The sequence below is a fragment of the Bufo gargarizans genome, chromosome 1 (assembly GCF_014858855.1).
Source record: "Bufo gargarizans isolate SCDJY-AF-19 chromosome 1, ASM1485885v1, whole genome shotgun sequence".
Lineage (NCBI taxonomy): Eukaryota > Metazoa > Chordata > Amphibia > Anura > Bufonidae > Bufo > Bufo gargarizans.
The window spans coordinates 276,714,992-276,775,939 of NC_058080.1; the positions used below are offsets into that span (position 1 = coordinate 276,714,992).

The window sequence follows — 60,948 nt, forward strand, 5'->3', positions numbered from 1 at the left end:
TTGGAGTAAAATATCAAAGCTATTTGATATACATTCTCGACTTACGTCTCTTAATCTATTCCTACAAAAGTGTATAAGCTGATAGTATTGCAGTTCATGACCAGCTGGTAAATGAAACTTTTCCTGCACCTCCAAGAAGGTTCTGTACCTTGGATCCTTATCATGGAGGAGGTGACAAAACAGCACGACCCCCTTATCTTTCCAAACACCAAACAGCTTATTATGCTGTCCTGATGCAAACTCAGGATGTCTCCAGAGTGGCATATATTTAGAGGCCAAAAAAGGTAAATTATACAACTTCCTCACCTCCTTCCATGTTACAATAGTGTCTCTCATAATCACAGCGGATTTGATATCTATGGGCAAAGATGCTAGCTTAGCGTGCAAAAGTGAACTCAATTCCCAACCCTGAGCCAATTCTCCTTCTAACTCAATATTGGAATAGTGTGATGTCAGGTTCAGCCAATCCCTACAGTGACGAAACAAGCTAGCCAGGTTATACTGCCTTATGTCAGGAAAGCTCATCCCCCCCTTGCTCTCTAGGTAAAGATAGAGTTTTCAATGCTATTCTTGCTCTTTTTTTTTACCACATAAATTGCGTGAAAGCGTCATTTAGAAATTTTATATCCTTATGACGGATCAATATTGGTAAGGTCTGAATGGGATATAGCAATTTGGGGAAGCTAACCATTTTTATTAAATGACATCTGCCTATACTGAATTTTAATGTTCTACTATTGTTGAGGTTTTTCCTGATGGTCACAAGGGCATATAATAAACTTCATAAAAATTTGAAGCATGTGTTATGAAATGATCAACCAAGGCTAGAGATTTGCTATGCTTGAAATCAATGAGTACTATCTGTGCTTAACCATAATGAGGTGTTTGGTGGAGAAACATGCAGGTTTCAGTTTACTCATTCATGTGACATTGTAACCAATGCAGCTAGCTAACCTTCACCCATTCTAAGGATAGATTGTCTGTTTTAACCCCTTCAGCCACAATGATGTACCGGGGTACCTGAGGTAATGTATGGAACGGGCTGCTGCGGTGAGCCCATGCCATACGCGGCAGACACCCGGCTGCAATGACGGGGAATGGCGATCATGCTGAACCCTGTCATTTATCCCCTCAGAGGCTGCAATCGACACTGATTGTGGCACCTGCGAGGTAAGGCAGTGCAATGCTGCTCCTCTGCCTTCTGATCAGAGCCCCCGCAATGAAATTGCAGGGCTCCAAATGGTTGCCATGGCAGCCTGGGTGCTTCTGAAGCTTCCCAGGCCTGCCATGGTACGCTCCCAGCTCAGTAGGAAGCACAGTATAATGCCATTCACTGTACTAGATCTCTAATAGGATGAATGGGTCAAAGGATCAAAAGATCTCAGGTTCTAGCCCTCTAAGGGGGATAAAAGTTATTATAAAAGTAAAAAACAAAACAAAAAAAAACAACAACATTAAAATAGCAAATGATTAAATCACCTTCCTTTCCCAGTTTTACATATAAACATATCAGGTATCACTGTGTCTGAAAATGTCTGAACTAATAAATATGTTTAGAAATTATCTGTGTGGTGAACGATGTAATAAAAAAACAAGTTTGGTATCACCACATTCATATTGATCCACAAAATAAGGACGTCATGTCATTTTTAGCACACAGTGGACGCCTTGATGTCAAAAGCCCCAAAGCCTTGGCGGAATTTTTTCAATTTAACCCCACACAGATTTTTTTTTTCAGATTTTCCAATAACAGACATGAAATACGGTAAATGAAAATGGGCCTCTACTTAAAGGGGTTTTCCCTGAGATTTTTTTTGCTGATGACACGTTCATTGATCATGTGGCCTAGAAGCAGCTAAGCTGAGCTGCAATACCAATCACATCCGCTGTACGATGTACGGCGCTGTGCTTGGTAAGCTGCTAGAAGGCAGCAGTGCTCACAGCTGATCGATGAGGGTCCAGGGTGTTGGACCCCCACCAATCAGTAAATATCTTGGAAAACCCATTTAAGGTGTTAGAAGGCTGTCTCATCAGGACTATGGGGGGATTTATCAAGACCAGCGCTTTCTTTACTGGTCTTGATATCCTCTGTGCTGCCAGAGGATGCGCCAAATTGATTATGAGGTGCAGGCTTCATGATAAATCAGGTGCATCCCAGTTCATGAATTAGGCTAGTGCTACACTATGACTTTTTGTAGTGGGACTGATTGATTTTAACTATTGAACCACATTTGCAGTCCAAATGAATGCATTCAGTTGAATGCAATCTTGTGGACTGCAGCTGTCATAAATAGTTAAAATAATTTAGTCGCGCTACACAAGTCCCAGGCCTTAAGGCCTCATGCACACGACCGTATGTATTTTGCGGTCCACAAAAAACAGGTCAACAAAAAATACAGATGATGTCCATGAGCATTCTATATTTTGCAGAATGGAACAGCTGGCCCCTAATAGAACAGTCCTATCCTTGTCCGTAATGTGGACAATAATAGGACATGTTCTATTTTTTTGTGGAACGGAAATACGGAAACTGAATGCATGCCCATGTGCACACCCATATTTTTGCCGACCCATTGAAATGAATGGTTCCGTATACGGTCCGCAAAAAACCCCGAACGGAAACGGAATAAAAATACGTTTGTGTGCAAGAGGCAAAAGGCTGTATTACACTAGTGGATTTTTCGGCTGCTAATCACTAACAAGCATTTGCATGAACGCTCTTTAGTGTTCATCTTGCAGTGTAATACTGTTGCTGATTGCCCTATGAATGAGCAAACAGGCAATTCTAACTTATACACATGCTTAAAAATCATCGCTTCCTGGCGGCCGATCGTGCTGTCTAATAGCGATCTGCCACCAGCAAACCACTAGACAGAATGGAGACAAGCGATGGCATAGTGATCACTCCTCCCCATGCTGTAGAGGAAATCGCTGCATGTAATAGTACAATGAGCCAGATAGTGGGTGCAGTTACACGGATGCCAAATTATGCAGTGGGTCAGGAAATGTACATAATAGTATATGGTTTGTTTGTGACGCCAATTGCAGCGTGCGCAGGGTACTAACACAGGGCCCTTTAAGGTGTTGTAACTCACGTACCGGGTTAGGAATGCCAGAGTGGTGTAATGTCTGTATAGTAGCAGAAATAGTGTCAACGGTGTCTCCTACCTTGGTACGGCTGGACTCCTGGATCCTGGCTCACTTGCAATAAAATGAGTGTGTTGTTAGTAGGAGTAATTGAGGGATTTGCAGCAAAAATTGAGATCCAGACTTGGAATAAAGTTCAAACTTGTCTTTACTATATGCAGCTTTCATCCAAGTGAGATACAGCAATAGTCTTGGGTCAGCAGATATTGGCAATGTATGGCAGGGATCTATCTTCTGCTTCTATCATGTGCCTGGAGCTCTTTGGAGGATAAGTCATCTGCTTGTGGCTCTGTAATGTGGCAGGAATTAATATCTTCTGCGCTTACTATTTTCTGCTGTGTATGGGACAGACTAGCTGAGGAGGAATTTAGCTTCTCCTGGTCTCTGGACGATACTCACAGTTGTGCTCACAGGGTATGCATCTTCCTGGAATACTGGAGGTGGCTGCTTGCTTTCACCGGCTGAGGCTATAAGGCTCAGGCTGGGAATGGTGATCAATTGTCTCAACCGAGACAAGATCCTGGTTTTGGATCCCTAGAACTGGGAGCTCCTACACACACAGCCTTCCCCTAGCAGGGGTGGCTGGCACACTAACTCTAACTTCCTTCCCCACCCATGAGGCAGGATGTGGTAACATTCCACACCTCCTCACAGAGGGGGGAGCTAAACTGGAATGTACTATTCCAGTCTAGAAACACTAAACTGAAATAAGTCCCTGCTAAACACATTGCTGCCACCTGCTGGGGAACATATAAATTACAGCAATTTACATTTACAAGGCTTAGAATGCACATTTGTGAGAATGTTAGATAAAATCATATTAGATGACAGTATAAATACACTTAACAGTTTGTAGCGGGGCAAAAGAGTTTCGCAACATAACTCTGGGATGTTTCAATAGCAGCTGTCTCCTAAGCTAGGGAGCAGCCGATTGCTGGGAGGGAATGTTTCCCTCCCGACAATCACTTGCTCAATTGTCCTGTGTAATATAGGCATTAAACAGAAATCTAAAACAGCTCTGAGCTGTCATAGATTTCTGGCTTTATTTGTACCACATAACTGGCGTAAACGAAGATACATTTTTCTTGGCTGTTGGTCACACCCCTTTCCCGCCCTGAAAAGTGGCGAGGGCAGCGTAAAAAGAGGCACTTTTTTCAAAAAGTAGTATTTAAAAAGTCAAACACAATTTGAGACTTTTTTAAAGTTACTTTTCTGGAGCAAGGGAGATGATAAATTTCCCCCTATGTCTTTCCTTAAAGGGTTGCGACTGCCATGGGGCCCAGGGCAAGAGGAGGCCCAGTCTTAGTTGGTCATAACCTCTGAAGGAACAACTTTTAGCATATGAAGCAGTGGAAAAATGGCCCAAGGATCATTGAAAGGGGTTTAGACAAAAACCCTTCTGTCCTGTGTGGGGGGCCTGGCTTGATCCTTGCTATGGGGCCCTTACTTCTCCATGTACGCCACTAGATGTCCGAGTTATTTTTTTGTTCTTTGTATGTTTCTAACTAATCAAATGTAAAGGCTTTACAATGCACTTCCTTCATCTGTAGTGGCCCCTTTCTCAGATTTCACTGAGGGTCACATGACCTGTGATGTCAGCTTCTCTCCCTGCTCTGATGTTTGGTGCACAAGCCTGAAAAAGCTGATCTGTGTCTGTAAACAAGACATTACTGTGCTGGCCACGCCCCCTGCACTTGCTGAGCTGCCCTCTGCTCTCTCCCTGGATTCTTCGGGGAAAACTTTAACCCCTTCAGCAGCACAGACTCAGGTCTGAAGGCTTTACTGAGTAGCTGCAGGCAGTGAGGAGACAAATGCTGGGCACAGGAGGTGACAGACTAGGGGAGTTCTGCAGAGCATTGCACAAGAACAGGTAGGGAGAAGATCCTGTATGTACAGACGTGGACAAAATTGTTGGTACCCTTTGGTCAATGAAAGAAAAAGTCACAATGGTCACAGAAATAACTTTAATCTGACAAAAGTAATAATAAATTAAAATTCTATAAATGTTAACCAATGAAAGTCAGACATTGTTTTTCAACCATGCTTCAACAGAATTATGTAAAAAAATAAACTCATGAAACAGGCATGGACAAAAATGATGGTACCCCTAACTTAATATTTTGTTGCGCAACCTTTTGAGGCAATCACTGCAATCAAACGCTTCCTGTAACTGTCAATGAGACATCTGCACCTCTCAGCAGGTATTTTGGCCCACTCCTCATGAGCAAACTGCTCCAGTTGTGTCCGGTTTGAAGGGTGCCTTTTCCAGACTGCATGTTTCAGCTCCTTCCAAAGATGCTCAATAGGATTGAGGTCAGGGCTCATAGAAGGCCACTTTAGAATAGTCCAATTTTTTCCTCTTAGCCATTCTTGGGTGTTTTTAGCGGTGTGTTTTGGGTCATTGTCCTGTTGCAAGACCCATGACCTGCGACTGAGACCAAGCTTTCTGACACTGGCTAGTACATTTCTCTCTAGAATTCCTTGATAGTCTTGAGATTTCATTGTACCCTGCACAGATTCAAGACACCCTGTGCCAGACGCAGCAAAGCAGCCCCAGAACATAACAGAGCCTCCTCCATGTTTCACAGTAGGGACAGTGTTCTTTTCTTGATATGCTTCATTTTTTCGTCTGTGAACATACAGCTGATGTGCCTTGGCAAAAACTTCGATTTTTGTCTCATCTGTCCACAGGACATTCTCCCAGAAGCTTTGTGGCTTGTCAACATGTAGTTTGGCATATTCCAGTCTTGCTTTTTTATGATTCGTTTTCAACAATGGTGTCCTCCTTGGTCGTCTCCCATGTAGTCCACTTTGGCTCAAACAACGACGGATGGTGCGATCTGACACTGATGTTCCTTGAGCATGAAGTTCACCTTGAATCTCTTTTGAAGTCTTTCTAGGCTCTTTTGTTACCATTCGGATTATCCGTCTCTTAGATTTGTCATCAATTTTCCTCCTGCGGCCACGTCCAGGGAGGTTGGCTACAGTCCCATGGATCTTAAACTTATGAATAATATGTGCAACTGTACTCACAGGAACATCTAGTTGCTTGGAGATGGTCTTATAGCCTTTACCTTTAACATGCTTGTCTATAATTTTCTTTCTGATCTCTTGAGACAGCTCTTTCCTTTGCTTCCTCTGGTCCATGTCGAGTGTGGTACACACCATATCACCAAACAACACAGTGATTACCTGGAGCCATATATATAGGCCCAATGGCTGATTACAAGGTTGTAGACACCTGTGATGCTAATTAGTGGACACACCTTGAATTAACATGTCCCTTTGGTCACATTATGTTCTGTGTTTTCTAGGGGTACCATCATTTTTGTCCATGCCTGTTTCATGAGTTTATTTTTTTACATAATTCTGTTGAAGCATGGTTGAAAAACAATGTCTGACTTTCATTGGTTAACATTTATAGAATTTAATTTATTATTACTTTTGTCAGATTAAAGTTATTTCTGTGACCATTGTGACTTTTTCTTTCATTGACCAAAGGGTACCAACAATTTTGTCCACGTCTGTATCAGCAGTGTTATTATACTACACATACAACATGCTGCTGAGCATCCTAGCAGTTAGACATGTCACTTAGGGCAGCACTTATATTCACTCCCTTTGCTGAGCAGGAGGAGGGGCACAAATATTCATGAGGAAAAACTCAGACATTGTTGTTATTGCAGGTAAACAAAGGGCCAGAACAGAACCAGGGAAATGAGGAAATAGAGGGTTTTTTTTGCCTAAAACTTGCTTAGCTCAGGTATATATTGCTGCCCATCAGATTTACACTCCTATATATATATATTTTTTTTTTCTTAACTCGGACAACCCCTTTAAGTGCCTGTGAAATCGCAGATTTTTGGTATGGTAAATGTACTGCTGCATGTAAACATAGTTTAAGGGTACCTGCACACAGGTGGGGGTGAACACACAGAAGATCTGCACTAATTTCTGTAGATTTCTGTAGATTTTTGTACTCAAACCGCAAAATTTCTAACTGCGGTTTTGGTGTGGAATTGATGCAGTTTTGCCTTCATTCGGAAATTGTGAAATCTGAAGCTAAAACCGCAAGCATAATTGACATGCTGCAGATTTGGAAATCTGCACTGCAGGTCAATTTTCACGCAGATCAAATCCACAAAGTGTACATTAGATTTGTCTAATCTCATACACTTTACTGATACTGTACTATACGTATGACAAATCACACACGCCGGCATAGTGCTACTCTCCAAGGGTGTGGGGGGTAGATGCAAACCTGTAAACCTCCCACCCTTCTGCTGGCAGGCGCCTCAGACCAGTGAGACAGAAGTTGTTTGTTTCCATGTCCGTTCCGTTTCTTTTGCGGATAGGATGCGGACCCATTCAGTTTAATGGGTCCGCCAAAAATGCGGACAGCACACCATGTGCTGTCTACATCAGTATGTCCGTGCAACACGCCAGACCTGCAGGGTATAGACGAAGTGAGGTCACGGTTATGGGCAATCGAGGGTACTCACTGTATTGGAGAACCCTGGGCAGGCGCGTGGCAGTGAAGGAGAGGTAGACACGGTTCCTCTGGGGCACACTCTGTATATAGGGACCAGGCCTGATGGTGGATGAGGTGCCCTGGATGTTACAGGTATTTTGAGTGCCTGGGGCAAGGTCCCTGTTAGATTCGTGACGCCAGTGCCTTTGGACGGTGGCACGCCGGTTGGTAGTTGGAATGATGGAGGTACACAAGTAGAATAGTGAACCAAACGTAACTTTACTGAACAATCCAACTTTGTACAGCAGGTAGTAGTACAGTCTTTCAATCACAGTTCCACAAGGAGGCTTATTCACAAAATGGCAGGTAATATTTATGCAAGATACGCAGAGGGTAAATTCACAAGCACTCAGCAGCAGGTTGTACCTTTCCTCAGAATCAATGTAGAACTCCTGCTCTGGCTTTATCTCCCAAGGCCCGGATGCCTAAAGGGTGGCTTAAATCCTTGGTTATTATCTTCCTCAGGTATTAGGTTCTTGCTGCACTTTCTATTTGCATCTGCCCATCAGGGTCACTTAGCTTACCCTGGATCGCCCTCTCTTGTAAAGTGGATGACTGTGGGTTTCTCCCAGGAGGTTGGGTCCTGCAACTGGGGTGTCTTCAGAGCTAACTTAAAGAGGACCTTTCACTAGTTTAAAAACTAAAAACTAACTATATCAGTGGGCAGAGCGGCGCCCAGGGGTCCCCCTGCACTTACTAGTATGTCTGGGCGCCGCTCCGTTCGCCCGGTATAGGCTCCGGTGTCTGCAGCTCCCTCTGTTGTACTGGGCGGAGTTTTTGTATAAGGGTTGTCCCTTGCTGCAGCATTGGCCAATCGTAGCGCACAGCTCATAGCCTGGGAGTCCCAGGCTATGAGCTGTGCGCTACGATTGGCCAGCGCTGCAGCAAGGGACAACCCTAATATCAAAACTCCGCCCACTACAACAGAGGGAGCTGCAGACACCGGAGCCTATACCGGGCGAACGGAGCGGCGCCCAGACATACTAGTAAGTGCAGGGGGACCCCTGGGCGCCGCTCTGCCCACTGATATAGTTAGTTTTTAGTTTTTAAACTAGTGAAAGGTTCTCTTTAAGGCTCTCTTGTTCTCAGGCAGGCTGGAGCTTCTCACTAGCCTCCTGGACATCACTAGCAGCCAGGGCTATCCAGCTGCATGTCAGGAGCAGGCTTTTTAACCTCTGTCTTCTCAGACTCCTGACTCTGCACTAACTCTCCCTGTCTGGGCCTGGACATTTATACTAGGGGCTCCCTATCTCCCTCTAGTGTCTGGGATGTCTAACTACACCCAACTAGGCCTGCTGCTGCATTAGACAGGGGTACATTGCATATAACAACACATTAAAACATACATTAAATGCACAATTAAATATGACATTTCTATTCCTTGTGAGTAGGAGTAACGTGCACACCAATTGACCCTTGTGTAGTGCCCACCCCTACCTAGTGGGACACTACATCCGTTCTGTAGCCCCGCAAAAAAAATAAAACATGTCCTATTCTTGTCCGTTTTAGGCATTGTTACAATGGATCCGCAAAACACATACGGTTTTGTGCATGTAGCCTAAGTCATCAATATCAGATCAGCAGGAGTCTGGCTCCTGGCACTCCCACTAATCGGCTGTTTGAAGAGGCTGCAGCACTCATCAGAGCTCCGGTCTCTTCACAGCTTACCAAGCACAATGCCGTACATAGTACAATTCAGCCGCCTTCACTTGAATGGGACAGAACTGCGCCTAGGCCATGTGACTGATATGAGGTGATGTCACTGGCCTAGAAAGAGGCCTAAGCGCCCATTGAGTGCTGCGGCCTCTTTGAACAGCTGATCGGCGAGGGTCCACGGAGGCCTGAGTATAGGCTATCAATATCAAATTCTGGTATACCCCTTTATACATAAAATAGCCATGGATTTTTTTAATGTTAAATGTTTTTCCCCCTCTCTTCCAAGAGCCATAACTTTTTCACTTTTCCGTTCGCATGTTTTTTGCAGCACAAGTTGCATGTTTTAATGCCACTATTTAATTTACTATATTATGTACTGAAAAACAGAACCTGCAATTCCACCATTGCTTTTTGGATTTTAATAATGCACTTTTTGGGTTTAGCGCTGAAACTGGCACTTTATGGTATGGGTCAGTACGATTGCAGCAATAAAACTCTCTCACACTAATCAGATAAAGATGGTTGACATTCATAGATTATATATTATCACAGCCTGATGAACGCATTAAAAGAAAATAAAACGACTCGGTCACGGCCAGCATAGCGCCGGAGCCCGTGCACACAACAGTGCAGGGCATTGGTCTCTTTACAGGCGTCTCTAATTTAGCTCCTGAAGATATATGGCGCATATATGTCACGTTGAAACGCGTAGAGCCGATGTCAATGTATATAGGTCACAGTTCTTAAGGCAGGGTGTAAATGAGTACTAACAGTTTACTTATGAGTTAGCTATTACTGGCAACAAAGACAAAGGATCTGAGTTTTTGCCCCGAGAGCACTGACATGGATGTGGATGATGAGTGAGTCCACTTTAAAGGGAACACACAACTACGGTGTATGCGATTTGGATGATTGGCTATAAATATAGACCTTTCCAAACATAGCCGAGTGGATATCATGTGTGTGATACTAGGTATGTCAGCAAATGTAACGACTACTGAGTCGTAATTAATGTGTGGATGATAGGTTGAATTACAGACCAGACTCCATATGCCTAATATAGTAAGTGTGGCTTACCAAATATAGCTTTCTCAGAAAATAGCCATCAATTGTTCATCCGCAGTTGTCACATAGTGTTGTCTACACAGAGGAGTGCTGTTGTCACACCCTAGCCCAGGGATCAGCAACCTTCGGCACTCCAGCTGCTGTGAAACTACAACTCCCAGCATGCAAACATGCTCAGCTGTTCTCACAACTCCCATAGAAGTGAATGGAGCATTCTGGGAGTTGTAGTTTCAGAACATCTGGAGTGCCGGAGGTTGCTGATCCCTGCCCTAGCCCATAATCCAATTGGACTGTGTCCGTTTTTCGTTGCTTGCATATTATTAGCAGCACCTTGCTAGCATAGAATAGAACTATTCCAATAAGTGTAGTGGGTTATACATTATCCCCGTCTACACTATTTAAGTCTGATTGCCTAATGGTCACACTTTGTGATATATAGAAACTCCCCGATTTTTAACAGATTATAATAAAGTTGTGTTTATTTTCTTTTAATACGTTCATCAGGCTGTGATAATACGATTGCCGCAATACCAAATATATATACTTTTTCTTAAGCTTTAAAATAAAAATTAAAAAAAAATAACATTTTCTTTGTGTCACCATATTCTGACATCCATAACATTTTATATTTTCATCTACAGAGCTGTGTGGGGATTGTTTTTGTGGGCTGGGCTGTCATTTTGCTCACTCTTTTTTCAAAATTTTTTTTTTCAGGGTATGAAAAATTGAGATTTGGGCATTTTTTTCTGTTACTCTGTTCACAGTGCAGAATGGTGCTGTTATATTTTAATAGACAGGACATTTTCAGATGCATCAATACCAATTATGTTTATTTTGTATTAAAGTGTGTGATTAGAATTTTTTTTATGCTTTTGGAACCATAGTATTGCAGTGTATGGGAATTCTGACATGTTCTCCAGGCCCCAGGCAGACATGACAACCAATTGGCTCCACACTATTTCGATGAGGGGTGGGACACTGGGGGTCAGAGGGAACGTCCTGCCTCTTATTAAACGCTCAGATTCCATTGTTGCTACTGACCATGACATCTGAGGGGTTGAATGTCCTGGATTGAAGCTATCTGCAATCACAGACACAGTCATCACCTGGCGTGGTTGATGGTCACCTGCTATGCTGCTCCTCAGAAAGCATAACCTTTCAGCCTCTGACAACCACCATACGTGTACAGTGAATGTCGCAAGGGGTTTAAAATATTTTGCTTTTGAGAAGGGCATCGATATGGGACCCAATCAGGAGAACTGAACTGCTGCTGGCAAGCGTTGCGGCTTCTTCATTACCAGGCACAGTGCCATACTTTCTGTAATGGCTGTGTGCGGTTCTACATGTAGTTCTGTCCCATTCACTAGAATTATACCGAGCTGCAGAAAGCTGCACTACCATGGCCACCACAAAATGTATGGCACTGTGCCTAGCAAACAGTTAAGAGGCCGCAGTGCTTACCCAAGTGCCGCATCCCCTTTAAACAGCAGATTGTGGCGATCCGATTTGTACAGTAAAGTTTCTTGTAGTTGGCGTGTAAACCTGTTCCATTCACAAAAGAGTCTAAAATGTATTTCTCTACTATATATTTTCTATTTCACAATTTAATAATATTTTTTTATTTTAGATAACATTCATTTGGTCTACCAATGAAATTGCCTGGACGTCAGAGGAAGATAGCAATAGCTGCTGTCAGCATTACAATACTATTGGCCGTTATCGGAGCTGTGATTGCTGCAGTTGTAATCATTGCGATGCGTAGTAAGAAATATTCACCTTTCTTCATTGTAAGCACTGTATTGATGGGCTTCGATTATCAAACTAAGGGCTCATTCAGACGGCCATATGCTGCTTTCCGCATCTGAACCGCAATGTTTCGGATTAGGACCCATTCACTTCCATTGGGCCCCAAAAGATGCGGACAGCACTCTGCAAAACAAATGTGCTATACTTGTCAGTGAAAATTGCAGATATACTGATGTAACAGCAAAAAAATCAGATCCACAAAAATGAGGGCTGAATGAGCCCTAATAGTAAGACTGTTTTATCGCCCATAGCAACCCATGAGAGTTCAGCTCTTATTTCTTAAACCCCTCAAAAATAAAAGCTGAGCTCTGATTGGCAGGGCCTGGCGAAATGTCCGGTCCTGCCAATCTCATGCCTGCGACTGTCAGTAATAGCACAAGCAGAGAGGCTCTGCTTCTGCTTTGGGAGCAGCAACTATTCATGCACTGCTACCTGGAAGTGTGGCAGCACATGCGCAGTTGCTGCTCCAGTAGCGAAAGCAGAGCCTTTCCATTTGCGCTATTACTCACAGCAGAGTCTCAGGCATGAGATTTAGGCTAGGTCTACACGACGACAATTTTTATAATGGCAGTCTATGGTGTCGCACTGCAACATGCGACATGTTGCGACTGCGACGCGACAGTCGCAGAAAAATCCATCTCGAATGGATTTTCTGCGACTGTCGCGTCGCAGTCGCAGCATGTCGCATGTTGCAGTGCGACACCATAGACTGCCATTATAAAAATTGTCGCGCGACATTAGTGCAACAAAATGTCGCGCAACAAATGTCGTCGTGTAGACCTAGCCTTACAGGTGAAGAACTCTTGCTAATAACATGAACTGATTCATTAGGATCAATTTGCTAAAAACTAATTCTTACACCCCACAAATACTTTTTGTACAGTTTGAGTAAATTGTTTCAAACATTAAATGGTGCCATTAAAAATCTACAACTCATCTGGCAAAAAAAAAACAAGTCTTCATATGGCTACACTAAGGCCTCTTTCACACTTGCGTTGTCCGGATCCGGCGTGTACTCCACTTGCCGGAATTACACGCCGGATCCGGAAAAACGCAAGTGTACTGAAAGCATTTGAAGACGGATCCGTCTTCAAAATGCTTTCAGTGTTACTATGGCAGCCAGGACGCTATTAAAGTCCTGGTTGCCATAGTAGTAGTGGGGAGCGGGGGAGCGGTATACTTACCATCCGTGCGGCTCCCGGGGCGCTCCAGAATGACGTCAGAGCGCCCCATGCGCATGGATCATGTGATCCATGCGATCACGTCATCCATGCGCTTGGGGCGCCCTGGCGTCACTCTGGAGCGCCCCGGGAGCCGCACGGATGGTAAGTATGCTGCTCCCCCGCTCCCCACTACACTTTACCATGGCTGCCAGGACTTTAGCGTCCCGGCAGCCATGGTAACCATTGAGAAAAAGCTAAACGTCGCATCCGGCAATGCGCCGAAACGACGTTTAGCTTAAGGCCGGATCCGGATCAATGCCTTTCAATGGGCATTCATTCCGGATCCGGCCTTGCGGCAAGTGTTACGGATTTTTGGCCGGAGCAAAAAGCGCAGCATGCTGCGCTATTTGCTGCGGCCAAAAAACGTTCCGTTCTGGAACGGAAGACATCCTGAAGGACGGACTGTCCATTCAGAATGCATTAGGATAATCCTGATCAGTATTCTTCCGGCATAGAGCCCCGACGACGGAACTCTATGCCGGAAGAAAAGAACGCAGGTGTGAAAGAGCCCTAACAGAAAAAAAAGAAAAAAAAAGTTACACCCTTGGAACGAAGACGAAGAGGAAAGTTGAAAATATTGTTTCCAAAACTGTCCTGTCTTGAAGGGGTTAATATAGTAATATAGTTTGTAAGGCTAAATAAAGAATAGGTCCATCCAGTTTGTCCTGTCATCCTGCATAGTTCAAGAGGAAGGCTAAAATCCCCTGTGAGGTAGAAGCCAATTTTCCTCATTTAAAGGGAAAACAATTCCTTCCCGACTTCAATCAGGCAATCAGGAATAACTCCCTGGATCAATGACCCCTCTCTTGTAACTATAGCCTGTAATATTATTACACTCCAGAAATACATCCAGGCCCCTCTTGGACTCTTTTAGGCTAGGTCTACACGACGACATTTGTTGCGCGACAAAAAGTTGCACGACAGATAGGGCGCAACATTTGTCGCGCAACATTTTGTTGCACTAATGTCGCGCGACAATTTTTATAATGGCAGTCTATGGTGTCGCACTGCAACATGCGACATGTTGCGACTGCGACGCGACAGTCGCAGAAAAATCCATCTCGAATGGATTTTCTGCGACTGTCGCGTCGCAGTCGCAGCATGTCGCATGTTGCAGTGCGACACCATAGACTGCCATTATAAAAATTGTTGCGCGACATTAGTGCAACAAAATGTTGCGCGACAAATGTCGTCGTGTAGACCTAGCCTAATTGTACTCAAAATCACCACCTCCTCAGGCAGAGAGTTCCATAGTCTCACTGCTCTTACCATAAAGAATCCTCTTCTATGTTTGTGTACAAACCTTCTTTCCTCCAGACGCAGAGGATGTCCCCTTGTCACAGTCCTGGGGATAAATAGATGATGGGAGAGATCTCTGTAATGACCCCTGATATATTTATACATAGTTATTAGATCTCCCCCTGAGTTGTCTTTTTTTTTATAAAGTGAATAACCCTAATTTTGATAATCTTTCAGAGTACTGTAGTCCACCCATTCCAGTTATTACTATAGTTGCCCTTCTCTGAACTCTCTCCAGCTCTGCTATGTCTGTCATTTCCATAAAGATCAGTGATGGCTGAATTTCCTTGGGCTTTGTGGTAACGAATCAAATTTTCCTAAATGGTGGCTGAAAAATTTAATAAATACTTACCTCATCCACTTGCTCGCGTAGAGGCTGTCCGCTCCCATCTTGCTTGAAGTAATCCCACCAAAGGACCTGCGGCGAGCGTGATCATGTCACCACGTCATCACGCTGGGAGTGATGATATTGCACGCCCTGTGTGATTACGTGGTGATGTCATCAGGCTAGCCGCAGGTCCTTTGGTGGGTTTTCTTCAATCAAGGCGGGAGAAAATGGCCTCTCCGCAAGTAAGTGGATGAGGTGAGTATTATTATTTTTTTAACCTAACGTACACCTAACATTCAACCTATACTACATTTTTTATTACATACAATTACAAACGTATTCAGATCCAGGTGCTGGTTTTAAAGATGCTGAATATTTTTCATGAGACAATCCCTTCAAAGCCCTTTAACCTCCTTGGCGGTATTCCCGAGCGTGACGCGGGGTTAATTTTCGCTGCCAGGAGCGGTAACCCCGAGTCACGCTAGGGGTAACATTGCAGAGTCCCCCCTCACCTTCTGCCGGCGATCTCCTCTGCTGTGAGCGCCATCCGGCATCTGACTTCCTGGTTCCGTTCCCTGCGAGCAGCAGCTGTGCATGGGGGCGGAACTGGGCGGGAAATAAAAAAAAAATATAAACACTGAAAGTGACACACACACATAAAATAGGTTATACATTGTAATCTGAGAGGATTACACTGTATAACCTCAGATCTGACATGTGATCACTGTACAGTGCCCCTTGCCTGCCATTTTGCTGTAATTTGTGCCCATAAAATAAATTTATACCATGGCATCAAAAAAGCGCAACTTTACTTCAAAAGCGGTTTTGGACCAATTGAGTGACAGCGACAGTGACACGGAGGTGCTCGCAGAACTGAGCGATAGTGAGTCGTGGGGAGATTTGTCGTCCAACACTGATCTGGCAAGTGACAACGGCGATGATCCTGCACCTGACCTCAGCCATGTGCGCACTTGGTGCCCTATTGACTGCGATACGGACCAGGTAGCGCCCCCAAGATTCCTGTTCACTGGATCACCTGGGATGAAGGTAGATGTTGAGCGTGACAACCCTCTGGCATACCTGCAATTATTCCTTACTGAGGAGGTAATTGAAAAAATTGTCACGGAGACAAATTGCTACCAAGAGCAGCAATCTGCTACGCTGCATGCCACCTTTTCCAGAAGCAGAAAGTGGGAACCGGTGACCAAAGAGGACATGTGGCAGTTTCTGGGACTCATCATTCTTCAGGGGGTGATGGGGAAACCGCTCCAGAAATGGTACTTGACCACCAATAAGTTACTGGCCACTCCATTTTGTGGCACCGTGATGTCAGGATACCGGTTTTCCCTCGTCATGAAGTATTTCCACAATGAATAATTTGATGAGGCTACGCATCCTGCGCCCAAACAAAAAAAAATCTGGGAGGTATGGCAAATTATTGGGACCAATTTCCAGCGGACCTATGTGCCAGAAAGGGACGTCAGCGTAGATGAAAGTTTGATGGCCTACAAGGGACGACTAAGCTGGATACAGTACATAGCATCCAAAAGAGCGCAGTTTGGCATCAAATTCTACATGCTCTGCGAGTCATCCACTGGGTACATCTGGAATTCAGTCATTAACACCGGTAAAGGCATGAAGTTCAACCCCAGGTACAGCAGCTATGGGATGGCCACATCATCTGTCCTTACACTGCTGGAGCCATTGCTGAACCAGGGATATTGTGTGACCACGGACAATTTCTACATGTCTCCCGAACTGTATGAGGTTTTGCTACAAAACAAGACTGATGCATATGGTACCGTTAGGCCTAACTGACGTGGCATGCCATCTATGTTTGCCAAGAAAAAAACTCAAAACCGGAGAAATGGTTGCCTGGCAGAAGGGTAAGATGATGGCAATGCGATGGCGAGACAAGAAGGACGTGTGTCTCATGAGTACTGTGCACAATACCTCTACTGCCATGGTCCACACAATAGGTGGGAAAGATGTGCTGAAGCCGCAAGTCGTGATAGACTATAATAATACCATGGGAGGTGTTTCGACAGAGCCGATCAGGCAATGACATTTTATCCCACTATGCGCAAACAGCAAAAAAAATAATTATAAGAAGATCTTCAGGCATCTTCTGGAACAATGCCTTTGGAATGCATATATCCTGCACAGAGCAAAGAGTGACAAGCCTCTTGTTCATTCTGACTTTATATGGAAGGTGGTTGAGCGGATTTTTGTCAACCACCAGACGCCATCAGTAGCTGTGAACAGACCTGGACGTCGTGCTGTTGACGTTGTCAACCCACAACGCCTGACTGGTCGTCACTTTATCGACTTCATCCCGCCAATCGCAAAAAAGGCAGCACCTACCAGGATGTACGTGGTTTGCTGCTCAAAGAGAGATGGCAATAGAAAGAAAGTCCGAAAAGAAACTAGGTTCCATTGTCCTGATTGTGACGTCGGACTTTGTGCAGTCCCATGTTTTAAAATTTATCACACTCAGGATGTTTATTGAATTTTCTGTGTTTGACAAATTTCATTATTTTTATTACATTATTAAATAAAATTATATTATTTATTAGATTATAATTCATGATTTTGTGTTTGAAACTTTATCACATCTGGGATGTCTACTAAAGTCTTGTTTGGTCAGGTTTAAGTAAGTAATTACTAAGAATTGCAAGCCTTCAATACATAACACCAAATTTCATGCAAAAAAATTGTACCACTTTTGGTACAAAATTCCTGACATAATCATACCGCCAGGGAGGTTAACATAGGCTGAGGATCGGGAAAATTATCGGAGATAAGCATTTGTATAAAACTCTTGTCCCCAATAGTGGACCTGTATAAATGTGCCACCGATCACCAAGTCATTAGATGTCTGTTTGTCCACATGATGACTGTTTCCAAAAACACAGCATCAGTACAAGATGATTTATGCATTGTATTTACAAAGGTTCTCAATGGGTTTTGTGAATTATGTGTAAACTACAAAGTTTTAAGTATTTCTTATTAGTTCATGATATGCAGCAAACTGTTAAAAAAATGAAAAGTGCAAGGGTCATGTTGTCCCAAAAAAAAAAACTAAAATAATCAAGCACCAAAAGCAGGACAATGAAAGATGAAGATTCAAAGTATTATACAATAAAGTTAACAAAAATATTACTATGAAAATTGCAAATACACTCACCTAAAGAATTATTAGGAACACCATACTAATACGGTGTTGGACCCCCTTTTGCCTTCAGAACTGCCTTAATTCTACGTGGCATTGATTCAACAAGGTGCTGATAGCATTCTTTAGAAATGTTGGCCCATATTGATAGGATAGCATCTTCCAGTTGATGGAGATTTGAGGGATGCACATCCAGGGCACGAAGCTCCCGTTCCACCACATCCCAAAGATGCTCTATTGGGTTGAGATCTGGTGACTGTGGGGGCCATTTTGGTACAGTGAACTCATTGTCATGTTCAAGAAACCAATTTGGAATGATTTGAGCTTTGTGACATGGTGCATTATCCTGCTTGAAGTAGCCATCAGAGGATGGGTACATGGTGGTCATGAAGGGATGGACATGGTCAGAAACAATGCTCAGGTAGCCCGTGGCATTTAAACGATGGCCAATTGGCACTAAGGGGCCTAAAGTGTGCCCAGAAAACATCCCCCCCACACCATTACACCACCACCACCAGCCTGCACAGTGGTAACAAGGCATGATGGATACATGTTCTCATTCTGTTTACACCAAATTCGGACTCTACCATTTAAATGTCTCAACAGAAATCGAGACTCATCAGACCAGGCAACATTTTTCCAGTCTTCAACAGTCCAATTTTGGTGAGCTCGTGCAAATTGTAGCCTCTTTTTCCTATTTGTAGTGGAGATAAGTGGTACCCGGTGGGGTCTTCTGCTGTTGTAGCCCATCTTTCGTTCCCATTCTGACATTCAGTTTGGAGTTCAGGAGATTGTGTTGACCAGGACCACAACCCTACATGCATTGAAGCAACTGCCATGTGATTGGTTAACTAGATAATCACATTAATGAGAAATAGAACAGGTGTTCCTAATAATTCTTTATGTGAGTGTATGTGTCAGCACAGTTATGAAGGTTTAAAGGGCTTCTGTCACCCCACTAAAGTCATTTTTTTTTTTTGGGCTAGTTACATTCCTTATAGTGCGATATATGAGAATTTAATGGTGTTACTTACTTTCATTCGGCCGTTTCTTATAAAAAGAAGTTTTATAATATGCAAATCAGGTCTCTCCCAGCAAGTAGGGCGTCTGCGCCGATGAAGTCTTCTCTTTCGGTGATGTAATCGGCGCAGGCGCACTGAGGGAGTTCTGAGGAGACGAGCCTCCTCATCTCAGAGCGCCTGCGCCGAATGAACAGAGGCGCGCGATTTTCGAAATACTGACAGGGCCGGCCGGAGGAGGAGATCACGGCTGGCCCTGTCAATCAACACGACGAGGGGGCGGTTTTTTGCGGCGGCTACCAGCAAATAGATGCCCTACTTGCTGGTAGAGACCTGATTTGCATATTATAAAACTTTGTTTTTATAAGAAACGGCCGAATGAAAGTATGTAACACCATTATATTCTCATATATCGCACTATAAGGAATGTAACTAGCCCAAAAAAAAAAAAAAGACTTTAGTGGGGTGACAGAAGCCCTTTAATGATCATGATAACCATATTAGTCATAGTAGTGGTCATAGTTTGAATCTTGTCATGTCCACCACAGCTATCAAGCATACATATAATATTCAGAATGTCAATTCATAATAATACTCACTGTGTTCAATTTCAGTGTATTTTGGCAAAAGCGGTGGCGCTGAGAGTATTTGATAAAAAACTTAACAATATAATCTTATTTTTCTAGGTTCAACAGATGAGGTGCTGCTGAACACCAGCTACGTTTACTACAACGGTTCTTTTAGGATCCTAAATTTAAACTATACAAATCAATATCTTCATAGCAGCAGCCTTGAATTCCAGGCATTGGCTGTTCAGATTGAAGAATTTGTAAGTCATTTTGATTTTCCTTTAATGTCACTCCACACTGCACACAGCTGTATCTATACATGGATCCTTTCCTTGTTTTCTTGCTTAATGTGGTTGTCCAGGATTAGAAAAGGGGTCTGCTTTTCCCCAGAAACAGCACACCCCTCTTAGCCATGATCTGTGCCTGATATTTCAGCTCATCCCCATTAATGGGGTTGTGAAGTGATAAGATACTGATGACCTATCCTCAGGATAGGTCATCAATATCAGATCAGCAGGTACTCCTGTCAATCCGTTGTTTGAAGAGGTCGCGGCGCTTGTGCAATCGCTGCAGCCTCTTCAAAGTTAACCTGCACACTGTTTTCCTTGTAGTGCCGATGTAGGGCAAATACAACTGCTTGTTCCATTCAAACAGCTGATCGGCAAGGGTGCAAGCAGTTGGACCCCCGCCGATCTGATAAATGATCATATAAGATTTAAAATATAACAAATTAATTTTATATGTAAATGCTCTAGTCAGTGGAGGCTCCAAATAATCTGGACGTCTTATACTGGGTTTTGTGTTAATACTCAAGCACTACTATGGCTTAAAAGTTTCCATTTTCACTGCATGGCAGACGCATAAAATATATATATATCCTGTATGATAATGATGATTATGTTGAATATTTTTTTTTCCAAAACTGTTGATAGTAATAACTTGACATTCACTTGTATTGCTTACAGATTAATTCATCCTATATAAATTCAGAGCTCAAAAGCCTGTACATCAGATCGCAAGTTGTTAGCTTAAGGTACATCATGCATTATTACCCTGTCATGACTTTCATGTCCTTTTATTACTGTGTATTTTATATAATATATGTATATGGGCACTGGCCGTGCAAATCCCATATCACGGATGCGGACCCATTGACATGAATGGGTCCATAATCCTCAAAATACGGTGCGGTGTAGAGCAGAAGCACGGATTGGAAGCCCATGGAATCACGAAGAAGTGCTTCTGTGGGATTTTTGGTCCGTGCCTCCGCACTGCAATAGATCGGACACGGCTTATTTTTTGCCCTATATTGCAGACCGTGGACCCATTCAAGTGAATGGGTCCATGCCGCAATATAGGATTCACACGGCCGGTGCATGGGCATTGCGGACCGCAATTTGCAGTTCACAGCACGGACATGAACGGCTGACGTTCGTGTGAATGTACCCTAAATTATATGCAGTTACAAAAGTATTACAAATCCAGGTCCTGCTTTCAAAAATGTAGACTGTTTTTTGTGGGACAGACCCTTTGCTTGTTCTTTAGAGATATGCTTTATTGTAGCCACATGGACATAGGAAACCAATGTCTGGAGATGTCTGATTGACGTATATAGGACTTGTGTGCATGCCCTGTGACCTGTATAGGCCACTGTGCGGGTACGAAGGACTTATCTACTGAGTATAGCCAGCTTAACAGGCCACATTAGAGCTATCAAAACTGCAGCTAATCAGCTAAAGAGATGTCATCCAACTTGACATACAAGTCGTGGGTAACACAGATGCCTTTCCTGCTCATACCTAGCCATTATAGAGGTTGTCCTGTTAGAAAAGGATCAGAATCAGTTAAAGAAATAAATCAAGCAATACTCACAGCTCTGATGTCCTGCTGGGACCTTTCTGATCATTCCAGGTTCCCCCAACTTTAAACCCTCAGGTGCTGTAGTTAATTCTAAGTACAGCATCTAAGCAGACATTTACCAGAACATGCTCCTGTGATGAGCTTGTAGGAGCCATTCGGTTGCTATAGCAGTCTGGGGTCTTGTGTCATTATTAAGCGGAAATTAAGTCTTGCCTGTGGGCTTAATAGAAACCACTGCAGTCTATTGTATAAGCGATCTAACAATTATTTGTTCAACCCCTCTGAGGGGACTAAAAATAAAGTTTTAAAAATAACAAAAATAATTAAAATTCAAACCACCAACTTCCCCCATTGTGCAAATAAAAAAAATAATCATAATTTGTATCATTAAACTAATAAAATATAAAAGCATTCATCCTGTAGGGTGAACGGTGTAACCAAAGAAAATCAAAATGGTTAAATCACTTTGCCTTCCATTAAGGCCTCATGCACGCAGTCGTTGTTTTGGTCCGCATCCGAGTTGCAGTTTTGGTGGCTCGGATGCGGACCCATTCACTTCAATGGGGCCGCAAAAGATGCGGACAGCACTCCGTGTGCTGTCCCCATCCGTGGCTCCGCTCCGTGACCCCGCTAAAAAAAATAACATGTCCTATTCTTGTCCGCACAAGAATAGGCATTTATATTAAAGGCTGTCCATGTTTTGCAGATCCGCGATTTGCGGACCGCAAAACACACCGCAGTCATGTGCATGCAGCCTAAGTTTAATAAAAAGTTATTTAAAAAAGTCATACATAACCCAATATGGTATCAATAAAAACTAAAGATCGCCCCCCTCAAAAAGATTAAAATATAAAAAAGTATATAAAAGGTATATTAAAAGTATTAGAAAAAGAGAAAAACATAAATGTGGTATCACTGTAACCGTACTAACCAGCAGAATACATTTTTAACATCATAGATACGAAACCCATAAAATAATAGCATTTTTTCCCGTTCCCCCTCATTTACATTTTTTTGCAGCTTCCCCCTAGATCGTATAGAATGTTAAATGGTGGCATAAGAAAATACAATTTCAGGAAGGGGTTAAGGATTAGGGATGAGAAAACCCATAAATAAGTGTTTGCATACTCATGTTTATTTTGCTGTTTCTTCGCAGCCCTGGAAGTGTAATACCTGGATTTGTCCTGTTATTCCGTATTAATATAAATGGGAAGCAAAATATTTCAGCTCAGACTGTACTCGCTAAAAACATAGAAAATACCTTGGTGGCACATTTCAACATTGACAACAGTTCACTTCAAGTGACAGGCAAGTAGTGAATAAAATGCAAAAACAGATTTGATTAAAATTAGCTGATAGGTGTGATATTGTGAATGTTTAGGTTTAACCATTTGATTTTAATTGATGAATGTTAAAGATGTATTCTGTCAGCCAGTCACTGGCCTTAGCGGTGAGTGGGTCTTTCCTAGCGTATCTAGCATGTCAAGCCAGGACAAGAAGTAAGGAGCAGCAGGGACCAAAGCAGCATTGGAACAATTGGCAGGGGATCGGTGTCCAGCATAGATTTTTTATTTATTTTTTAACACATTCTGACCATTTTTTTTTTTTTTTACATTCTCCCTGGAAAAACGCTTTAATAATAATCATTTTATATGGTAATAAAATTACCAGAAATTGATATTTGTTCGGTTTCAATTTTTTCTCCTTTACAATGTAAATCACTGAGCCAAAAAATTCCCCTTAAAACATAACATTTATTTATTCTTATTACTAAAATCCCACTATAACTATAATATAATCAAATCAGATCAAGATATAGGTATATCACCACCATGTGGTTACTCACGGTACTGTTGACCAAGTAATGTCTGCATCAACAGGAATACAGGTCCCAGAGTACATGACAGTCTCTCCTTGCAGGATAATGGATACAGGACAGGTGTCCGGTTTGTTTCTCCTGACGAGTCACATTGGATCTTTATATGGCCAGGCCAGATCAGATTGTCGTCAGTCCAAGATACAGGGCAGATTATATACAAGTCCGCTTTAGGCAGTGTGGGAATGTCCCTACAGGCTATACTCGCCCTGCCTACAAGCGGAGTAATCGACCCGTTAGTTGCGGTCCCACTTCTCGGTGGCTGTACCCTGTTGTGCTGTCCCTACCTAAGTTCCCAAATCATGGAGACTGCCAAATATTAAATTTGTGGTTCCAGAACTTAGTATGACAAACCTATAAATGTCCAAGTGAGGGACCTACTGGTGATGGTGGTGATCCTATATAGAAGTTAGAAAGATTATCATCCCGACGTGTTTCCCCTTCAAGATAGAGAGATTCATCGGGGGATCTTGTTAACTGTGCTCGGTGGCGCTGGAGAGGATAATCCTGCCATAGATGAGTGGCTTGAAGTGGCCTTTACAATGTAATTGACTTGTTTAAGAAAAGTTAGTGAACCCGCCCTTTGGAATTACCTGGATTTCTGAACTAATTACTAATAAAATGTGGTCAGGTTGTTATCTTAGTCACAATTATAACCAAACCATGATCCTCTCTGCACCATGGTTCACAGTTGGGATGATGGTCTGGTGTTGGGGTACAGTGTAATTTATTTGTACAAGAAGATATTCTAAATTTACACATTGAAAATTATCCTCATAATTTCCAAAATCTTTCCATGTATATCAGCTTTAATGAGTAATATCTCAAAAGTGTATGTTGGTGACAAATACATGTAGCTTCAGATCACTTTTTTGGTTATATATTTGTTTGAAAAGTCTACCATTTTCTCTGTAGCTAAATGTGGCATGTTGATGTTTTCACTTTTAGAAATCCCTGCTGACTTGGCACAGGATCTTCTTTACAGCAGTAAGTCAAACTTTTGATTTTAACTGTATTTCAATAAGACAACTTGGTCTTGATGCAATTATTTTGTTGGAAATGTACAGTTTATTCCTATATATTAGAATTAATAGGGCAGTGATGGCTAACCTCCGGCACTCCAGCTGAGGTAAAACTATGACTCCCAGCATGCTCCATTCATTTCTATGGAGTTCTAAGAGCAGCCAAGCCAGTGTACATGTTGGGAGTCGTAGTTTTATCACAGCTGGAGTGCCAGAGGTTATTCATCACAGAAATAGAGGATGGATAATCAAGTATTCTACAATATGGGATAGTCATAGAAAACTATACAAAACGTCTAAAACTCTAGAAAAGCTCCATTAAAGTATAACTGTCATATTTTTTTATTTTTTTTGGGAGTATTGATTAATATCTCCTTGGTGGCCCTATTTCAACGTTTCACTGTGTATTCAATTACCCCTTAATTCCACAGTTTAGTTCCCTGCACTGCCTACTCTTACCTGTGCTTAAAATCAGGTTGCTAGGCATGGTCCGGCTATCTGTTAAAGGACGGAGGACGCAGAAGCAGGCTGCGTGCAAGGTCAGATTACTGACAGCCAGGGACTGTAAGTAAATGATTAAAGCCAGGTCCTCCCCAGCAGCTGATACCAGTGCCTGGGCTGTGTGCACCTATCCCTGTCCCTGCGCTTGGCAGACGCTCCCTCACTCAGCAGAGCTGGAGAATGCAGAGTTGAAGCAGCGCTGACCAGGGAAGGGAGATCTGCCGTCTGCTCAGTGTATAAATTAAAGCAACATGTGCTAAGAGGACCCCTTTGTGCTGCAGGAGATTAACCCTTTAGGGGGAGGGCTCTGGTTACTGACACTTTTGGGGGGCTATTGTTACTGGCTAGTGAGGGCAGGCGGGATTAGCCTCAGGGTGAGGGCAGTGGCGGCCATCTTAACTGAATAGTGAAATTGCAGTTTTATGCAGACTGGTTGCTAAGGGCTGAATCTTATTAAATATGGGGTAAGTCAGTCTAATAGTAACTGATTCTGGAATATCATGTTATTAGTAACTACATACTGTATATGAAAATTGAAATTAGGGTCTAAGTGTGACAGTTATCCTTTAAGTTGGGCTACAATAAAATGGTAAATTTATTTATTTCCTCAGTCTTCTACTTTTTATCTTATGAAATATTTAGAAGTTTTGTGCTGGAAAATAATGGTATCACATTTTAGGAACTATTGAATGCAAAGGTTTACTTATGAAACAAATGAATTTAGTATCTTGATGTATTCAATAAGTTGCCATACACATTAGATAGAAGGCCGCACTCATACACATTAGATAGAAGGCCGCACTCATACACATTAGATAGAAGGCCGCACTCATACACATTAGATAGAAGGCCGCACTCATACACATTAGATAGAAGTTGGTTAATGCTTCATTGTTACTGCTTAGCCTATCCTTTAGGGACAAATTCTTCCCTATGTCCAAATCCTTCCCCAGCCTAAGGCTGTCCGTGTCTGGTGTGACAGTCAGTTATTTAGCTCGCCCTTCCAGCGGTGAAAAGGTAGGGGGATTAGTCAGATTATTTCGCTGAAGGAGACCTCAGGAGACAGAAGTGCATTTCCACTGGCGTCCTGCCAGCTTTATTTCACAGGTTGCATTTAAACACAAAACATAAACGGAACACCTAGCCTTATCCAGGCTCTAACTAAACAATAGGTCCCTCTCTAGGACGTGGATGAGCTAACCTCAGTCCATGCAAAATAAGCACGCTGTCTGTACAGCAACCTGTGATACTTGCAGTTTGCAGGCTCTGGACCTTCAGGGTCCCTCAGTGAGATGTGGCTTCTCTCACTCCCAGGGAGTTCTGAGCAAGTGTGTTGACAGCCCAGTTTTCTAGCAACTCCCCAGGTGCAGCTCATCAGGACCCAGGCTTAGGTTTTTCTTAACCCTTTCCTAAACAACTTTCTTCAGCATATGCTAAGAACCTGGGAGACACGTATATACCCTCAATTACTTCACCCTGTGAGACACCACATTTCCCCCCCTTTTGCACTAACCTATGGGTTGGGGCACCCTGGCTTGACAAACAGTAAGTACGAGACAAACCATCTACATTCCCCTGGAGGCTGCCTGCTCGGTGCTGTACTGTGAACCTAAAAGGCTGGAGGGACAGAAACCACCTGGTAACCCTACTATTCTTTTCCTTGTTATTCTGCATCCATTTTAGGGGTGCATGGTCTGTGATGAGGGTGAATTCTCTGCCCAGTAGGTAGTATTTGAGAGCGTCCAAGGCCCATTTAATGGCCAAAGCCTCTTTCTCTACAGTGGCATACCTCTTTTCATGGTCATTCAGTTTCCGACTTATGTATAAGACAGGGTGTTCTTCCCCATCAATTATTTGTGATAACACTGCTCCTAACCCAGCCTCCGAAGCATCGGTTTGCAGGGAGAAGGGTTTATGAAAATCCGGACATACCAGTACCGGCTGGGAGCACAGGGCTTGTTTCAAGGATTGGAACGCCCTCTCGGCCTCTGGGGTCCATTTTATCATCACTGAATTTTTCCCTTTTGTAAGATCGGTTAAGGGAACCGCCATAGATGCAAAATTAGGGATAAACCTTCTGTAATACCCTGCAATTGTTTAGGGGTCTAGGCCAGTTTTGTATTGAGTCTATTTTGTTTAGCTGGGGTTTGATCAGACCTCGCCCAATGGTGAATCCCAAATACTTGGCTTCTTCCAAGCCGATGGCACACTTTTTAGGGTTTGCGATGAGACCCGCCTGTCTTAGTGAATCCACGACCGCCTGCACTTTTCGTAGGTGAGACTCCCAGTCGCTACTGTAAATTATTACATCATCCAGATATGCTGATGTATAACCAATATGTGGCCTTAGGATCCTATCCATCATACGCTGAAAAGTCGCCGGGGCCCCATGGAGGCCAAATGGCAACCTAGTGTATTGGAAATGACCCACTGGGTGTAGAAAAAGCCGTCTTTTCCTTGGCCCTTTCAGTTAGCGGAATTTGCCAGTACCCTTTAGTTAAGTCCAATGTTGTTAAGTACCGAGCACTACCCAGTTTGTCTATTAGTTCGTCTACTCTCGCCATTGGGTAGGCGTCAAACTTTGAGACCAAGTTTAACTGGCGATAGTCATTACAGAACCTTATGGACCCATCAGGTTTGGGAATTAAAACGATGGGACTAGACCACTCACTTACGGACTCTTCTATTACCCCTAGGTCTAACATCTTATTAATCTCTTGGGTAATGACCTCGCGCCTCGCTTCGGGGACCCGGTAGGGCTTAATCTTCACCTTAACACTGGGTTCTGTGACAATATCGTGTTTTATCACATGAGTGAGGCCTGGGAGTTCTGAGAAGAAATCGTTATTTCTCATAACGAATTCCTGTGATTCCTGTTTCTGATGGGGAAACAGGGACTCAGCATTCCTAACCTCAGGTACGGTGTAGCTTCGTGGTGCTGAGTTTACCACCAGAGTTTCCCTATCTTTCCAGGGCTTTCGCAAGTTAATATGATAGTTCTGTTCGGGTTTTCTCTTCCCGGGCTGATGAACTAGATAGTTCACCTCGCTTATCTTTTTAACAATTGTGAAGGGCCCTTGCCATTTTGCTAAGAATTTGCTCTCTACTGTGGGTATTAACACAAGCACCCGGTCCCCTGGACTAAAATGACGCAGTTTCGCACCCCGGTTATATATTCTACTTTGGGCCTGTTGGGCTTGTTGCATATGTTCTCGAACCAAGGGCATGACTGCCTTGATCCGGCCCTGCATCTGTGACACATGCTCAATTACACTGCGGTACAGGGTAGATTCGTGCTCCCACGTCTCTTTAGCTATGTCGAGTAGCCCTCGGGGCTGCCTGCCATACAGAAGGTCAAAGGGTGAAAACCCTGTAGACGATTGCGGTACTTCTCGTATGGCAAACAGTAAATAGGGAAGTAGGCAATCCCAATCCCTACCATCCTTGGCAATCACCTTTCTCAACATGTTTTTCAGGGTTTTATTGAATCTTTCAACCAATCCATCCGTTTGCGGATGGTAGACTGAGGTTCGGATATGCTTCACCCTGAATAGCCGACATAATTCTTTGGTCACCCTGGACATAAATTGGGTGCCCTGATCCGTTAAGATCTCTTTAGGGATCCCAACCCTACTGAACACCAGGACCAACTCCTTGGCTATGGTCTTTGCCGTCATATTTCTTAATGGAATAGCTTCTGGATATCTGGTGGCGTAGTCTAGGATCATCAGTATGTACTGATGTCCGCGAGCTGATTTCACTATAGGGCCTACCAGATCCATAGCTATTCGTTCGAATGGCACTTCCACAATGGGTAAGGGTACCAATGGGCTTCTAAAGTTAGGGGGCGGAGACGTATATTGGCACTCAGGACAAGATGCACAGTAATCTCATACCTCTGCTACTAGCCCATGCCAAAAGAAACACATTAAAATTCGTTATTTTGTCTTTTCCACCCCCAGGTGTCCCCCCAACAAATGACCATGTGCTAGATCCAAGACCATCTTCCTAAATGGCTTGGGAACTATCAGTTGTTCTACGATGTCTTCACCTTGCTTGTCTACCTGATATAGTAAGTTATTTTGCATCGCGATATGGGGATAAGCAAGCGTGACATCTGGGTAAATCAGGACACCATTTATGATTTTTACATTTTCCCGGGCCCGAGCCAAAGTAGGGTCATTCAGCTGTGCTGTGGCAAAAAAAACTTTATATCTGCTAAGACATTTTCAACCCTCTCCTCTGGCTCCCCACTTACATCAGTGGTTTCAGTGTCCCCCGACATTACATCAAAAGGAAACCCGGCCTTATCAGGAGATGACAGAACCTCATGAAGAAGCTCAGGTTCTGTGACTCCTGTTGCCCTTTCTCCAGAGACCGTAACCACTGTTGGCTCTTTAACCCTTTTTTCCCACAATTCCCAGAAAGAAGGAAAATCCCTCCCCAGTATTACGTCATACATGAGAGTGGGTATTATCGCTACTTGACAGGGTACCCGGTTGAGCACAGTTCCTATGGTAACACGTGCCGTATTATACTCGCGAGTTTCCCCATGAATACAGGTGACCCCTACTGTCTGGGTCTGTAAGCTATCGGAGTTTACCAAACTGGCTTTGACTAACGTGATCATACTGCCAGTATCCAGGAGAGCCTGCACCTCTCACCCCTCCACTGAAACAGGACACAGATGTTTATCGACCTTTCCAGGGGTCCCAATAGAACAAACCCCTTGGGCAAACATCGATTTCGTATTTGGCATAGCACTCATATCACACTGCATGGGCTCTGAGTTTAACGGACAGTTAGCAGCAATATGTCCTTGTCCCCTACACCTGAAGCATTTGATAGGTTCTGGTCTCAGAAAGTCAGACCTGGCCCTTTCGGGGCGTTCCGGCCAGAGTTCAGCTTTGGACCTTGTGTCCCTGTTAGGGGCCCCACCCCTCGCAGGAGCACCCCCCTGCCGGGTACTTTCCTGGGTTAGGCGGGGCTTTTGTACCAGGTCCTTTGCCGCAGCATATCTTTCTACCAGAGAGACCAACTCATCTGCGCTGTTAGGGTCACCGTGGGTAACCCACTTGCATATTTTAGGTGGGAGGGCTCTAAGATATCTGTCCACTACCACACGTTGGACAACCTCTGGAGCCGATAGAACATCTGGTTGTAACCACTTCTTGGTTAAGTGTACCAGGTCGTACATTTGGGAGCGAGCTGGTTTGTCTGCCTGAAAACCCCAATGGTGCACTCTTTGGGCCCGCACCGACAAAGTGACTCCCAGACGGGCCAAAATCTCCGCTTTCAGCTTACAGTAATCCTGAGCGTCGGCAGGATCCAAATCATAATAAGACTTCTGAGCCTCTCCACTCAGAAAGGGGGCTATCAACCCCGCCCACTGATCTAGTGGCCATCTTTCACGCTCAGCGGTGCGCTTAAAGGTCATCAAATAAGCCTCCACATCATCCGTGGCAGCCATCTTTTGTAGGTAGTTCCCAGCACATATGTCCTTCTTCCCCATGGGACCAATTTCAGTCGACCAAGGGGTCTGGTCTGCAAAGCGCTGCACCACCTCAATTAAAGCAACACGATCTTTGTTTTGCATCTCGGTTAGAGCGGTAAGTTGCATTGCCATAGACCGCGCCAGATCCTCTGTCTGCCGATTAGCTTCTTGCTGCACTTTGTTTGCATGTTGCTGGGCTGCGGTGGCTTGCAGCAAAGCCTTTAACATATCCTCCATGTCAGGAGTCTTTCTCTGCAGAAATGTAGCAGGTTTTACCCAGGACATATACCTGTTCCCAAGTCCAGAAACAATTTGTATTCAGGCGTTACCCTTAGCAACCAGCTGTTCAAGGACCAGAAAAATTTCCAGCAGCACCAGTTCCACTGAGCAAACGGGCTTCTGGCCCTTTAAATTCCCACACAGCACTGCAGCATTCAGCTTTTCTGAGGTGTCGTTGCCCGCATCCTCCACCAATTGTGACAGTCAGTTATTTAGCTCGCCCTTCCAGCGGTGAAAAGGTAGGGGGATTAGTCAGATTATTTTGCTGAAGGAGCCCTCAGGAGACAGAAGTGCATTTCCACTGGCGTCCTGCCAGCTTTATTTCACAGGTTGCATTTAAACACAAAACATAAACGGAACACCTAGCATTATCCAGGCTCTAACTAAACAATAGGTCCCTCTCTAGGACGTGGATGAGCTAACCTCAGTCCACGCAAAATAAGCACGCTGTCTGTACAGCAACCTGTGATACTTGCAGTTTGCAGGCTCTGGACCTTCAGGGTCCCTCAGTGAGATGTGGCTTCTCTCACTCCCAGGGAGTTCTGAGCAAGTGTGTTGACAGCCCAGTTTTCTAGCAACTCCCCAGGTGCAGCTCATCAGGACCCAGGCTTAGGTTTTTCTTAACCCTTTCCTAAACAACTTTCTTCAGCATATGCTAAGAACCTGGGAGACACGTATATACCCTCAATTACTTCACCCTATGAGACACCACACTGGGTATATAAGGCACCTTTCACTGATGCTATGATGTGACTAGATATTAAAATATGTACCGGTAAGCTTTATTGATATGCACTACAATCCAAAACAAAAAGAAATAAACTATACATTTTGCACTGGCCCATGCGAGGGGAACATCAGATTGAACACTATCAGATATGCATTGGACACATCTCACCACCGCAAATGTCATTCATGCTGCAGTATAACTGATATTTGTGCCAGACTAATTGCTCATATGTGGCACGGTATGAATAATCTGTTCCCTAATGCCTTCAAAACTGAGTGTAGCTTTAGATGCCTGCCACAGTCAGGACTGTGCGACTTCATGCAGACTGAGACTAACAGTAGGTGTATAGAGAAAGTCTATCCTTGCCCCCGATCCTGTTAGGCTACCTTCACATTTGGGCTTTCCCTTTCCGCTATTGAGATCCATCATAGGGGGGAACTTAACTGATCGAAATGGAGTGCACCAGAATGCATTCCATTCCATTTGGTTGCATTCCCATACCGGAGTGCAATCCGCAGCAAGCAGCGGTTTTCTGTCTGCAATGTGGTGCGGAGCAAGACGGATCCATCCTTACACACAATGTAAGGCAAAAGGGACGGATCCGTTTTCTCGGACACAATAGAAAACGGATTCGTCCCCCATTGACTTACAATGGTTTTAGAGACTGATCCGTCTTGGCTATTTTAAAGATAATACAACCGGATCCGTTCATAACGGATGCAGCTGGTTGTATTATCATGACGGAAACATTTTTGCTGATCCATAATGGTGGTGTAAAAGTAGCCTTATTTGACACTAGGGACCACCAGCTAAATATCCACCACTCCTAAGATACAAAGGCCAGTGGTAATTCACTAGTTAACAGACCATATGTGTATCCATATCCCTATTTCCTCAGGGGTCAGTGGGATATTGATATTATTAATTTGTTACTGCCAATAATGTGGGGCAGTGTACACATCATAAATAATGCTGCAAGATTACATAGCGTAGCGCTGTTGGCTCGAATATGGCCGTGCGCCGGCTATTTATAAGACCACCAGCCCAGATGCCTGCCTCACAGCTGAAGTCATGGCCCGGCTACGCGTTTTTGTTGCGTCATCGGGGTTCACATAGGTGTATAGAGGTGGCCCCAGGGAGGAACGGGATGCTTCCATCGTGCTTCATGCAGGTTCACAGGCTGTCAAGTAGCAAGCCAGTCAGTTTTTAGTTTGTATACTAGTGAAAGGTCCTCTTTAACAATAAACATTAATTTTCAGCAGATTTGTGTAGGAATATTTTTTTTTTCAAAAATGAAAATTCCCAGAATATCGGTATAAATTATCGGCTATCGGCCTGAAAGTTCACAAATTATCGGTATCGGTATCGGCCCTAAAAAATCTATATCGGTCGATCCCTAGCACAGTGGTTATGGTTTAATGTAGAAGGTTGTGAGTTCAAATCCTGGCAGGAACATTTTAGAAATAGAGGCTAAGTTAGACTTAATACTGAGTGATATCCCCTTCATGTTCATATCCATATATTGAGTCAGAGCAGGGACTCCGAAGCCAGGAAAAGACCCACTAGACCTGAGTGGACCCCCCCAAAAGCAGGCCCTGGGTTTGCCGGGTGCTGACGTGAGCTCTGCATGTAAGCCTCTAGGCAGTGCGCTCAAGATGATGAAGCACAGATGAATTTTCTACTTGACTAACCCTTTCATGGAATACAATTAGATAGAATTGTCTGCTTACTCAATTCTGCAGTACTCTACTCTGTTAAAAGAAAACTGACTACCCCTTATTAATCATTGAGAGAAAAAAAGATCCTGACCGATCATAATGGACAATGAAGTGACTTCAATGGAGGCAGCCCACATGAAATCTTTCTTCTCTTTCCAATGTGAAAACACTGCATTTTCATACAGCTGCCAGTGCAAAGCTGCCAGTGCAAAGAGATGGTTACAGCCTCCATCTCAGTCAATCGTAACTGCATAAATTCCTATGCAGTGAGCTCCCCCTAGTGGTGGCTGCAGGAAGCCAGCTTTGTAATAGATTGGAAGTAGGAGATTTATCAATGCATTTTAGGCCAGTTGTCTGGTGTGTGTACACTTAGAAATATGGTGGTCAGAATAAGCTCCATTTTTATGAAGCACAAGTTCCGCTTTACTGACACAGAAGTGAGATCAAGTTGATGAGGCCAGTTTTTTTAATAAAAAAGAAAAACAATATGTAAATTCATCAGAAATCTGGGGTGCTGCAATATGCATTCTGGATTGCCTGAGAGTAAGTGACACATATACTGAGAAACTGGGTAGGACAGGGTGGCCCATATTGTTTTGCTATGGGGCCCCATGAGATCTGTGTACGCCAGAGATAATGGATTATGATGACATAACAGGCTTGTCATATCTATTGTAGATACCATAAAAAACTGAAGTCAAGATGCTCGTTTGAACAGTCCCTTTGCTTGCAAAATTAAAATTGTGTTACTTTTGTTCTTGTTGTTTTTTTGTTTTTTTTGCCATAATTTTTTTTACCTCCTCTCTAAACCACCGTAAAGACCATAACAAACCAGTTTGGAGTGCTATATGTTGTAGTCCTAACACAGCACAACAGGTTCTGTCACTTTACAAGTCACTGGTCAGACAACACATGGAGTACTGTGTACAGTTCTGGGCTCCTGTGAACAAGGCAGACATAGCATAGCTGGAGAGGGTTCAAAGAAGGGCAACTAAAGTAAAAACTGGAATGGGTGGACTACAGTACCCAGAAAGATTATCAAAATTAGGCTAAGGGCGCATGCACGCGGCCGTTGCTTGGCCGTTCTGTGCATTGGGGACCGCAATTAGCGGTCCGTGGTCCTTCCACACCGCAAAAAATAGAACATGTTAGTAGTGCTTCCGTGGGGTTCCGTGCCTCCGTTCCACACAGGACCTTCTAGATTGTGGACCCATTGAACTGTTTGCAGGCCACAATATGGGCCCGGCCGGCACACGGTCGTGTGCATGGGGCCTTATTCAGTTTAGAAAAAAAAAAGACTGAGGGGAGGGGAGATCTAATTACTAGGTATAAATCTATCAGGGGTCAGTACAGAGATCTCTCCCATCATCTATTTATCCCCAGGACTGTGATGAGGGGGACATGCTCTACATCTAGACAAAATAATTATTTACAGTAAGAGCAGTGAGACTATGGAACTCTGCCAGTGGTGGTAATGGTGAACTCACTAAAAGAGTTCAAGAGGGCCTGGATGTACAGTATTTCTGGAGTGTAATAATATTACAAGTTATAGTTACTAGATTTCCCTAAAAGGATGAAAATTGGCTTCTACCTGCCTTCCTCTGGATCAACTTGCAGGATAACAGGCTGAACTGGATGGACAAATGTCTTTTTTCAGCCTTACAAGCTATGATACTATGTTACTAGGGTTGAGGCATGACCAAAATTATATATATATATTTATATATATATATATATATATATATATATATATATGTTAATCCTACAAAGTACATAATTTGGGATTTAGCCAGCAGCCGACGGCAGAAAACGTGACATAGGTCAGGCAAAACAAAATATACAGTATATGGAGCACTGCAGCATTCAAGGCCATGGACTTACTGTATTGATGGACACGTGTTAATAAAAAAATATGTCTCCATACAGTGTGGTCTTCAGTATCTTGACCTATGAAGCTAAACTAAAACAATAATTAAAGGGCTTCTGTCAGCCCACTATACCGTTTTTTTTTTTTTTGGTTAATAATAATCCCTACACTGCGAGCTCTGCATACATAAGCTAAATATTCATTTTGGTTCAGTAGAATTTGATAAAAATCTATTTTTATAATATGTAAATTACCTTGCTACCAGCAAGTAGGGCGGCTACTTGCTGGTAGCAGCTGCATCCTCCGATCCTAATGGTGCCCCCTCCGCATTGTGATTGACAGGGCCAGGGAACGGAATCGTTCTCTGCTGGCCCTGTTTGAATTCCAAATCTCGCGCCTGCGCCGTACCAGCAAGTAGCCGCCCTACTTGCAAGGTAATTTACATATTATAAAAATAGCTTTTTATCAAATTCTACTGAACCAATATTTAGCTTATGTATGCAGAGCTCGCAGTATAGGGATTATTATTAACCCAAAAAAAAAAAAACGGTTTAGTGGGCTGACAGAAGCCCTTTAAAGAAAAAATTAAAAACAGCATCCAATATAACATTTTAACCCCCAAGTAAGTTCTAGTGTGCAAGTCCTGTACATTGAGGATCCACATGAACAATCATTATTGCATTACATTTTATTGATGTGCTATAGATTTTAATTGTTTATCAGCAGAAGCTGTCTTACATTTAGAAATGGCGGAGGATCGGACAAAGTTATAGAGAGGCTGGTGCCTCTCCATAACTCCGGCGGATCCACCATCAGGTATAGGGGTTCATTAAGACCGCCGTCTAAAACGCTGGTCTTAATAAATGTGCTCCTATGTGTTTTCAGTGGGGAGAAAAGAGAAAGTTGCAACCTGACACCTTTGGAGGTGACTTTTCTTCCTAGAGATCAAAAGGCTTGGGTGCTGAAGTTCAACATGCCCTATTCATCTCTCTCCCAACATCAGAGGAGAGTTGGGTGCTCCCCATATACATTAGATGAAAATGGTGGGTTCAGACAACAATAGCGTAATGTGTGTGAGGGTCCTATCAATGTATAGATTGTGTGCCTGGTTTATTAGGATTTTTATATATTACTTCAATATGGATTAGCTAAGCCGAGTATTTGGTATAGCTTCACCCTAAGTTCACACCTGAGCGTTTTACAGCGCATTCAAACGCGCTGTAAAACGCTCAACACGTGGAAACCAATGCTTCCCTATGGCCCTGGTTCACACTTGAGCGTTTTACAGCGCGTTTGAACGCGCTGTAAAACGCCCGACGCATAAACAAGTTCTTGAGCTTTTTTTTGGGCGTTTGTCGCGCGTTTTGGCCCATAGACTCATTGGACAACACTGCAGTCAATCACACAAACGCGCGTCAAACGCGTGTTTACTATTGCAAAAAACATGCATAAAAACGCGCGAAAAAAGAATTTGTACTTCAGTGATTAATCCACACAGATACCTCTGACAAATGTAATTATCTTATAGTAGCCATACACATTATATAGGTATCGTCTAGATAATAGTCCCAGCAGCATGCTCATAAGCATCACACATTCTGTAAAAAAACAAGACTGACCACATAATGGATATCTCTTTGAGCTGATTGGTAGTCATATGATATGTGATATGATAGGGTTTAGCCACTGGGATCCCCTGATTCCAAGAATGTGCTGGTTTTAGATTTTCCCACTGGTGTAAAGCAGATTTCTCTTCATTGAAAGTAACAGAATTTATTAACAATAAGAGCACTGAAATAACAGCATCCTCTAACAGTTTATGCGCAGCTTAAAGGGGTTGTCCCTGTGGTCGTACCCCTGCCAATCATAAAAACGGGTGCCCAGCCTCCCTTATTAAATGAAGCAGTGGTCACACATGCATGCCGACACTCCATTGAGCAGAACAGAAAATAAGTAAAATTGCACTATTCACCATGTTTTGTTCACCTTGTTCCCATCATAAACTTAAATAAAAAGTGATGAAAAAGTCATATGCACCCCAAAATGGTACCAATAAAAACTACAATGTATCCCACAAAAAAACACTTTATTTTTTCAAAGGTTCATCTATTAAAAGTAATAAACTTTAATAAAAAAAAAGTATATGTTTGGTATCATCGTAATTGTACTGACACGCAGAATAAGGTTGTCAGGTCACTTTTAGCTCATCGTGAACACTGTCATATCAAAACCCCAAAAACCATAGCAGAGTTGTGTTTTTTTTTTCAATTTCACCCAGCAAAGATTTTTGTTTTCCAATACAAGATATGAATGGCACCATTAAAAAATATAACTGATCCCACAAATAATAAGTCCTCATATGGCTAAGTGAATGAAAAATGTAAAAAAGTTGTGGCTTTTGAAAGGTAGAAAAGAAAATAACGAAAATGCAAAAACAAAACTTCTCCCAGCTCTTAAGGGGGTAATAATATTATTAATTAAAACCGGACAGAAATGGTCACAAAACTGTACACACCCAGTTGGTGAAAATACTAGAGTAGCCACATCCTGAATACATTCAGTAATTAGAGAATTATCGCCTACGCAAAGCGGTTTTCTGGGAGGCAGCTATTGATGACCTATCCTCAGGACATAGTCTAGGCTATGTGACCGATGAACATGACATCACTAGCCCAAGAAAAGGCTATGGTGCTCTACTTCCTCAAACAGCTGATCTCAGGGGTGCTGGTAGGTGGACCCCCACCAATGAGATATTAATGACCTACCTACCCTAAGGATAGGTCATCAGTATTGAAACGCTCACAAAACCCATCCAACATCAATTAAAATATTCTTCAGTCATACCTAAAACATGCTTACACATCCAAATTGGGGATCCGCAAAACATGGACACTGGCCGTGTGCGTTCCGCATATTGTGGAACGCGCATGGCTGGCACTGTGATAGAAATTCCTATTCTTGTATGTGGCTGTGGACAAGAATACGACATGCTCCATCTTTTTGCAGAACGAAAGTGGCGATGCGGATAGCACACAGTGTGCTGTCCGCATCTTTTGCTGCACCATTCAAATTAATGGGTCCACACCCGTTCCACAAAATTGTAGAACGGATGCAGACCCATTTATACGAACATTTGAATGGACCTTTAGGTTGGGTTCACATCACCGTTCAGGCTACTTTCACACTTGCGGCAGGACGGATCCGACAGGCTGTTTACCCTGTCGGATCCGTCCTTTCGCTATTTCACCGTGTCGCCGGACCGCCGCTCCGTCCCCATTAACTATAATGGGGACGGGGTGGCGCTCCGGCGCAGTACGGCAGTTCGCGGTCAGAGGCCACCAGACAAAAAAGTCGGACATGCAGGACTTTTAGTCCGGCGGCTTTCGCCGTGCACTGCCGTACTGTGCCGGAGCGCCGCCCCCGTCCCCATTATAGTCAATGGGGACGGAGCGGCGGTCCGGCGGCACGGCGAAATAGCGGAAGGACGGATCCGACAGGGTGAACAGCCTGTCGGATCCAACCTGCCGCAAGTGTGAAAGTAGCCTTAGCTTTCCATTGTTCTGATCCATCAGAAGAAGAAAAAAGAAAACCCAGGATCCTGTAAAAAAACTGATCTTGTTGCATAAGTTAGGCCTCATGCACACGACCGTTGTGTGCATCCGTGGCCGTTGTGCCGTTTTCCGTTTTTTTTCACGGACCCATTGACTTTCAATGGGTCCGTGGAAAAATCGGAAAATGCACCGTTTGGCAGCCGCATCCGTGAGCCGTGTTTCCTGGCCGTGAAAAAAATATGACCTGTCCTATTTTTTTCACGGCCAACGGTTCACGGGCCCATTCAAGTCAATGGGTCCGTGAAAGAACACGGATGCACACAAGATTGGCATCCGTGTCCGTGATCCGTGGCCGTAGGTTTTAGTTTCATACAGACGGATCCGAAGATCCGTCTGCATAAAAGCTTTTTCAGAGCTGAGTTTTCACTTCGTGAAAACTCAGATCCGACAGTATATTCTAACACAGAGGCGTTCCCATGGTGATGGGACGCTTCTAGTTAGAATACACTACAAACTGTGTACAAGACTGCCCCCTGCTGCCTGGCAGCACCCGATCTCTTACAGGGGGATATGATAGTACAATTAACCCCATCAGGTGCGGCACCTGAAGGGGTTAATTGTACTATCATATCCCCCTGTAAGAGATCAGGGCTGCCAGGCAGCAGGGGGCAGACCCCCCCCCCCCCCTCCCCAGTTTGAATATCATTGTGCGGCCCCCCCCCCTCCCCTGTTGTTAACTCGTTGGTGGCCAGTGTGCGCACCCCCCTCCCTCCCTCCCTCTATTGTTTTAATACATTGGGGCCAGTGTGCGCGCGCCCCCCCAACCCCCCCCCCTCCCTCCCTCTATTGTTTTAATACATTGGGGCCAGTGTGCGCACCCCCCCAACCCCCCCCCCCCTCCCTCCCTCTATTGTAATAATAGCATTGGGGCCAGTGTGCGCACACCTTCGGTGGCAGCGGAGTAGAAGATTTTCATACTTACCTGGCTGCTGGCTGCTGCGATGTCTGCATCCGGCCGGGAGCTCCTCCTACTGGTAAGTGACAGCAATGCGCCGCACAGACCTGTCACTTACCAGTAGGAGGAGCTCCCGGCCGGACACAGAGATCGCAGCAGCCAGCAGCCAGGTAAGTATGAATCTTCTACTCCGCTGGCACCGATGATCGGGGGGGGGGGGGGGGGGGGGCACACTGGCCCCAATGCTATTATTACAATAGAGGGAGGGAGGGGGGGGGGGTTGGGGGGGCGCGCACACTGGCCCCAATGCTATTATTACAATAGAGGGAGGGAGGGAGGGGGGTGCGCACACTGGCCACCAACGAGTTAACAACAGGGGAGGGGGGGCCCACTGGCCACCAATGAGTTAAAAACAGGGGGGGGGGGGTCTGCCCCCTGCTGCCTGGCAGCACCTGCCAGGCAGCAGGGGACAGTCATGTACACAGTTTTTTTGTATATTCTAACCTGAAGCGTCTCCATCACCATGGGAACGCCTCTGTGTTAGAATATACTGTCGGAAATGAGTTTCACGATGTAGCTCATATCCGACAGTATATTCTAACATAGAGGCGTTCCCATGGTGATGGGGACGCTACAAGTTAAAATATACCATCGGATTGGAGAAAACTCCAATCCGATGGTATAACAGAACTCCAGACTTTACATTGAAAGTCAATGGGGACGGATCCGTTTGAAATGGCACCATATTGTGTCAACATCAAACGGATCCGTCCCCATTGACTTGCATTGTAATTCAGGACGGATCCGTTTGGCTCCGCACGGCCAGGCGGACACCAAAATGACTTTTTTTTCATGTCCGTGGATCCTCCAAAAATCAAGGAAGACCCACGGACGGAAAAACGGTCACGGATCACGGACCCACGGACCCCGTTTTTGCGGGCCGTGAAAAAAAACTGTCGTGTGCATGAGGCCTTATACATAGGATTGCACAGCATCCGTTTTTTTAAAGGATCCTGTTGCATCAGTTGTCCATTTGAGCCATTTCCGTCTGAGATCTGATACTGCATGCAGGACTTTTTTTCTGTCTAAAATAAAACAATCCCAGGTGGAAATGGTTCAAACTGATGCAGCAGGATCCGTTTTTTTTTTTTTTTTTTACATTATCCAGTTTTTTTTTCTCCCTCTTCTTTTGACGGATCAGAAGAACGGAAAGCTAAACAGTGATGTGAACTGCCTCTTATCACATTAATGCACGCTTGTGGAAAATTCTGAAAGTCTGAAATGTTTGAAAACAAGTATAGGTTGAGCTAATACCCAATATATTTTAGTCTAACCTCAGAATGTGTTCTTATTTCTTTGCCAGTTTCAAGCAGTGTTGCACCAGGTGCGACTACTACTCAGATCCCTGTCCAGACCTTTCCAGGTGTGTATTACAGTACACTACTAACAACCCATTATGAGTTGCTATTAACCTACCTCTAATTCATATTCCACAATGTTATAATTGGTTACCCTTGCACCCTTGGGAATGTCTAGATCTACCCCTACAAGAGTTGTATGACCTTAGAAAAAAGGATCTGCTTTTTTCTCCCCACCAACAGTGACACTGATGTCTATGGGCTGAGTCAGCTATTGCATCTTAACCCATTTCATTGGATATTTTAACGTGTACCTAACCTTTTAAGCAATTTTTTTTAAGAACTATTCTAAATGGCATATAAGGTATTGTGTTACTTTTTTACTTACAAAATAGGCTCCTGAAGTTCAGCCGTCTACAGCACTTTGGAATCTATGCACGTCAGTGGTATATGGGTGTACGGACTCCACTGGGGGGGCTGCAGTGAGCGATGTACAGTCGGTAACATACATTGATGCCCCTGCCTGTGCCAGCTGCAGGCAGGAGCAGTGATTTGCTATGCAGACAGGGGTGTAGCTATATGGGGTGCAGAGGTAGCAGCACCTACAGGGCCCAGGAGCCTGAGGGGCCCAAAGACCCTTGTGGTGCATAAGAAGACCGGTATTATAGAAAGTGCATGCAGGTCAAGTTACACCTCTGGCTGGAGGGAAAGGGTTAGGTCAGAAATTTGGCATGGGGGGGGGGGGGCATTTCAGCATGAAGGCTATGTGATTCCCTGCCCCTGGACACAAAACACTGAGGTAAGGGGGCCCAAGATGCACCAGGGCTTATGAGCCTTTAGCTACGCCCCTATATGCAGAACTTTTAGAGGAGTGGGTCGGGGGCATGCAGGTGCCAATTTTGTAAGTAAAACATACAAAAAATTAACTATATTATAAAATTGAATTATATTACATTAAGAATGGTTTTTAAGAAAATTGTTCAAAAGCTTACGTAAAATGTACAAACCGGATTCCAAAAAAGTTGGGACACTATACAAATCGTGAATAAAAACTGAATGCAATGATGTGGAGGTGCCAACTTCTAATATTTTATTCAGAATCGAAAATAAATCACGAAACAAAAGTTTAAACTGAGAAAATTTACCATTTTAAGGGAAAAATATGTTGAATCAGAATTTCATGGTGTCAACAAATCCCCAAAAAGTTGGGACAAGGCCATTTTCACCACTGTGTGGCATCTCCCCTTCTTCTTACAACAGTCAACAGACGTCTGGGGACCGAGGAGACCAGTTTCTCAAGTTTAGAAATAGGAATGCTCTCCCATTCTTGTCTAATACAGGCCTCTAACTGTTCAATCGTCTTGGGCCTTCTTTGTTGCACCTTCCTCTTTATGATGCGCCAAATGTTCTCTATAGGTATAAGATCTGGACTGCAGACTGGCCATTTCAGTACCCGGATCCTACGCAGCCATGATGTTGTGATTGATGCAGAATGTGGTCTGGCATTATCTTGTTGAAAAATGCAGGATCTTCCCTGAAAGAGATGACGTCTGGATGGGAGCATATGTTGTTCTAGAACCTGAATATATTTTTCTGCATTGATGGTGCCTTTCCAGACATGCAAGCTGTCCATGCCACACGCACTCATGCAACCCCATACCATCAGAGATGCAGGCTTCTGAACTGAGCGTTGATAACAACTTGGGTTGTCCTTGTCCTCTTTGGTCCGGATGACATGGCGTCCCGGATTTCCAAAAAGAACTTTGAATCGTGACTCGTCTGACCACAGAACAGTCTTCCATTTTGCAACACTCCATTTTAAATGATCCCTGGCCCAGTGAAAACGCCTGAGCTTGTGGATCTTGCTTAGAAATGGCTTCTTCTTTGCACTGTAGAGTTTCAGCTGGCAGCGGCGGATGGCACGGTGGATTGTGTTCACCGACAATGGCTTCTGGAAGTATTCCTGAGCCCATTCTGTGATTTCCTTTACAGTAGCATTCCTGTTTGTGGTGCAGTGTCGTTTAAGGGCCCGGAGATCACGGGCATCCAGTATGGTTTTATGGCCTTGACCCTTACGCACAGAGATTGTTCCAGATTCTCTGAATCTTCGGATGATGTTATGCACAGTTGATGATGATAGATGCAAAGTCTTTGCAATTATTCGCTGGGTAACACCTTTCTGATATTGCTCCACTATCTTTCTGTGCAACATTGTGGGAATTGGTGATCCTCTACCCATCTTGGCTTCTGAGAGACATTGCCACTCTGAGGAGCTCTTTTTATACCCAATCATGTTGCCAATTGACCTAATTAGTGTTAATTGGTCTTCCAGCTCTTCGTTATGCTCAAATTTACTTTTTCCAGCCTCTTATTGCTACTCATCCCAACTTTATTGGGATTTGTTGACACCGTGAAAATTTGAATCAACGTATTTTTCCTTTAAAATGATACATTTACTCGGATTAAACGTTTGATCCGTCATCTACGTTCTATTACAAATAAAATATTGACATTTGCCATCTCCACATCATTGCATTCAGTTTTTATTCACAATTTGTTTAGTGTCCCAACTTTTTTGGAATCCGGTTTGTAAGAATAAAAACCAGTATACAGTGAATAGCTATAAGAAAACCCATTATTTACCTTTAGATGCATACACAGTTCAGCCAATATTCAAATGTCGTTGAATATCAGATCAATATCTGACATTAAAATTATAATAGTTCTAACAAAGACATTATACACTGGATATAGTTTTCATAAAGTCGGTGGTTGTACAAAATTATAGGCTGCCTACATGGAAATATTTCAAATTTGCATAGTTAAATGTAGTATAATATACTATAGACTACTACATTATATATTTTTTCTAGCTAGTTATATCCATGTGTCAGATAATAGATACACATTCAGATTTGACATTTTCCATCCACTTTTTATTTTCAGCTACAGACAATACCAGCATTACTTTGGCCAATGCAGGAAATACAACAGGTGTGTAGTTATCCCATACAGGTTGGAATCCGCACACAAAAAAAAAAGTACCCCGCTGTTCTTATAATTCCCTTTTACAGTAGTCGACACCACAACTAGCACTAGCACCACTGTTAAAGGGAGTCTTTCACCTATACTGACCGTTTTTGAACACTAACACCATTCTCAGCATTATAGTACCCAGATGTAAATGCTACTTACTGTTTAGCTGTCCGTCGCTTATTTCCTTCAAAAAACACTTTAATCCAATATTCAAATTAGGTATGAAGGTGACCAGGGGCGGCGTTCAAGCGGCCGGTGCCCTGGCCCCTCTTCGCTATTATGAAACCCCTCCCTTTTTTTGTTTAAAACAGCAGATGGCGCATGAAACCGCAGTTTCATATGCTAGTATTTCTCAGTATTAGTATTTGAGGCAGATTATCTCCGGCGGTGATGGAGTGGCTTCATCCCTGGTACCGCCTACCCTCATCCCTACCCTGGGCTCCCCATTCTCACTAACACCGGTACCTCTTGGTCGCCCCTGTCAGTGCCCCCCCCCCCCCCCCCACTGAAGATGTCTGGCTGGCAGGATTATGTGGATATGTTAATGGTCGATGGCAGCTGCCAGGACACACGTATCCATCTGTTAATAGAGGGACTGAGACTATATTTTATACTATACCTTATATAATGTTTATTTTTATGTAGTGTTTTTATATAAGTTTATGGCATTTTATATACTGTATGTGTGCAGGGCTGGTACTGCCTTTTTAGCAAAGAAATGATGGCTTGGGACTCTCCACCTCAGCTTGGCACAAGCCATCAGTTCTCTGAAGGGTGCAGAGACCACCACTTGGAAAGGGAGGAACTACAGTAACAGCAACCTGGCCCGGAGCACATTCAGCTTCTGTGCTGTTGGATGAGTGCACGCATACTGTTGTCTCTTGGCAATCGCTTCGGTGATCGATTGCTGGCGGAATGACTGACGAGGAGTAGGAGGGCGACGAGGAGGGGCATCAGGACCAGCAGATGATGGGAAGGGCAAACAGCTTACTTCGGCTGAGGTGGTGGAGCCTTGACTGTCTGAAATTGGGTGTGTACCACTGGTTGATGTAGCAGTTCCTGCGGCAGGCTTGACCACCACATTGGAGCCACGGTTTCCCCAGGCCAGTTTATGGTGACACTGCATATTTTGACGCAGGTCCGTGGTGCCAACATTGGCACCCTGGCCCTGCTTCACCTTCTGCCCACAGATTCGACAAATGGCCATGTTCACCTCCCCCGGCGGCTTGAAAAAAAACTGCCACACCGCAGAGTAGGTGACACTCTGCACTGACTGGCTGCTACCGCCACTGCCTCTGTGAACCCCTGCACTACTAATTTCCAGGCCGGTAGGCTCCTGCAAAGCGGGTGGTCTACCCCGGGCACGTTTCGCTCCCGACCTCCCACTGCTGCACCCTGCTGACTCCCAGCCACGCTACTGACTTGTTGGCTCTGCCGCTGCCTCAGGCGCAAGCTGCAAACCTCTTCTCCCGATGATGATGAAGCCCCTTCGTCACCCAGCTCCTAATTGCGATCGGTTACATCATGTCCTCTAGTAGCTGTTCCTTGCTGAAAAGTGGAGCAGAGCCTATAGCATATACTACTTCTCGCGGTGAGGGAACAGAAAAGGACAGCGTCAGGTTGAGGACAGGTGAGGGCACAGGGCCTGCTCCCGGGCCATGGCAACTAAGGCTTGTGTCTGACGAACCCACCGACTCTTGGCTGGGGTTGTCTGATGTCACTTGCAACGAAGTCGCGGCCGTGAACGTCAAATAATATATATTTTTTGCCACTAATACACTCCAAAAAGGACTATAATTTTCTGACTTCAACACACAACGGCATATAAGCCCTTTTTCTTTTTCCCCACTAATACACGCAAAAAAAGACTTTGGAACATATATATAACTGCAGCCGTGAACGGCAATTTTTTTTTTTTGCCACTAATACACGCCAAAAAGGCTGTCATTTTCTCACTTCAACACACAACGGTTAATAAGCCTCATTTTTCCCCCACTAATACACGACAAAAAAAGGCTTTAGAACATATATGTAACTGCACCGCACAAGGGCTAATAAGACCCCAATAACAAGAACGGTTTGCTGGAATTACGGTGGTATTGCAAACCTGAAATTAGCTGCAGTATAAATGGCAATTTGGATCCGCAGTCAGTGCAGCAAGGTGTAATAGGATTGTTCCTATTACCCAGGCTGTACACTCCCCTATTGAACCCTGTTCTGCTTCAATACTGTGGAATAATTTCTCCCTATCCTTTCCTTACACTTCTAATGATCTTTCCCTGAACTTCTATTGAGCAAAATATAAGTTTTCAAGTCTTTCCTAGCACTGTCCCTAGGGCCTGCTAACATCTCTCCCTGCACTAAGTACACTGGTAAATGGCTGAATCCAAGATGGCTGAGGCTATTTATAGGGCTGTGACATCACAGGGCTGGCTGGCTGCTGATTGGCTGCATGCATGGCATTGTGGGTGATCCCTCGTTCCCAGAGTTCCTTGCTCCATGTCCTAACATGTGCAGCAGCCATTTTAGGAAAAAAAATGCTATTCGTTACCATGAAGCGTGAGGAAATTCGGATTCGGTGAGAATCGATTCATTCCTGAAATTCGGGTCGAATACCACTTCGTCAGCTTCGATTCGCTCATCTCTAATTGTAATCACTTGCATATATCATCATTACATTCACACATATGACGTTTTATTCAATTCAAACAATTCCTCCTTGATGAGTTATTTTTTTGTCACTGACTGTATAGTACCATAAAACACTACATTTTAATGCATGTGCAGCGGCCTATTGCCAGGGCCTGGGGGATCCCTTGCCCCTTAAGAGGTTTTAACGATATATGTCCCTCTGTTAGAGCAAGTAGTCGTGACGCCAGTTGTGGTTAAGCAACGAGGACTTGGAGATCCCTTTGTAGATGGTATTGGTGGAACCCAGGGTAGGAAAGCCAGAGTGGTGTAGAGTGGCCTACAATGTCTCTGTAGGTGTTATAGACACGTGTCACGGTGCACCCACATGGATATCCTTGGATCCCAGACGAGGTGTAGTCCGAAGCAAGTGCAAAATGAGGTTGTTAAACTTTGGTGATGAATGAGTAGAATAAATGGAGTCCGGACTTTGTATTAACGTTGAACACAGCTTTACTTGGCATAAACGGTTATCCAAACAATTTCCAAACTTTATCTTGGTCATCAGCAGGTATTCGCTTATCTCTGGCAGCAAACACTTCTGCAATAATCTCAGCTCTGCTATGTGGTAGCTCTATCAGCTCTGCTATGCTGGCTGGGTAAATAGTGACTTTTCCTCTTCTGTTGGAACTTAGCTGTCTGTAGTCTGTCTCTTACTATAGCTTTAATCCTAGGAACTTCTTCCTGGAATCAAGCTCACTTAGCTTGGGGTTAAGGCAATGCAAGCCCAGGATGGGACACGCAACCATAAAGCACTTTTGCAGGCATCGCTCTGCTGGCCAACACACAACCTCTCCCTGAGGAGGGTAGACTAGACTGACCTTGACTAACTAACTCCTCCCTCTCTAGAGAGGGCTGGAATAGAACTAGAAGGTTCCGCTTCAGAGAAACTAGCTCTTCACAGATTTGCTGCCACCTGCTGGTGAACCAGGCACATTACATGTAAAACAGTAGTTTATAAGGAAATGCATACACACATTGCAGGAAATGGCAATAACTATGAGGTGACACAGGATCACACCAATAGCGATAGTGGGGGTACAAAAGAGGTGGTAATGCCACCCTGTGTCATTACACATGTATTTCCCCAATTTACATAAATACATACATAAGAGTATTCATTCAACTTACGTTTGCCTTTAGAGACAGAACCCTGATGATGTCTACCACTGATTCCAAAGCTTTCTTTTGCTGGTCTTTCGGAAATCATTATCGATATAGAATTCTGATTGTACCTAGAACATAAAAAGATTTTCATATTTTACTATTTCAACAGCTTGTGGAGTCGGAGGTCCGTCAGCATTAAGCAGAATAGTCGGAGGAACAGCAGCCACGTTGGGTTCATGGCCTTGGCAGGCCAGTCTACGCTTTCAAGGGAGTCATAAATGTGGAGCGTCACTTATTAGCAGTTCCTGGCTTGTGACTGCTGCTCACTGCTTTAGTTCGTAAGTTAAACATTATTCGCATGACAGTATGTACTATCTGCTCAGTGGGATGTCTAGTATAGTACGCTACTGTACATTTGCCACTTGTGGCCTGGATAGTCACTCCAAGGAGTTTAAAGAGGTTGTCCCGCCATATATATTGATGACCTATCCTCAGGATAGGTCATCAATATCAGATCCGCTGGGGTCCAACACCCAGCACCCCTGCCAATCAGCTGTTTGACAAGGAGTCGGCGCTCCATGTATTACACTGCACTTTGTGTCAGAAGTTTCAGTGGGGCATTGTAATGACAAGTACTCACTCCATTCACTTGATTTAATTATAATTATACTACACCACCGCTCCAGAGGAGACGACACGTAGTGTAAAGAACAGGAACCAGCGCTCGCATAGAGTGCCGCCTGATCGACTATCTTGAGGACAGGTCATCAATATAAATTGCCGCACAACCTTTTAAGGCCCTTTTCAGATGAGCAAGTTTCACGCATAGGACTCGCAGTGTGAGTATGCGGCAGTTCCAGTCCTGACCTCCCAGCACTGATGGGGTCACATAGCATTATATTGACTTATGATGCTATGTAACCCTTACAGTTCTGGAATGTACAGGATAACACTGACAGCATTATGCCAGTGTTATTCAGTACATTCCAGACCTCTATGGGTTACATATCATCATAAATCAGTATAATGCTACGAGACCATGTCAGTCAGCTCGCTTGTCTGAAAGCGGCCTAAGGGTAAATTCACTTGCAGCAGATATGTTGCAGAAATGTCTGTGACTGAGTGCCATACATCTGAGAACGTCTTCACATTTGGCAGGTTTCTCAAGCTCCCGGAGACTGAAAATCTGTTCCATTCACCTGAATGCAGCTTGCAGAAATCCACTTGCTCTCACAAAAATAACCCCATTCAAATGGATAAAAATTACAGGAGCAGCTAATTTACAGATTGAGGCCTCATGGACACGACCGTATGAGTTTTGTGGTCCGCAAACCGCGGATTCTGGCTGTGTGCATGCCACATTTTCCTATTAGAAATGTCTAGTCTTGCAAAATGGACAAGGATAGGACATGTCTATAATATGCAGACCAACCGTACAGATTTTATGTGGCCCTTATAGAAATTAATGGATCCATGCGAAATCCCCAAAAAATGCGGATCGGAAGCAGACCCAAAATACAGTGATCTGCATGAGGCCTGAATCATAGAATCGATCTTCGCTTGCCATCACCCATGCTACTAGGAGTATGTGCCATCTTTACTAGATGAAGGAAGCTTAGGGTACAACCCCACTGTGCGGTTGTGTCGCTGTCGTGATGCAGCCGAAAGGGCCGCAGAGGGCTCTACTTAAATTAATGAAGACCACACTGTTTAGTCAGTCTGCATTGTTCATAGCCGTGCGAAGTTGAAGGTGCCGTGTGGCAATTGACAAGGCAAACCGACTAAACAGTGAAGTCTTCATTATTTTGAGTCCTCCGTGACCCATGCGGCCATGCTGTGGTCCAACACACAGTGGCTGGATCGCAACCGCAACATGACCACGCCGTGTGGTGGTTCCTTTCCTGCTTACTGACCCCTAGTCCCCTGGGTATTGACATCAAATGACCATGGCAGATAATCATGGCATGTCACTGTGAGGTAAGTCCATAGGGCATTGCCATGATTGGTTCCATAGTCATGTGACAGCTCAGTAAAGATGTTACTACCTGGAATACTGGCAAAACCTTTCTAGTCCTTCAAAGATGTCTCAAGCACAGTCATTTTTTTGGATGAAATTCAGCGGGTTCCCAGAAACCTGTTTATGGTAGTCAGATAGTTATGTATTAAAACCAGTGCAGACATGAAGACAAATACTGTAAGAGATCAGCAGCCCATTGGTTGAGTGGTCTCTGTACAATGCTGTGGAACATGTCAGCACTATAAATCCAACGGGAAATAAGATTCAGCATTTTTTTTTTAAAGGGTGGCCTAAAAATGAGTAACACCTCCGGTTTATATCTTCTCTAGTTTTCATACCCTGTGATTTATCATTATCACTGGCCTCAGCGGTAGGCTGCTTTCTCACAGTCAGTCTTTAGGCTAGTCTCACACTTGCATATATCAGATCCACCGCCAGACCCTATTGACTAAAAAGGGATCCGGCAGGGATCCAGCCAGTTTCCAGCATGAGTGTCTGGTTCCAGCCACACAAAAATGATGCATGCAGGGTTTTTGTCCTACTGAAACCCTGCACTCATGACAAAAACATGCCGGATCCCCGCTGGAGCCCATTATAAATCAATGGGGTCTGGCGGTGAACAGCAGTATCTGGCTAGACCAGATCTAGTGAACTTCATGGACAGCACAAGTACCCATTCATTTTAATGTGTGTATTGACTACATTAAAGCCTATGGATCACTGTTTATCCATTTTTGGTGAAAGTATGAAAAAAGGTCAAATGCGATAAAATATAACATTATTCTTTTCATAGGAGCAGAGATGTGAATTCTTGGACAGTCGTCTTAGGAACCATTTCTTTAAGTACTGGATCTGGGTTAAAGCTCCAAAATATCATTATCCATGAGAATTACACCAGTGGGGAATATCAAAATGACATTACGCTTCTCCAGCTATCAAGTCCAGTAAAGTTCACGCCGTACATACAACCAGTATGTCTACCGGATGCACTGGACATCTTTCCAGACAACTCTTCATGTTATGTATCTGGATGGGGAACCCTCACAGATGGAGGTTAGGAAAAATAAATTCACTTAAAGTAAAGCCCCATGCACATGATCGTACTTTTGGTCGGCAGCCAATCCGCATCTTTCTGCAGATGAGTTGCAGACCCATTCATTTCAATGGGGCCACAAAAAACTGGTCAACACACCATGTGCTGTCCGCATTCGTAAGGCTGTTCTGCAAAAAAGATAGAGCATGTGCTATTCTTGTCCGAGAAGAATAGGCAATTGTAACATAGGGTGGGACATGCGGGACGGGAAAACGCACACAGCCGATATCTCTGTTTTGCGGATCACTGGATACGGTGGTGTGCAAGGGGCCTAGGGCTGCTTTCACACAGAGTATGGTCAGTTATTTCCGTCAGTTATTGTGAGCCAAAACCACGCGTGAAGGTGACACAGAGATAAGGTGTAATGGAAAGCTCTGCATCTGTTCTGTGCTTTTGACCCGCACCTGGTTTTGGCTCACAGTCACTGATGGAAATCACTGATCAAACACTGACTGTGTGAAAGCAGTTTAAAAGTCTTAATTCGTATGAATGTAAAAGAAAATGAAATAGATGATAAAAAAAAATCATTACATTTTTCAGGGAGTTTAGCATCTGTTCTACAACAAGCTGAATTGAAAATCATTAATTCAAAGTTATGCAGCAATTACCAGATGTATGGATATCTTATAAAGCCATCAATGATATGTGCTGGTTATATAGAAGGAAAAATTGATTCATGTCAGGTAAGTGGCAGCATGTGAATATGCTACTTTGCTTAGAGTAAAAAAGTTTGCAGCTAGCCCCCCCTTCCTTGTGCTCCCGTGATCTCTGCTGCACGGACTCCGCTTGTAAATGTGGAAAACTAATGTAGAAAAAATTCCAGTATCTCAGAATCCATGAATTAGGGCTTTAATTAAAAAAATTCACACATAACAATTAAAAAAATTCACACATAACAAGTGCTTGAAAAAAGATCCAAACAACTGCATTGTTTGGATCTTTTTTGCAACCACTTGTTATTTAAGGGTTTTCTTGAATAAAGCCCCCATTTATAGATTCTAAAATACTGGACTTTTTTCTACTTTATTGTGCTTAGAAGAGTGAAATCGAATGCCCTTTAACCCCTTTAGGACACATCCTTATTTCATCTTAAGGACCAGGCCATTTTTTGCTAATCTGACCAGTGTCACTTTAAGTGCTGATAACTTTAAAACGATTTGACTTATCCAGGCCATTCTGAGAATGTTTTTTCGTCACATATTGTACTTCATGACACTTGTAAAATGAAGTTAAAAAAAATAAAATTATAAAAAAAAATACAAAATTTACCAAAGATTTGTAAAAAAAATTGCAAATTTCTAAGTTTAAATTTCTCTACTTCTATAATACATAGTAATACCTACAAAAATAGTTATTACTTTACATTCCCCATATGTCTACTTCATGTTTGGATCATTTTGGGAATGACATTTTATTTTTTGGGGATGTTTCAAGGCTTAGAAGTTTAGAAGCAAATCTTGAAATTTTTCAGAAATTTTCAAAAACCCACTTTTCAAGGACCAGTTCAGGTCTGAAGTCACTTTGTGAGGCTTACATAATAGAAACCACCTAAAAATGACCCCATTCTAGAAACTACACCCCTCAAGGTATTCAAAACTCCACAAAAATTAATGGAAAATAGAGATACAATATCAAAATTTCACTTTTTTTGGCAGATTTTCCATTTTAATAATTTTTTTCCAGTTACAAAGCAAGGGTTAACAGCCAAACAAAACTCAATATTTATGGCTCTGATTCTGTAGTTTACAGAAACACTCCATATGTGGTCGTAAAACGCTGTACGGGCACACGGCAGGGCGCAGAAGGAAAGGAATGCCGTACGGTTTTTGGAAGGCAGATTTTGCTGGACTGTTTTTTTAAAAACCATGTCCCATTTGAAGCACCCCTGATGCACTCCTAGAGTAGAAACTCCAAAAAAGTTACCCCATTTTAGAAACTACGGGATAGGGTGGCAGTTTTGTTGCTACTATTTTAGGGTACATATGATTTTTGGTTGCTCTATATTACACTTTTTGTGAGGCAAGGTAACAAGAAATAGCTGTTTTGGCACCGTTTTTATTTTTTATCATTTATAACATTTATCTGACAGGTTAGATCATGTGGTATTTTTATAGACCAGGTTGTCACGGACGCTGAGATACATAAATTTTAAAAAGTATACATATTGGGTAAGTTTTAAACAATGATTTCATTTTTTAAACAAAAAAAAGTAATCATGTTTTAGTGTTTCCATAGTCTGAGAGCCATAGTTTTTTTTTTGTTTTTGGGCGATTATCTTGGGTAGGGTATGAGTTTTGCGGGATGAGATAACGGTTTGATTGGCACTATTTTGGTGTGCATATGACTTTTTGATCACTTGCTATTACACTTTTTGTGATTAAGGTGACAAAAAATGGTTTATTTAGCAGTTTTTCTTTTTACAGTGTTCATCTGAGGGGTTAGTTCATGTGATACTTTTATAGAGCCGGTCGATACGGACGCGGCGATACCTAATATGTATACTTTTTTTTATTTATGCAAGTTTTACACATTAACAGCTTTTTTAAAACAAAAAAAATGATGTTTTAGTGTCTCCATATTCTGAGCCATAGTTCTTTTATTTTATTTTATTATCAGGTAAGGACTCATTTTTTGCGGGATGAGGTGATGGTTAGATTGGTACTATTTTGGTGGGCATACGCCTTTTTGATCGCTTGCTGTTTTACTTTTTGTGATGTAAGGTGTTTATTTAGCACAGTTTTTATTTTTTACGGTGTTCATCTGAGGGATTAGGTCATGTGATATGTTTATAGAGCCGGTCGATACGGACGCGGCGATACCTAATATACCCCTATTTTTTACCAATTTTTTTTAACTTTATTTGGGGGAAATGACGTTTTTGGTTAATTTTACTTGAAACTTAAATTTTTTTGGGGGGAACACTTTATTTTTATAACTTGTTTCACTTTATTTTTTGTCCCACTTTGGGACTTCAACTTTTGGGGGTCTAATCCTTTAAAATGCATTCCAATACTTCTGTATTGGAATGCATTGGCTGTATGAGTAATACTGTGTGTTTTACTCATACAGCTTCCGGCCTGTGAGATCCTTAGGCATCGCGCTACCTTCCATGCCATCGGGTCTCCCCCCTACAGCCCCACGGGGACCCACAGGGCCCCGCCCGCAACATAAAAAGCCGCAAACCGCAGTTCTGAATTGACCTGCGGTTTGCGGCGATTGCCGCCACGGGGGGGGGGGGGGGGTCACAGGACCCCCCCGTGCATTTAGCCAAGGTGCCTGTTAAACGATTTGAACAGGCGGTGATCGTAAATACACATGACGTACCGGTACGTCATGTGTCCTGAAGAGGTTAAATACATAATAACATTTCATATGGAACATTACAGATAAAAGGATTGTAGTTTTTCATCCAGTAGAGCTCATGCACATGGCCGTTGTTTTGGTCCGCATCTGAGCCGCAGTTTTGGCAGCTCGGATGCGGACTCATTTACTTCAATGGGGTACTCCGTGTGCTGTCCACATCCATTACGCAGTTCCGTGGTCCACCCCAAAAATATAACATGTCCTATTTTTGTCCGCGCGTTGCAGACAAGAATAGGCAGTTATATTAAAGGCTGTCCGTGCCGTTACGCTAAATTGCGGAATGCACATGGACGACATCCATGTTTTGCGGATCCACGGTTTGCTGACCGCAAAACACACAACAGTCGTGTGCATGAGGCCTTATAAGCAGATTTTATTACAGATTTAGGGCTGTATTATACCAACAGATTATCTGACAGATTTTCAGAGCAATCACACACAGATCTTTTGTTATACACACCGACTATTGGTCTGATTGGACAGATATTGGTCACATAATCTGTTGCTGTAATGGGGCCCTAAGCCACAGATTTCACCCATCTGAAACATCTACTTTTCGGAAGGTTTTGTACACTGTAAGGCTGGGTTCACACCTGAGCGTTTTACAGCGTGTTCCTACGCGCTGTAAAACGCTCAACAAGGAGAAACCAATGCTTCCCTATGGGAATGGTTCTCACCTGGGTGTTTTACAGCGCGTACGATCGCGCTGTAAAACGCCCGACGCCCCAAGAAGTACATGAGCTTCTTTGGGGTGTCTTGTCGCGCATTCCCGTACATAGACTTCTGGGAACGTGCGACAATGGGCGTTCGCTTGTCTCTGTATGCGCGATTGCAAACGCCCGTACAATCGCGCATACAGAGCGCTCCATCGCGAACGCTCAGGTGTGAACCCAGCGTAAGTGAATGTAGATGTTAAAGCACCATTAAAGGGAACCTGTCATCATAAAAAATGCAGTGCAGTGTGTTATAGAGCAGGAGGAGCTGAGCACATTGATATGTAGTTTTATGGGAAATGATGCAGTAAAACTTGTAATTTATTCACTTAAATTTCTACTCATTCTGAACTTTGAAGTCAGGGAGGTGGTCCTATCAGTGATTGACAGCCTTCCCTCTATGACTGTGTATACAGAGATAGCTGCCAGTCACTGACTGAAGACAAGGAGACGGTCCTATCAGTGATTGACAGCCTTCCATCTATGACTGTGTATACAGAGATAGCTGTCAATCACTGACTGAAGACAAGGAGGAGGTCCTATCGGAGACTGACAGCCTTCCCTCTATGACTGTGTACACAGAGATAGCTGTCAGTCACTGACTGAAGACAAGGAGGAGTTCCTATCAGTGACTGACAGCCTTCCCTCTATGACTGTGTATACAGAGATAGCTGTCAGTCACTGACTGAGGACAAGGAGACGGTCCTATCAGTGACTGACAGCCTTCCCTCTATGACTGTGTATACAGAGATAGCTGTCAGTCACTGACTGAAGACAAGGAGGAGGTCCTATCGGTGACTGACAGCCTTCCCTCTATAACTGTGTATACAGAAATAGCTGTCAGTCACTGAAGACATGGAGACTGTCCTATCAGTGACTGACAGCCTTCCCTCTATGACTGTGTATACAGAGATAGCTGTCAGTCACTGACTGAAGACAAGAAGACAGTCCTATCAGTGACTGACAGCCTTCCCTCTATGACTGTGTATACAGAGATAGCTGTCAGTCACTGACTGAAGACAAGGAGACGGTCCTATCAGTGACTGACAGCCTTCCCTCTATGACTGTGTATACAGAGATAGCTGTCAGTCACTGACTGAAGACAAGGAGGTGGTCCTATCAGTGACTGACAGCCTTCCATCTATGACTGTATATACAGAGATAGCTGTCAGTCACTGACTGAAGACAAGGAGGAGGTCCTATCAGTGACTGACAGCCTTCCCTCTATGACTGTGTATACAGAGATAGCTGTCAGTCACTGACTGAAGACAAGGAGGCAGTCCTATCAGTGACTGACAGCCTTCCCTCTATGACTGTGTATACAGAGATAGCTGTCAGTCACTGACTGATGACAAGGAGGCGGTCCTATCAGTGATTGACAGCCTTCCATCTATGACTGTATATACAGAGATAGCTGTCAATCACTGGTCTGAAACTGGACAGTGAACATTCAACTCCAGTCATTAAGTTCCAATGTCATCACAAAGTTTTCTGCACGTTTCCATTTTTAGTACTTTTTTTCCCCATCTGCGTTTTTTTTCCGTGACAATGCCAGCTCCAGATATTAGCTTAAGGTCAATGAGAAATATGAAACACAGGATACACAAGTGGTTTTTTTGCTCCTTGCATTATTAGGTGGTGTCTTTTTGCCGCTTTAAAAAAAATGCAGCATGCTGGAGCTCTTGTAGTTCTTTTTTCAGGCATTTTACCAACACCTTCTTTATAGGGGAAAAAACACCATGGAGAAAACACTAGTGTAACACAAGAAGAAAAAAAATGCCATAAAAACCACAGCAAAAATTGCATATGCCCAAAAAAAAAAAATGCTTATTCTGGTGGGGGTTTTTTACATGAGAAAAAGTCATGTTTTTAAGGACCCATAGAGAGAACACCTTACAACATAATGCAATGAAAATATTGATATCCCTTGCACAAAAATAAGGCTCCATCAACAGGAGCGAGTTCTACGCATTCGACTCACAGCATGTGTCAGCGAGAGCACCCGTCCTGACCTCCAAGCACCTATGGGGTCGCATAGAATTATACTGATTTATGATGCTATGTAAACCATAAAGCTGTCAGTGTTATACAATGCATTCCAAAACTATAAGGGTTATATAGCATCATAAATCAATATAATGCTATGCAAACCAGTCAGTGCTGGTAGGTCAGGACGGGTGCTCACTTGTGTGGAAGGGGCCTAAGGAAAAAATGACCTGTTGGTGGTACTTGAAGGATGGAGCTGAGAAACACTGTAAGACTATGTTCTCATTGTGCAACAAGCCCAGGAAGGGAGTAGGAGAGAGGACAAGAGTGGTGGTAGTGGCACTGATGGTGGCAGCGGGGTACAAGGCAGGAGAGCAGGCCTAAGCCCAGCTGATGGTAAAAACAAAGACCAGGCCCATTTAGTTAGAATAAATGTCTCTCTCTTTACTGAGCAGATGATGGGAGTTACAGTAGAAATGCAAATAGCAGGTATAATTCTTAAATATTTAACACAGCAGGATCCTCCCAAAGGTTGTATATAGGAGATAGCAATGATGGTGGTAGTCCTCCCTGAGTCTCTCCTCTAGGTACACTTTACAGTCTACTCTAATAACCATAGGCGTGCAGTTCTGTTCTCAATAACACTTTCTGTAATGGCCTATCTGCAGGGTGCAATCCTTAGATCCAGATAGACTGTCCATCTCAGAAGTGTGGTGGGTGCTGGAGGCAATTCACCCTTTCCACAAGCAGTAAAGTCTATTGCCATAACTGTGTGTTTACCTTACTGTCTCGGTCCAGCACGGACTTTAAAGGGGTTGTCTCACTTCAGTAAATGGCATTTATCATGTGGAGAAAGTTAATACAAGGCACCTTGTAATGTATTGTGATTGTCCAAATTGCTTCCTTTGCTGGCTGGATTCATTTTTCCATCACATTATACCAGGCATGTCCAAACTGCGGCCATCCAGCTGTTGCAAAACTACAACTCCCAGCATGCCCTAATAGCTGTAAGCTATCCAGGCATGCTGGGAGTTGTAGTTTTGCAACAGCTGGAGGGCCGCAGTTTGGACATGCCTGCATTATACACTGCTCGTTTCCATGGTTACGACCATCCTACAATGCATCAGTGGTGGTCGTGCTCGCACACTATAGGAAAAAGCGTCAGCCTCTCTGGTGGCCTGTTCCTGCGCCAGATTTATCATCCAGCCTAAGCCCCTGTGATAAATCTGGTGCAGGTTTAGACAGCCTAAATGTATGCAGTCAGAATGGAGAGCTCTTCTATGAGAACTGCTCCTGTTCTTTCAGAATTGAGGCATCCTTATATTACATGGACAGTGATTTATCTGGTTGCAGCTTCCCTGGCTAAATCAGCTGTTAGAGGAGACAAACTCTTCATTTGATTGAGAAGAAATGCCTAAAAACAGGTTACCGTATTTTTCGCCCTATAACAGTGATGGTGAACCTTTTAAAGACAGAGTGCCCAAAACTGCAACCAAATACCCACTTATTTATCGCAAAGTGCCGACACGGCAATTTAACCTAAATACCAATATAACATCTTTTATGTCCTTTATCATTTATCTATAATACATTAATAGCCTACATTTAATGCGCTGCCTGTGCCGTTTATAGTGTGTCCTAGGGATGATGAATGGCAGGAAAAGTCTAAAGCATATTGCTATGCCATAGACTTTTTCCAGGGCGTGGGTGCCCACATAGAGGGCTCTGAGTGCCGCCTCTGGCACCCGTGCCATAGGTTCGCCATCACTGCCCTATAAGATGCACCAAGGTTTTAGAGGAGGACAAAAAGAAAAAAATATTTTTCAATAGACCTCAGATCAGACCAGCAATCAGACCCCCAATGCTAATTAGACCTCAGCTCACAGCCCCAATCAGACCACCAATGTTAATTAGACCCCAATAAGACCTCAGCTCAGACCCCAATATAAATGACCCCCAAATAGACCTCAAATAAGAGCCCCATGCCTCTCATCAGCCCCCCATGCCTTTTATAAACCCCCATATGCCTCTCATCAGCCCCCCCATGCTTTTTATAAACCGCCATATGCCTCTCATCAGCCCCCCATATGCCTCTCATCAGCCCCCCATATGCCACAGAGCATATAAAATAAAATAAACACTCTCTTCTCCTACTCGGGACGCCTCCGCTCCTCACCTCCAGCGCTCCTCCTGTCACCGGCTGTGCTGTGAACTGATGCGCACAGTGAGAGGTCACAGAGCGCCCTCATGCTGTGTGCAGCTACAGGACAGCCGAGGATCCAGAAGCGGTGAGTACAGAGCCTTCACTGCTTACCGATCCTCCGTTACTAAAGAGCACTTCCATAATGCACGCGCTCATTAGTATTCACCCCATAAGACGCAGGGGCATTTCCCCCCCCCACACACACTTTTGGGAGGATAAAATGTGTCTTATGGGGTAAGAAATACGGTACTTAGAAAACTACTCCAATTCTCTGGTCCACTAATGTTCTGTTTTATTCTAGGGGGACTCTGGAGGACCTTTGGTTGCCCTACAGTCTAATAACAGGTGGTCACTCATAGGAATTGTCAGTTTTGGCTATGGATGTGCTTTACCCATGAAGCCCGGTGTGTACACAAAGGTCACGTATTTTCGCAGCTGGATTACACAGAAGTCTGGTGTATAAATCTTCAAATTAAGTAAGATGAAATGGACAATGTCTTATACTGTGAACCACCCTCCTGTTTAAGCAGCTGATGTTTGCAAGATTTAAAAGGGTTGTGCCATAAACAAATTTTTATTCTAATGTGTACCGTATTTTCATTCTATAGCTGCCTTTCCTCCTCAAATTATTCCTCCTTCCTAGCAGGAATAATAGAGGAATGGCATAACATCAAGTCATAAGAATAAATGCTCCAGAATTGTAATTTCATGTGGAATTCAATTATTTCCTAAAACAGAAAGGAGAGGTTACAGGTTTGCCTTTAAGAACAATTTTCGATTACATTTCCCATGTCCTGAGCTCATTTTCATCATGAGAACCAAACCGGAGATGCATCAGCTCCATATAAAAAAACTTTGAAGCAAAATGTGATCTCTTTTCGATGTGCGAATGTAGTGGTTTTTATGCTCTGTTATGACCCATTTTGTGACGGACAGATGCTTTTCTATGTGTTTACGGGGTAGACCACAGCAGCACGCTACACAAGTCTGTCGAAGGGCATCGGTAACCTTAGAGAAAAACATTTCAGAGTACTACAATGTCTTGATTCATATGTATTGCATCATTTTCTATGTACATATATTATTCATTATACTGTGATGTATATAAACATATTGATTATGAAAGAGAAATAAATGATAATATATATAAACGGTCTGGATTCATTGGCTATAAGAATTTTTTATTGTGAGTATTTGTCCTAAAAAAAAACAAAAAAAAAAAACATAGACTTTCATGAACATAAAAACATTGGTTTTTCTTCACATAGGTGAAAAACGCATGTAATCCGGATACAATCTGGACGAAAAAAATAAAAGAAACACACACACTGAACGCAATCACAAAAAAACTGATTGAACTTGAATACAAAACCATCAGTTTTTCCTGAACAGATCCTGACACAATCCGTATCGCTCGTGTAAAAGAGGCCTTAGGCCACCTGCACACGGGTGCGGTTGAACGCACATAAGATTTGCATGATTTTTAGGATTTATCTGTGTTTCTGCACCAAATCCACACGAAAATCCACAGCAGTTTTTGGTGCAGATTTGGTGCGGTTTTGCCCCAGACCTCACCCTTCATTGGAACAGGGTGAAATCCGCAGCTAAAATCACAAACATAATTGACATGCTGCGTATTTGGAAATCCGCACGGCAGGTCAATTTCTGCACCAAAAAAATACACCATGTGTGCATGAGAATTGTGTAATCTCATAC

General features: G+C 43.5%; 1 protein-coding gene across 1 annotated transcript; it reads left to right on the plus strand.

Annotated features, from left to right (window-relative positions):
• The first annotated feature begins 12,131 nt into the window (after positions 1-12,131).
• Positions 12,132-59,695, plus strand: LOC122926253 (transmembrane protease serine 11C-like). Its single transcript, XM_044277629.1, has 10 exons — positions 12,132-12,160; positions 19,933-20,075; positions 20,781-20,848; positions 22,832-22,983; positions 24,500-24,542; positions 30,179-30,226; positions 48,025-48,195; positions 50,668-50,927; positions 51,508-51,650; positions 59,534-59,695. Exons 1-10 carry the CDS (start codon positions 12,154-12,156, stop codon positions 59,693-59,695), a joined length of 1,197 nt encoding a protein of 398 aa, XP_044133564.1. The 5' UTR covers positions 12,132-12,153.
• Positions 59,696-60,948: the final 1,253 nt, after the last annotated feature.

Excerpts from the sequence above, each read along its gene's own strand:
- LOC122926253 (XM_044277629.1), top strand. Across the intron at positions 22,984-24,499 it reads CAGTTCACTTCAAGTGACAG|AAATCCCTGCTGACTTGGCA; the intron begins GCAAGTAGTGAA and ends TTTCACTTTTAG. Across the intron at positions 50,928-51,507 it reads GGGAACCCTCACAGATGGAG|GGAGTTTAGCATCTGTTCTA; the intron begins GTTAGGAAAAAT and ends TACATTTTTCAG.